This window comes from Gossypium hirsutum, chromosome D04, assembly GCF_007990345.1.
Source record: "Gossypium hirsutum isolate 1008001.06 chromosome D04, Gossypium_hirsutum_v2.1, whole genome shotgun sequence".
In the NCBI taxonomy this organism is placed as follows: domain Eukaryota; kingdom Viridiplantae; phylum Streptophyta; class Magnoliopsida; order Malvales; family Malvaceae; genus Gossypium; species Gossypium hirsutum.
The window spans coordinates 55,827,634-55,896,197 of record NC_053440.1 but is presented as its reverse complement, the minus strand read 5'-3'; the positions used below and the strand labels follow the sequence as shown (position 1 = coordinate 55,896,197).

At 34.8% G+C, this 68,564-nt stretch overlaps 7 protein-coding genes, 1 long non-coding RNA gene and 3 pseudogenes across 9 annotated transcripts in view; 5 read left to right on the top strand and 6 right to left on the bottom strand.

Moving 5' to 3' along the window:
• The first annotated feature begins 10,811 nt into the window (after positions 1 to 10,811).
• On the top strand, positions 10,812 to 11,668 carry LOC107897997 (agamous-like MADS-box protein AGL61). Its single transcript, XM_016823557.2, has one exon. The coding sequence runs from the start codon at positions 11,085 to 11,087 to the stop codon at positions 11,664 to 11,666; it is 582 nt and encodes a 193-aa protein (XP_016679046.2). The 5' UTR covers positions 10,812 to 11,084; the 3' UTR covers positions 11,667 to 11,668.
• A 5,840-nt stretch (positions 11,669 to 17,508) lies between these two features.
• Positions 17,509 to 21,164, bottom strand: LOC107898501 (protein trichome birefringence-like 13; annotated as a pseudogene).
• A 493-nt stretch (positions 21,165 to 21,657) lies between these two features.
• Positions 21,658 to 22,137, top strand: LOC121216146 (uncharacterized). Its single transcript, XM_041091459.1, has one exon. The coding sequence runs from the start codon at positions 21,658 to 21,660 to the stop codon at positions 22,135 to 22,137; it is 480 nt and encodes a 159-aa protein (XP_040947393.1).
• A 2,057-nt stretch (positions 22,138 to 24,194) lies between these two features.
• On the bottom strand, positions 24,195 to 27,814 carry LOC121215986 (protein trichome birefringence-like 13; annotated as a pseudogene).
• Positions 27,815 to 28,096: 282 nt separating this feature from the next.
• LOC121216145 (agamous-like MADS-box protein AGL61) lies at positions 28,097 to 28,953 on the top strand. The gene has a single exon (XM_041091457.1). The coding sequence runs from the start codon at positions 28,097 to 28,099 to the stop codon at positions 28,517 to 28,519; it is 423 nt and encodes a 140-aa protein (XP_040947391.1). The 3' UTR covers positions 28,520 to 28,953.
• Positions 28,954 to 30,875: 1,922 nt separating this feature from the next.
• On the bottom strand, positions 30,876 to 34,492 carry LOC107898503 (protein trichome birefringence-like 13; annotated as a pseudogene).
• Positions 34,493 to 34,681: 189 nt separating this feature from the next.
• Positions 34,682 to 35,643, top strand: LOC107898000 (agamous-like MADS-box protein AGL61). Its single transcript, XM_016823560.2, has one exon. It carries the CDS (start codon positions 34,786 to 34,788, stop codon positions 35,503 to 35,505), a length of 720 nt encoding a protein of 239 aa, XP_016679049.1. The 5' UTR covers positions 34,682 to 34,785; the 3' UTR covers positions 35,506 to 35,643.
• Positions 35,644 to 37,562: 1,919 nt separating this feature from the next.
• On the bottom strand, positions 37,563 to 41,190 carry LOC107898504 (protein trichome birefringence-like 13). The gene is made up of 6 exons (XM_041091019.1): positions 40,456 to 41,190; positions 40,204 to 40,381; positions 39,964 to 40,104; positions 38,215 to 38,335; positions 37,994 to 38,128; positions 37,563 to 37,903 (listed from the first exon to the last, which is right to left on the bottom strand). The coding sequence occupies exons 1-6, from the start codon at positions 40,868 to 40,870 to the stop codon at positions 37,646 to 37,648; spliced, it is 1,248 nt and encodes a 415-aa protein (XP_040946953.1). The 5' UTR covers positions 40,871 to 41,190; the 3' UTR covers positions 37,563 to 37,645.
• LOC121215985 (uncharacterized) lies at positions 40,974 to 41,506 on the top strand. The gene is made up of 2 exons (XR_005911953.1): positions 40,974 to 41,062; positions 41,189 to 41,506. It is a non-coding gene; the product is annotated as an uncharacterized lncRNA (long non-coding RNA).
• Positions 41,507 to 42,062: 556 nt separating this feature from the next.
• LOC107898505 (squalene monooxygenase SE1) lies at positions 42,063 to 51,755 on the bottom strand. The gene is made up of 8 exons (XM_016823969.2): positions 51,331 to 51,755; positions 44,830 to 44,941; positions 44,551 to 44,725; positions 43,712 to 43,880; positions 43,168 to 43,386; positions 42,803 to 43,081; positions 42,438 to 42,716; positions 42,063 to 42,327 (listed from the first exon to the last, which is right to left on the bottom strand). The coding sequence occupies exons 1-8, from the start codon at positions 51,574 to 51,576 to the stop codon at positions 42,199 to 42,201; spliced, it is 1,608 nt and encodes a 535-aa protein (XP_016679458.2). The 5' UTR covers positions 51,577 to 51,755; the 3' UTR covers positions 42,063 to 42,198.
• A 12,162-nt stretch (positions 51,756 to 63,917) lies between these two features.
• Positions 63,918 to 68,564, bottom strand: part of LOC107898509 (squalene monooxygenase SE1) — a 5,555-nt gene continuing 908 nt past the window's right edge. Inside the window, exons 2-9 of one of the 2 annotated variants that reach the window (XM_016823975.2) lie at positions 66,898 to 67,009; positions 66,617 to 66,791; positions 65,856 to 66,024; positions 65,297 to 65,515; positions 64,932 to 65,210; positions 64,567 to 64,845; positions 64,355 to 64,457; positions 63,918 to 64,083 (exon numbers count right to left, since the gene is read on the bottom strand). In XM_016823975.2, coding sequence (XP_016679464.1) covers positions 63,998 to 64,083; positions 64,355 to 64,457; positions 64,567 to 64,845; positions 64,932 to 65,210; positions 65,297 to 65,515; positions 65,856 to 66,024; positions 66,617 to 66,791; positions 66,898 to 67,009 — 1,422 coding nt within the window. In that variant the 3' untranslated portion in view covers positions 63,918 to 63,997. The remainder of the gene's footprint in view (positions 64,084 to 64,354; positions 64,458 to 64,566; positions 64,846 to 64,931; positions 65,211 to 65,296; positions 65,516 to 65,855; positions 66,025 to 66,616; positions 66,792 to 66,897; positions 67,010 to 68,564) is intronic. The other variant, XM_016823976.2, reaches the window with a different exon arrangement.

The window sequence follows — 68,564 nt, the reverse complement described above, 5'->3', positions numbered from 1 at the left end:
ATGGAAAGTTGTGCTAAAGTGTAGTTTCGTACCTAAAACATCTTGTAGTTTCTTCCAAAACCGCGATGTGAACCTCGGGTCTCTGTCAGAAACAATAGAAATAGGTACTCCATGCAATCTCACAATCTGGGAAACATATAATTCAGACAGCTTATCAAGCGAATAATCTGTACGAACCGGAACAAAGTGTGCTGATTTAGTCAATCTATCCACAATAACCCAGATCGCATCTTTCTTACTCCGTGTCAACAGTAAAGTAGATACAAAATCCATTGTAACTCTATCTCACTTCCACTCGGGTATCATAATCGTCTAAAGTAACCTAGAAGGTACTTGATGCTCTGATTTCACTTGTTGACAAACTAAACATTTCGAAATAAAGTCAGAAATATCTCGTTTCATACCATGCCACCAATAAAGCTGTTTCAGATCATTATACATTTTTGTACTAACCGGGTGAACAGATAATCGACTGTTATAAGCTTCGTTCAAAATCATCTGAATCAACTTTGAATTCTTCGGAACACATATTCAGTTTCTGAACCTCAAAAAAATCATTGGTATCAACTCGAAACTCTGTTACACCACTCGATTCACATTAAGCTCGTTTTGCTAACAAATCATTATCAAATTTCTGAGCATCACAAATTTATTGAACAAATAACGGTCTAGCTTTTAATTCAGCTATTATCGAACCATCATTGGACATAGTCATATGCGCATTCAATGCTCGCAAAGCAAACAATGATTTTTGACTTAAAGCATCAGCAACAACATTAGTCTTTCCCAGATAATAGTCAATTACAAGCTCATAGTCTTTTAACAATTCTAAGCGTCAACGTTGTCTTAAATTCAGATCTTTTTGAGTCATCAAATATGACACATAACTCTTTTCATACAGCTTTAACTATATGGAATCATAAGATATCTCTGTACACTCTTCTATTAGAACACACTTCAAATCGTTCATTGACACATTACTGAGAATCATAAACGTTTTATTCAACTTAGGCTGAACGTTTACTGATGTTTCGGTTGACAATATCTTCGTGCAAAAAGGAAAACTTCAACAATTGAACTAACTTTAATTTACTACAACATTTCCCAGATAGAATTGTTCCGATAGATATAATTCTGTATCAAATCTTCAATAATACAAATTCTTCTTCAAAACTATCCCTCAATTCACATATGTACGTTCAAAGTTTATTTCCAGTCTGGTGGATAGATTCAAACACATATAACCCAATTATCTTTTCAATCAAATAATTCAAATCAGACTAAACCGCTAAATCAGACTTTTCGAAGAAATCTTTTCTTCTCGTTAAAAGGATAGCCCCAAATATATCATTTTCCAGATTTGATCTTGATCTTCTATCATTTTCACTTTTGCCGATGTCGAATCTTTTACGAGAACTAAAAAAGAGTTTATAATAAAGCTGTCTGATATATTAATCATCGAAGTTCTGAATTATATTGAATTCACCTTTATCAAATAGAAATCATTGGGCTTTAATGAGAACGATGTCTCAACCCTATAAATAGATATTATCCCGGCTGTTAATAAAGCATTTGAACACAGAAGAAAATCAAATATGGTTTAAACAACAACCAATGCAGAAACACAACTTCTATAACTCTGATAATGGTACTGCAGTACTCCCATATTTCAAAACAGAAATTATAATAGATATAACCATTTCCGTCAAATGGATATCTCTTACAGATAATCACATAGAATCATAAGAAAACCAGGATAGCGGAATTTCAACATATAAAGCTACACATGATATCTGGAAATTACAGCCCATATAAATTGATAACAATTCCGATGATATCCTAGAAAATTTCCAGAAATATCAATGTCACTCATAAATACTGAGATTCATAGTAACAGAAGTAATATAATCTTCACTTATATTCAACAGAACATTAACCAGTAGAAACAGAATATTAGCCTTATACAAATTTTACCGTCGACTTTCATATCCACACAATGGAACAAATACCAGAGAAAGACAGAGCAATGTCGAACATAACACAAACAGACCTACAATGCTTTCGTCTATTAGTATGTTTAAATAATAATCTTATACGATAAGAATTCCTTCTAAAATTAAACAGTCACATATACTTCTGAGGATAAATGTACACATATAATGCTCAGAAGAAATAATAGTAACTACCTGACTATAACCACTGCACTCAGCCATCAATACAATTCAAACATTATTCAACTGTCTAATTCTGTCATCATTAGGTCCATATTATCCCATCAATAACAAAAATCAATTCAAAAGAACTTTCAGTTAATACCTTTCCATATATATATATATCATACCTGAATACTTTTATTTCATCAAATTCAACTTCTTCGTTAAAAGCGACTTTGCATAATACGAATGGCCATTAAAACGATTCAATATCTCTTATAGCACTATCTCAATTTGCTGACCCATTCTCTTATCTAACCACATTAGTAATATTTCAAACACAAACCTCTGTAACTCCATACTTGTAAGCTTATTGGATCCAAATCTTACTGATTTCATTGTAACATTTTACTGATAAAGGGTGAGGGTAGTAAAGCCTCAAATCTAACTCGGACATAAATGTACGTAACACATACTATTACAAATAGCCAATTTATTAATAATTTCACATTCTCAAAACATTTACTAAACATTTGCTTATAATCACTTTTGTTCTTAACACATTATTCATATACCAACTCAAATCACTAATTCAAAATCATTTCAGATAGCAATCATAACTCAAATATCATATCTCATATGCTCATATAAGTACAACATTTATCAATAACAACATGTCACACAATTTGGTCCATACCTTTATGAGTTTCAACTCATAATCAACACATTTTCACTCAAATATTTGAGTATTTACTTTTGTACTATCAGAATTAGCTCGGTTGGAAAAACACATCTGTCTCACCAAAATAATTTTTTTTCAGAGTCGGGAGATATCACACTATCACAGGTTATATATGGCATGTATAGCTAGACTCACATTAGCTATGTTAATCCTAGAACCGACTAAACTATAGCACTGATACCAATAAAATGTAACACCCTTAACCCGTGTCCATCGCCGGACTAGGGTTACGAGGTATTACCAAACAAAACACAATTCAGAACAGACATTCTTTACAATTCATAGGCCCAGTAATGTATTCTCCCTTATAAAATTTTTCGAAATAAATTAATAAACCAATCTCTTATTCATACAAGTTAAAATCATTTATTCGAATCACATATCTAACCACACAGATCATGCTTTATCGAACATTCTCTTATACGAACTATATTTCAATATCTAACCATTTCAATTACGTTTGCTAATTCAAAACTTTTAAGCCAAGCCATCAAATATCAAAACCAAACTAAATAACAAACGTAATATTTAATAAAAATTATACATACACCTGTTAAACTAATTTAGCCATATCTCACAGTTTAATAACCATTTGCACATAAAACGTTAGGTAACTTTATACATGACCAACTAAGTTTTTTTTTTACATCATCCAACCATGTGCATAACACCCTAAAACCAAAAGTCATTTCTAAATTCAATTACCAAATCATAGCATTTTAAACATTATAACCTTATGTACATTTTACTAAATCAAATTTAACCATTTTCGAATACAAATGCCAAGTCATAAAACATCTAATTTGCAAGCTAAATAGCATATCTAACATGTTATATTCAACCACACACATGAACCCCATACCTAATTCGCATGCGAATTATCATGCCTATAATTCATATACACAACCAATTAATATTTTCAATAATCAATCATTCAATTAACCTCCATATCAATTAGATCATATACATTCTTTGTCATTTAAAAATCGAGCCTAAATAGTCAAATACCATAGCCGAACATATAACTACCTATATATATAACACATTTTATAACCATCATTGAACCAATGATTTGACCTTTGTAAAACAAAACTACAAGCAAACATTAAATAGGCATATGTATTCATATCTCAAATGTCCAACAATTTTAAAAAAATAACCTTTCGGTTATCAAATTTAACTCAATAAATCATAACATCTCCATCACCCAGTCTATAAGATAAACATAGTATCTCATATCTTAACATCAAAACAATGTCATTTATAGATATTCAAATGACCCCTTTTACCAAACCATATTATACCACTTTTCATGCCACCAAAGTAAGTTAATTAATAAGCCGAATATATACCCTACTTACCACTTCTCATTGCCAAATCATATAACCAACATCACAACATATTTACCATAAATCATACCTCTCAATTAAGCTTATAACATGACCAAATATAATTACCAACATTTGCATCATGAACAAGCCATTTTCGCATGGCTATATACATATACAAATTTCAAAAATCAAATATATCAAAACTAACCTATACATGCCACATAACCAAATCTCAAAGCGTTTATTTACCGAAATGAATACTAGATAGTGTGATGAGATCTCCCGAGACTTCCAACCCGAGTAAGTCTCCGAAACTCTATAACATAGGAAAAACACACAGAGTAAGCTTTGAAAGCTTAGTAAGCCATAAGCAAATAAATCATTCCAATAATGTTTATAATTCAATTTAACTAAGCTGAATTTAAAAAATCTCAACCACATATACATTCATCATAATCTCAATTTCTTAAGACCACACTAGGTAACTTCACTAGAGTTAATTATGGATGGACATATAAACCGTTTTTTTTCAAATTTATATATCTACCATTAGCTCATTCGTAGGATTAAGCTTCCACAATTTCATTACATACCAACCGAATCATGATCATTATTACAATTTATTCGTAAAAAATATATCAATTTCTTTTTATACACTTCCAAGCCCGAATAAGCATAACAATTCACATCTCATTTTCACATAAATTATATAACGAATAATCATAATCATACTTACTTTCATTGCTCAAATTCATATTCATCACAAACATACCTGATTCGGCTGCACACTCATATACTCATTTATTTCTCGGAATACCCCGTTGAACCGTTCAGAATCAAATAGGATACTTGGATAGCTCAAAAAAAATCGTACAATGCCAACGTCCCAGACGTGGTCTTACATGTAATCAATATCGATGCCACTGTCCCAGACAGGGTCTTACACGAAATCAAATATGATGCCGATGTCCCAGACATGGTCTTATACATAAATCTCAAATCGATGCCAACGTCCCAGACGTGGTCTTACACGATAACATATATCGGAATCCTATGTCATGACATATGTATCCTAACTATTCCTATGGTTCGTACGGGGCTTTTCGGACGTCATAATTCTATCGATTCAAGCTCGTAACTAGTTCTCCAACTCTAAATTCAATTCAGCATATGCACATACATTTGTTAAAGATAAATTCAGCACATATAACATATATACATTCAAATTTAACAGCATTTATTTACTTATGAACTTACCTCGTACGAACGCGAACGGACCGGAACGACTAATCGATAACTTCCGATTTTCCCAATCCAAATCCGATTTCCACTTTTTCCAATCTAATTAATATCAAATTTAACTTAATTATTCAACATTTCATTAAATTTTCATTCAAGAACATATAAATGGTAATTTGCATTTTAGCCCCTAACATTTCACATTTTTCTCAATTTAGTCCTTATTTCAAAATTACATAAAATACACAAAATTTCACTAAATCCTTGTTAGGCCGAATTCTACCCATACTACTAGCAGCCCATATTTTTAGTTTATTCACACATTTGACATTGAATTTTACACTTTTCTCAATTTAATCCTTAATACACATTTTTATCAAAAATCACTTAATTAAACATAATAATCTATCAACAAAAGTTTATATTTCATCATCAAACCACAAAAACATCAAGCTAACATCAATGGCAAATTTCAAAATCATCACCAATTCACAAAATTGAAGCATGGGCTTTAAAGAACACAAAGCAACGATCTCAAAAACGTAAAAATTATCAAAAACCGAACAAAGAACTAACCTTAATCAAAATTCAAAATGGCCGAACCCTTAGCTTGTTGTTTCCTTTTTCTTTTCTTTTACATTCGGTTAGTAGAAACAAAAGAAATGATAATAGCTTTTTAACTTATGTTTGTTTTTTTTATTATAATAACTTTATAATATATTATTTATTATTATAACCTTTATAATTACTATAAAAACTATATAATATATACATAGTGCCGTCCATTCATTAATTCAATGGCAAAATTGCAACATGAAACCTTCATATTAAAAGAACAACCACTATTTGGCCTTTCTAAAAAGAACCACTAAATTTTTATTTTACTCGATTAAGCCCTATTCTCAAATTAAGCACTCAAACAATAAAATTAATTCACGAAACTTTCACATATATAAATTCACACATAATAAACACAGAAAAAAATATTAAAATATTTTTCAGACTCGGATGTGTGGTCCCAAAACCACTGTTCCGATTTGGGTCAAAATCGGGTTGTTACACGAACTTACCAGGCTGAATTGCAAAAATACCAAAATTTAGGAACATTTTGGAAATTTTCTATTTTTCTCGAATTTCAACCCAATCTTGATCTAAATTAATATTTTATTCAATTTACTACTTTAAATAATAAAACAATTCATTTTATGCAATTTGGTCACTTTTTGACATTTTTACAAATTTACCCTTAAATTTTCACCTTTGTTCAATTTAGTCCCTAAAACATATAAATTGGTCATTTTTAATAAAAAAAACTAATGCTAGTTGAATAATCATATATTTTCCTCCTCCTTCTCTCCATTCCAGATCCTTAATATGTATAACATGCTTATATGTAACATTATCTATAATTTCACATTTATTTATATTCACTCAAAGCTGTCCACTTGAGTCATAGTCACTAAATTATTTATATATTGAGCTACAGAACTCCAAATTGAGATCCGTTAATTTTCTCTGAAACTAGACTCACATATCTTCTTACCATAAAATTTTCAGAAATTTTGGTTCAGCAAAATAGTACATTTTATTCTTTAAATTCCCCTATTTCGCTGTCTAACTGTTCCGACCATTCTTCACTAAAAATGAATTATCTAATTGTACAGAATTTGGATGATGTTTCCGTTTGTTTCCTTTGAAAATAGACTCATCGATGATTCTAAGTATATACATTTTATCCCATAATTATTTTTTTTACAATTTTTAATGATTTTCCAAAGTCATAATAGGGGAACCCGAATTAATTCTGACCTTATCTCACAAAATTTATTATATCTCATGATTTAAAATTATATTGCTTACACCGTTTCTTCTATGAGAAACTAGACTCAATAAGACTTAATTTCATGTTTTATTCATCCTATAATTCGATTTCCACAATTTATGGTGATTTTTCAAAGTTAACCTACTGCTGCTATCCAAAACTGTTTTAATGCAAAATATTGATTACTAAGTCTATAACACTCTTATTTTCCTTCTCTACACTATTTCTCAACACTTTCTCTTATTTTCTCTTCACTAACATATCAAGAACATATAACCTTATATAATAAAACCCTACATTAACATCAATCTCATACTTTTTCAATAATATCAAACTCAAAAATATATTGAAATCATGATGTTCTTACCTTGTCCAATTGACTTCAATCTTTAACTTGATTTTCTCTCTCCTCCAGCCTCTATTTCTTGAATCTAACTTGATATTCTAGCTCCCCATAGTCTCCTTGTCAATTTTCTCTCTTGGTGGCTATGTAAATTTCTTTGATTTCTAAGTGAAAATTGAGGATTTTGCTGAAAGGACCAAATTGTAAAGAAAGTAAAACTTTCTTTCTTTTTCTCTCTTCTCATGTTGGTTGCATGGAAGAAGAAGATGATGGGTTGGTTCCCTTTTTATCTTTCTTTCCACATATATATATATATATATACTAAATAAATTAATAATAAAATAATAAAATATCATTTAAAAATCAAATTAAAATATTAATAAACTAATATTTATTTAATTAATTAATCTAAAATATCACCAACATCATTATTGCCTTCTAGATTTCTCTCTCTTCTAATTGACCATTTTTCCCTTTATGTTCTTTTAAAATTCCATCATTGAGTCATCACTTAATTTGGTAAAATTATAATTTAATCCCTCATAATTCCTTCATCTATTCAATTTGGTCCCAATTCATCCATCTTCCTTAGTTTCTAGATTATTCCACCCTTAAAATATTTACACTATTGGTCCTTCAAATTTTTCATATTTACACTTTAACCCCTTAAATTTTGAGTATTTACTATTGGGTAACAAAATTTTTCTCACTTTTGCAATTTAATCCTTTCTTGGATTAATATGTCATAATATACTTTCCATTGTTGACATAACTCAATTACCCTTTTTATCACTTTATTTCCTTTTTTTATCATATCAGTATTTTCATGCAACCTTCCTATCATAATGCAACTCATGTCATAATTTTAAAATAAATTTTTCCTTGTCGGATTTGTGGACCAGAAACCACTGTTCCATCTAGCCCCAAAATCGGGCTGTTACATTTGGAACTTGTTTACTTCAGGTTTAGATGATTATGGGTGCAATTGGTTTCCAATTTTAATAATTTTAGATTTGGATTAGTTCAAATTCAAATTGGATAGGGTCAAATTGTTGAATTTTATGATTAAATTAAATTGGATTAAATTTTTATTCATTTTAATTGATAGGGTTTTCAAGTTAGGTAACGAGTTTTACTAAAGGTGGCAAATGTAGTCTTAAACTCACCCTTGACCTTTTTTTTTTAATGAAAGAAGGCAATCGATTGCCTTTAAATTAAGTACTTACATGTGATGCACCAAATTTATTTTATAACAAAAGTTTTCTGATAGGAAAGCTAGGGAATCCAAGAAGAGTGAGTTCAACATCATTATTTGAGCATGATTTAGCTAGTCAATCTATCACCTTATTACCCTCCTTTGGAACAAACTGGAATTTAACTTCTTGAAACTGTCTCTTAGCTTTCATAATCTGTCGTATAAGTGTCATCAAAGGAGTATTCATAGAATTTCCCAATATCATCTCAATAGCATCTAAGCAGTCACTCTCAACTATAATCTTACTATAGTTTCGTAGTCAAACCACTTTAAGACCAATTAAAATAACCCATAATTCAGACTTTAGAGTAGAGCCTCTCCCAATGTATTTCTTGAATCCTTCCAACCAATTCCCAATAGAATCTCGCACCACACCACCCACCATCAGATAGTGTCCATTCATATTAGAAAATCCATCAACATTAATCTTAACCCATCCACTACTCGGGGGATGCCATTTCACCCTGATACCTTGGTTAACTCCCAATGACCCTGACCTTATTAGTGATTCACGGATATTAGAGACAAAGCATTTAGCTCTGCTTACAATCTCATCAGGCTTGTTTGAAACCTTTATTCCTATTCTTCCACAATAGCCAACACAAAACAGCAAGGAGTCCCACATGGGCATCATTTCCCCAAAACCTCCATTCAAGTTGGTAATTACCCTTTGTTCAAAAAAAAAAAAGGTTGGCAATTACCCAATCCAGAAGATCTAAATTAAAGAAGTGAGACAAATAAATTGGGGGGTATTTCCCTTTCCCATACCTTAGCCGCAGCAGAGCAATCACGCAGGGTATGAATGACTGTTTCTTAAATATCCCCACACATAGTGCAGTCCTTTGTGGGAGACAGATTCCTTCTATTCCTTCTAGTCCTTTGTGGGGGTATTTCCTGACCCTTAATCCTCTTTGTAAATATATTACATTCGGAAAAACTCATTATAATTAATAATTGAATATAGGTATAATTGGTTGTAACTATGCCTATGTAGCATGTTTCAGCATCCATTGTTTCATTTGTATTGAGTATATTGAAACACCGTAATTACTTGCTACTTATAAGCGGTTGAGAATCGAGAGAATTAAGTGGGTAATTAATCATGACGACTTTCAAGCTTTTATTTTTAATTATCTAATTATCTAATTGCACTGTACAATTATAAAAATGATATAAAAAATTTAAATATAATTATTCTTAACTAGTCAAACACATTTTAAAAAAAATTAAAATTATTTGTGATTGCAAGAAAGTATATTTTTGGCGTAGAAGGAAGTATATTTTTTTGGTGATAATAATTTTTTTTATTTTACAAAGATAATATCAAGCTCATTTTTTATATATTTTTTTGGGGTCTAGGTGAAATAATAAATTGGACCCCTTTTAAAAAAATATATAAATAATACAACAAAAGCTGAAAATTTTTTGAGGCCCTAAGAGATGAAGTATTTATGGTAAAAAAATTAAAAACCCTAAGCATTTAATTTATTTATTTTAGTCTGCAATTTTTCCCATATTAAACACTGAAAAATATAATTTTTGGACTCCTTCTAGCCTTAGACGCTACGTGACTGCACTTTCAAACAACCCCAGGACCGGCCTAAATCAAGCCTTCATATGGCATTGATTTAATTAAATCAAACCTTAATATAGCATTCATTTAATTAAATCAAGGCTTAATTAAGCATTGATTTTAATTACCAATAGTTAGGCAATGAATTATTCTTTTTTATAGGAAAAAAAATTGGGATTGTGTAATTATTTCTCTTCCTTAAGTAGTGCTATGAGTAAGAAAGAGTTAAATTTTAAAATTATGCGTTTACATGTGGTTAGTGCAAAAACAGTGGTGACGGTGAAAATAGATATTGTAACGTGAGACAAAATTAAGCTAAACACGTAGCACCCACCCTAAGTAAAAATTAATTTGATATTTTTGAGTAACATTTAAAGAAGAAAAAGTGAACAAAATATGATCATTATACTAATTGATATTATTAACCTTACTTATATAGTTTGAAAAGAGAATATTGAGATAATAATTTTAGGATATTATTTAATACTAAGTTGAAAATTTGGACCGATTCTCCTAAAAATTCAACTTACCATATATATAATTGCTTTAATTTGGATATAATCTTATACATTTTCTTCCTTTCAGAAGAATACCATTTTTTTCTAAGACGTACATAGGATATAACAATGGCATCTCTAAATCAAACCAGAAGCAGCAACACCACCACTAAGGCAACGAGGGGTCGCCAGAAGATTCAGATAAAGAAACTCGAAAATGAAAGCAGCCGCCAAGTGACTTTCTCCAAGCGCCGCAATGGTTTGTTCAAGAAAGCGAGCGAGCCTTGCATTTTATACGGTTGCAACATCGGCATCATCGTGTTCTCTCCCAAAGGAAAGCCGTTTTGCTTCGGTCACCCCGATATCGACATGATATTGGAGCGTTACCCTAGCAAAAACCCTAACCATGCTGATGGTTTGATGATGTCTGGTGACGACATTGCTCCATGTCTCGAAGAGTTCAACGAGGAGAGCCGAGAGACATTGGAGAAACTTGAGGAAGAAAAAAAGAGAAGCAAGGAGATCCAAAAGGAAAAGGAAGAGAGAAAAATGAAGGGACTGTTTTGGTGGGATGACCCTATTAATAATAATATGGGAATTGAGGAACTTGAAGCATATGCTAAAGCCTTGGAGGACTTAGGGCGTGTTTGGTTCGCCGTATTACCCAATCCATTACGCCCCGATTACGCGCGTATTACATTACGCCCCTAATCCGACGTTTGGTTCGCTGTATTAGCCATTACGCGCGTATTACATTACGCCCCTAATCCCTAAATTCCCATGTTTTACAATCCGTTCCCAAATCGTTGTATTAGCCATTACGCCCGGCCTCCCTCCCCATCTCTCTGTTTTACCCTCCCTCCCTACCCGACCCTCTCCTCTTCCGTCCTAATCATTTTCTCCTCCCATTTCCCACTGATTCCGTTGATTAATCTGTCGTCATCGTTTCTTCTCGTCTCGGCATCAAATTTCCCTTCCCCATTTCCTCCCAACACTATCTGCTCTGCACACCAAAACCCTCTCTTTTTCTCTTCAATATATTCACAAAATTGGAAATTCTAGCTTAATCCATTGAAGAAAGAGTGAAGCGTTTTTTCTTTGATTTTTCCATTCTTTTTAACATTTCTATTCTGTGTTTTTTGTCGGTTTTTTAGCCATGGTTCTCGAGGTAAGCTATTCAATTTTAGATTCCTCTTTTGATCTCCTTCTTCTTTTTTAGTATTTTTTCTTCTTTTTTCGTTACTCAAAAGGGTTTTGTTGATTTTTCTTTTTTGGTTTTCAATTTTCAAATCGGTCAATTAGGCTACCATGATATGCATTGATAACTCAGAATGGATGCGAAACGACGATTATTCTCTGTCTCGATTTGAAGCACAAGCAAGAGCTCATAGGCTAGGCCAGAAGAAGGATGTACTTGTTTTACGTTTTGAAACAGTATGTTCCTAATCATTAAGTAGTGTTTTCTGTTGCGTACCATTTTGTTTTACCTTGAATTGTGTTTGATTATATTTTCTTTGATAAGGTTCAAACTGTTGAAGAACAAGTCAGAGCTTCTGCTGAACACAAATTGGCAGTTGCTAATCAGAGTATCACTGTCGGTTTCTTCGATAATAAAACAAGGTAAATTGGGTTGTTTGTTGAGCTATAGTTTATTGCATGGAGCACAATCAGTTTCAAGAGTGTTTTGACTCATGCTCTTAAGTAAATTTCTGTGATTTTATCGACAGTGCTGAAGATTGTAGGGAGTATTTAGGGTCCCTCTTGTGGGAGTGTAAGAAAGAGGAAGTTGCTCCCGTGTGGGATGATGATGCAATTTACTGGAGAAATTCAATGCATTTACTTTTATTGATCTGTTTATGTTTTTTTTTGTTGAAAAACCAATGATGATGAGTAATGGATGTTTGGTTCTGGAACATCTTGTTTGAAGAAATTGTAATGACAGTTGAAGAGGATGTGAAAGGAGACATTGATGTGATGATTTTGCAATTATATATTTGTCATTGAACCATATTTGACTATGATCTTAAGTTTTGGTGCTAAATCGTCGTTGGTACAACAGTCTAATAGATTTCTACTTCAAATTAGACTGTGTTTCTAGTTTGGATTGTTTGTCACTTTTAGAAGGAAATCTGATTATAAGCATAGAACATATGTGCAGACCTTGAGAGAAAATTGCAAAATTTTACTGCTGTATACTTCCTTGGCCTCAAAGTAGATGGTTAAAATGCTTAAAACCCCTACAGTTTAATCTTTGAAATTGTTGAGTTTACGGTTTTCCTTTGAAATGATTGGAAAGTTAGGCTATCTAAATTTTAGTTCTGACAAAATTCTATTATTTTTTCTATTAAATACTTCTTTCAGCTCATGGTGACAAATTTGCTGCGAAAAGAATGAGAAGGCTGACCCAAAGGAGAGCTGTTGATTATACTAGTACTGTTGTGCGATATATGCAGGTATTTTTTCATGTTTACTTGTTTTCATAAGCGTTTTTTTCTATATCTTTCTATAAGTTGTTGCATGGTCAAAATGGTGAATCTGATTAACATGGATGCTTATGTTTTTTTCTTAGATGGCTTCAATGTCTCTTTATTATTGTGGTTGTTGGCCTTCTCTTTATCAATACAGGCATTGATTTCTCTATCATAGAAATCAGTTTGCTTTTTTCTTCTGCAGCCTTTTGCTCAAGTTTATTATTCAATGTACTTGGCTGCTATATTTTAAAGTTTATAAAGGTCCACTATTATAGCCATAATTGTATCTTTATGATAGCTTAACTTATGGAGTTGTGTTTCAGATTGCTGCTAGAAAATCCATTAATATAGAGGCAAAATGACTTGGTCTTGCTTGCCATTGATGTATGGTGTTAAGATGTTCTTTTTTTGCTTTATGGGAAAAATAAGTTGATGTCTTTTTATGTCATATTTTTCCTAGTTGCTAAGAGTAACTCCTCTTTATCATAGTTGTATGCTTGTTGAATCATATTGAAATGCTAGATACTTAACTGACTGAACTTGTTTGAATGTAGGAACTACAGTTCCATCAAACACCACAACTGCAATTCTTGCTGCTCCCAATTTGTCGAATCCCATGGCTACAGTTGTTGGTGCTGCTTCAAACCCATTAACCTATAATTTGTAGTTGAATTTGAATTATGATCCAAAATGCAACATATCAATGATGAAATACGGCGATGCATCTGCTTGAATTTCTCTGTCTAGTTGGCCTTTTAAGTCCCTTTTGATCTGGTATCCTTGGAAAATTATTTGTTTTGCACTCTTGGCATTTTAATATCATATTAGAATAACTAGTTTATAACTTTGGAGTAATGATTCATTGTAATTTTACCCATTTTTATATATTTCTTTAATTTTTTAATTCATCACAAGGTTCATGCCATAGGGGCAAAGCTAAAATCAAAAAAATAAAAAAGAACCTCATTGAGGAAGAAAATTCAGAGAATAAGGTAAGAAAACCAAAAAATATAGCAACTGAGAGAATATACAGAGCTATGTTTCTCCGACTCTTCATTTTGCTTGAAGTATCCCTTTTTTATACCCCTGTCAGAGTATTCATTTTTCTTAAAGTATCTGGTTTCAACACCCATGCCCGACGATGAAAGAACCTCTTTGAGAAAGTTATACAATAGATTTATTATATAAATTATTTTAAATTATATAAATTCATATAAGAAAATTTATTATCAATAATTTTATGAAATTATATCTTATTAAATTATATGTAATAATAATTATTTTAAATTATACAAATTCATATAAGATAATTTATTAGTTATAATTATTTTAAATTTTATTAAATCATATATTTTAATTAAAATATATTTAATATTAATCATTTCAAATTATCTTCTATAGTATCATATATTATGATTTGAGTAAATTCATATAAGAATATTAATTATTAAGAATTTTATTAAATTATATATTTTAATTATAATATATTTAATATATTTAATAATAATTATGTTTAAATATGATTAAATTATTTATTTTTGATAATAAATAATCTTATTAAAATTTAAATAACAATAACAATAATCATTTACCAAAACAAATTTATGCTAAGGGTAGTCTGGTCATTTTAGTTTTCTCCGTTATGCTATTACACCTCTATTACATTCAACCAAACACAGTTTTACTATTACGCCTCTATTCCATTACATTCAACCAAACAGTTGATTTGCTATTACACCTCTATTCCATTACACCTCTAATCCAATACACCTCTAATCCAATACAGCGAACCAAACGTGCCCTTAAGGAATAATGTGGCTAATAGGGCTAGTACATTGATGGGAGATGTTTTTGCCATGTCGACTGCCATGACGGTGGCAAATCCTGATGGTTTGGGCAACGGTTTCACCGTCCAAAACAGTGGCTTTGCCGTCGGAGACACCGGCGGGTACGGGGATTTCAATCTAGGTGTTGAAGGTTTTAATTTTGGTCATGGTCATGACTTGGATTATTAAATATTCTCTATTCATCATTGAAGGTATGTCTGTGGCTATTATTTTACGTTATAAACTTAATCTGCTTAGTTTTTAATTATTTTATGAACAATATAGATCTATATATGATCATATATAAATGAAGCTAGTTTTTTTTATACCTTTAACAGCATTATTTTGTAGCTTTACATCTTTGTTTATATAGGGTGGGTTTAGACGGGTGGTGGGTTTACCTGCGATTAGTGTAAAAATAACGGTGGTTGTAAGATTAGATATTATATAAAATGGGTCAAAAAGTAAACTAAATGTACAGCACCTAATGCACGCACCCAACCGTCCATCTAAACCCACCCGTAATTTTGTATAATTTTATTTATTTATTCATATTTTTATCATAAAGTTGATAATTTCGGTATTAATATTGCTCAATAATATATTTCAGAGAATCTTAAAAGTGATTTTGCATTGAATAAGAGAAATTTTATATGATTTGTATTGTTTTTTTCTTATATTTCTTAAGAAATCTTTAGATGCACAAAAGATTTAATGTCAATATGTTGATACAAAAAATCAGTCCTTCTTTTTAGTGATGTATTTTCCTTTTTCAAATATAATAATAAAATTATTTTATTTGGAAACATTTTAAAGTTTTTATTATCTAAATCACGTTTATCCGTGAAAATATTTGTTTTGAACAATCACATTAGAGGTTCGGATCGTATCTACTTTTTTTTTGACACAATGTTTAGAACTAACCATAGCCCTTCCCCAACTCATAAATAAGAGAATAATGTGTTTTAGTGCAGCAACGTCCCCCTACATAATGTCTATACCAATCAAACTAAGACTCAATCGGCACATGAAAATATTATTTGCTTACTTAGTAAACTTAAACAATTAGATTACTATCATCTTGGTTTTCAATTTTTATTTTATGTTTTTTTATAAATTATGAATCATGATAAAATTATTATTATTTTAGGTAATTTTACAATTAATTTACACACTTTTAACTCGAGTTTCTAAACTACACATCACAATTATGATTCAAACCTATGAAAAATTCATCCAATACCACTAGATTAAGAGATGAGTTTCGGCTCGAACCGATACTTTGTGTGGTCAGAGTTATAAACCAGATGAGTTGTGGGGTTGGTCGACAACCCACAATTCCAAGGCACATTGACATTGTAACAATTAAATATATCAAGCAATACGTGTGGTGTGTTGAGAGCTCTATGACATGGTCTTAGAGCAAAAAAAATTATGAATCCTCACATGAAGATTGTTACAAAAACCGAATCTGAAAGGAGAAAGAGACGGAAGTGGTCTGTAAACGACAAAGGTGTAGCATAGAAACAACTTGTCGTCTTCATTGTATTACTCGTTGGTTGTATTCAATATGATGATGGCTTAACAATCAACTCCCATTGCCCAACCCATTATTGTCTTTGCCCAAGTCCATTTTCCAAATTTAATATTTTTGTTCAAACTCTTCCAAATTTTGGATGAACTTAGACAGTAACCTGGACAGTTAGTAACTCACAAGTTGATATTTGAAGCTAAACTCTCCCACCAAAACTAGGAAAAAGAAAAAGAAAAAGAAAAAACAATGGGTCCATTCGGCGCCCTGAAATTTCAAGGTCCTCACTTTCTTCTACTTGTCCATGTTATTGTAAGATCAAGCTCAAGACACTTCCCTCACCAAATGCCAACAATCCCTTTTATTCAATCACAAAAAACCAGCAACAGCCCAAACCGGAAGTGGAAATAAGTAGGGTTGCACCACGTGACATGCGGGGAGGATGCAGCAGCTTTTGTGGCATTGGCTACGGCTACGGATTCTAATCATGGATGCTTGTCGGCTTTTCTATCAAAAAGCCAAGGAAAGAGCTGAGGCAGCCAACCCTAAACTTTGTCGTCTAATATGGATTTGGTTGGGGGTGCTGTCGTTTTAGGTTGTTTTTTGTAATAACAACGAACCAGATGAGTTGGTTACACATGTTTTTGGGATTGGGACTATTTGGTAGATAAACATCAGTTCTTTGGCATTTGTACAGTCCTAATGACTCAAACCTGAATCCGAGATGACTCAAATGACTTGAATTCCAAACCGATCCTAACCCAAAATGTACCGAACAAAAATATGTTTAGTAATAATACAATCAGTTTCAAATTTTAAGACTGTTTAAATGTGTTACAAACAGGTCGTTCCATGTATCTGTAACTCCCGGCAAGCACCAATGCATGCAGTCATCGTGTTTCTTTCCTCCGGCTGTGGAAGGGTGAGCATCAGCTCTGAACTCACTCATGCGGGTAATATCTAAGATGTGGACGTTAGACCCCTTGAGGGCGTTGTATATGTGCTGATTCACAAGCCTTGTCTCCACATTTGTCCCGTTGTTTTTCAACGAGAAGAGATTTTCCACCTGGAAACGGATATAATCAATTCAGCCTTGGTCCGGAGTGGACACAAACCAACAGATGAACAATTTTTTGGCCAAATGAAAGATACTAACTTGTTCGGGTAACAAAGGCTGTAACCGCTGACAAGAACCACCTTGGTCCCAATCACCACCTTCAAAATGCCTTGGTGATTGCGTGCGAAACAATTTAATTGCATCCGGTCGCATGGTTTTCTCCACAAACCGTATCTGCCAATTGATGATCAGTAAGAACTAAGAAGGTAAGCTGAGCGTTGTAAAAACAATAGTAGCAAACACCATTTGCAATAACATACCACGTGATTTAAAACCTTATCCAAGCCAAGATCAGGAGGTATGGGAGGGATTACAGGTAGACCCTTTTCAAAGAAAAGCAAGGGTGACTTAACTGGGTCAAATTTCGAAGGAGCCCACCACCTATTAAAGAACAATCAAAATGGTTAATCTATGTCAGGAAATCTATGATTACAGCAATGGAAATATATGGACTAGAATAACAAGAAATTGTGGCCAGGGACCAACTTAAATATATAACACAAGTTAGATAGCTTGAGACAAAAAGCTTTGATGGTTGCATATAGCTCGAAAACCACATCCAACAACGGCAATTTGTCATGTCATTAAAATCCACTTTTGGCCAATTCATTCAACATGGAAATAGGATCAAAATGCTAGAAAACAACTTAGGAACAAAAAATAAGAACATAGAGGCATGCATGCTACCAGGCTATTGGCACCAAAAGATCTCAACAAACAACCAACATAATATTACAAAACAACCAGAAATTACACAGCTTGAGCCAAAAAGATTTGATAAGGGCATATAACTCGAAAAACACATCCAACACTTCTGGTCGTTTTCATTCAACATGAAAATAGGATCGAAATGCTAAAAAACATACTATTGCCACCAAAAGACCTCAACTAGCAATCAACATAATATTATAAAACAACCACAAGTTACACAGCTTGAGCCAAAAAGCTTTGGTGATTGCTTATAACTCAAAAACCACATTAAAACAAACTTTTGGTCGTTTTCATTGAACATGAAATAGGATCAAAATTGTAAAAAACAACTTAGGAACAACAAACAAGAACATAAAGGCATGCATGCTACCATGCTATTGGCACCAAAGGATCTCAAGAAACGACCGACATAATATTATAAGACAACCTCAAGTTACACAGCTTGAGCCAAACAAGCTTTGATGATTGCATATAACTTGAAAACCACATCCAACCATGGCAATTTGTCATGTCGTTGAGATGCACTTTTGGTTATTTTCATTTTACATGAAAATAGGACTGAAATGCTAAAAACCAACTTGGGAACAACAAACAAGAACATAAAGGTGTGCTACCATACTATTGGCACCAAGAATTTCTCAACAAACAACCACAAGTCCCACAGCTTGAGCCAAAAAGCTTTGATGATTGCGTATAACTCAAAAACCACATTAAAATCAACTTTTGGTTGTTCTCATTCAACATGAAAATGGGATTGAAATGCTAAAAAACAATTTAGGAACAACAAACAATAACATAAAGGTATGCTACCATACTATCGGCACCAAAATACCTCAACAAGCAATCAACATAATATTATAAAACAACCTCAACTTACATAGCTTCAGTCAAAAAGCTTTGATGATTGCATATAACTCAAAAACCACCATTAAAATCATCTTTTGGTCATTTTCGTTCAACATGAAAAAAGGATATAATGCTAGAAACAACTTAGGAACAACAAACAAGAACATAAAGGAATTCTACCATACTATTGGCAACAAAAGAAGCAACCAACATAATATTATAACACAACCACAAGTTACACAGCTTGAGCCAAAAAGTTTGATATTTGCACATAATTTGAAAATGCGTCCAACTTTGACAGTTTGTTTTCATGTCATTAAAATCTACTTCTGGTCATTTTCATCTACCATGAAAACCGGATCCAAATGCTAAAACAACAAAATAGTGCAAAAAGGTATGGTACCATAATATTATTGGCACCAAAAGATCTACAACATTATAATGGAAGTGGGAAAAAGGCTAACCAGTGTCCTGTGTTAAAGATTAGTATATCATGGAAGCTTGGAGCCTTTTCCCATGTGCTCTCTGGAACATCAACATCAACTCTATAACCTTCTTTATATCCAAGAGCTTCTAACTTACCACCATTTCCATTAGCTGATCATCTGCATTAAACACAATCAAGAACAATACAGTTCCTACCACGAAATACAAACAAAAAGAAACTAAATTGGAATTTATCTAAATGATTCAAAGCAGCTTACCTACCATAGCGTGCCAAAAGATTAGTTCTATGATAAGCAATGGTGAGATTATAGTGAAGGAAAGTAAAGCCACGATCAGCTCCAGCAGGACGCCATTTCTTCACATCATTGGACACACGTTTCAAAGTACAAAACAAAGATACAAACATGTTTCTGTTTAAGGAATCACCAATAAACCCTGCACTGTTGAATATTGATTAAGGCCTAATTTGCTTTAAATTAACTAACTTTGAGACAGAGAGATGGGGAAGTACCAATGTTGGTATCTCTGTAAGTGGGAAGAAACTGGAGGGGATCGAACGGTGGGAGATCACAGTTACGAGGCTTCCATCGCCACTTAATGATGTCTCTACCGTTGGATTTGTTGTTCAAAATGCAATTCCATCCTTTGAATATCTCCTTGCAGCTACTGTCGTATCGATCAAATCCCGCATTTGGGTCGTAAACCCATGACCCATCGGAGTAACCGCATGAAGAATCGCCGGTTGCAGATGGGTCTGATCGGGTGGTGAGATTGGCGTCGATGGGTTTAAAACGGAGGAATTGGGGATGAGTTGTGGAGGAGGAAATGGAGGCTTTTCTGGAAATAGAGAGAAGAAGAAAGAAAGAGATGAAGCAAATGAGCGACAACAAAGGGAAAAGAGATGAAAGCTTCTCTGTTGCTGCCATGGAGGTCTTTGTTAACCATTAAACCCTGCTTAAATGAGCTAAGCGGCTAACCCCAAGGGAAAAACACATGCGAGATCTAGCTTGAAGGTACAAAACAGAGTAATGGGTGTTATATGACGTGCCCCAGGGTGAATTTGAGTAATTTCATTTGACTGCTTTGACTCAAAAGCCAAACACTAGTTTCAATTCAAGGTTATATCTTTTTCACTTTCCTTTCAGATTTCTTAGCTTGTTTGGTTGCTGAGAAAAAAAAAGAAAGAACCAATTCATTTGACTGCTAAACACACAGCACCCGCCCCAAGTAAGAATTAATTTGATATTTTTGAGTAACATTTAAAGAAGAAAAAGTGAACAAAATATGATCATTATACTAATTGATATTATTAACCCTACTTATATAGTTTGAAAAGAGAATATTGAGATAATAATTTTAGGATATTATTTAATACTAAGTTGAAAATTTGGACCGATTCTCCTAAAAATTCAACTTACCATATATATAATTGCTTTAATTTGGATATAATCTTATACATTTTCTTCCTTTCAGAAGAATACCATTTTTTTCTAAGACATACGTAGGATATAACAATGGCATCTCTAAATCAAACCAGAAGCAGCAACACCACCACTAAGGCAACGAGGGGTCGCCAAAAGATTCAGATAAAGAAACTCGAAACGAAAGCAGCCGCCAAGTGACTTTCTCCAAGCGCCGCAATGGTTTGTTCAAGAAAGCGAGCGAGCTTTGCATTTTATGCGGTTGCAACATCGGCATCATCGTGTTCTCTCCCAAAGGAAAGCCGTTTTGCTTTGGTCACCCCGATATCGACATGATATTGGAGCGTTACCTTAGCAAAAACCCTAACCATGCTGATGGTTTTATGATGTCTGGTGACGACATTGCTCCATGTCTCGAAGAGTTCAACGAGGAGAGCCGAGAGACATTGGAGAAACTTGAGGAAGAAAAAAAGAGAAGCAAGGAGATCCAAAAGGAAAAGGAAGAGAGAAAAATGAAGGGACTGTTTTGGTGGGATGACCCTATTGATAATAATATGGGAATTGAGGAACTTGAAGCATATGCTAAAGCCTTGGAGGAGTTAAGGAATAATGTGGCTAATAGGGCTAGTACATTGATGGGAGATGTTTTTGCCATGTCGAATGCCATGACGGTGGCTAATCCTGATGGTTTGGGCAACGGTTTCGCCGTCCAAAACAGTGGCTTTACCGTCGGAGACACCGGCGGGTACGGGGATTTCAATCTAGGTGTTGAAGGTTTTAATTTTGGTCATGGTCATGACTTGGATTATTAAATATTCTCTATTCATCATTGAAGGTATGTCTGTGGCTATTATTTTACGTTATAAACTTAATCTGCTTAGTTTTTAATTATTTTATGAACAATATAGATCTATATATGATCATATATAAATGAAGCTAGTTTTTTTTATACCTTTAACTGCATTATTTTGTAGCTTTACATCTTTGTTTGTATAGGGTAGGTTTAGACGGGTGATGGGTTTACCTGCGATTAGTGTAAAAATAACGGTGGTTGTAAGATTAGATATTATAGTATGGGTCAAAAAGTAAACTAAATGTACAGCACCTAATGCACGCACCCAACCGTCCATCTAAACCCACCCGTAATTTTGTATAATTTTATTTATTTATTCATATTTTTATCATAAAGTTGATAATTTCGGTATTAATATTGCTCAATAATATATTTCAGAGAATCTTAAAAGTGATTTTGCATTGAATAAGAGAAATTTTATATGATTTGTATTGTTTTTTTCTTATATTTCTTAAGAAATCTTTAGATGCACAAAAGATTTAATGTCAATATGTTGATACAAAAAATCAGTCCTTATTTTTAATGATGTATTTCCTTTTTCAAATATAATAATAAAATTATTTTATTTGGAAACATTTTAAAGTTTTTATTATCTAAATCACGCTTATCCGTGAAAATATTTGTTTTGAACAAGCACATTAGAGGTTCGGATCGTATCTATTTTTTTTTGACACAATATTTAGAACTACCCATGGCCCTTCCCCAACTCATAAATAGGAGAATAATGTGTTTTAGTGCAGCTACGTCCCCCTACATAATGTCCATACCAATCAAACTAAGACTCAATCGGCACATGAAAATATTATTTGCTTACTTAGTAAACTTAAACAATTAGATTACTATCATCTTGGTTTTCAATTTTTATTTTATGTTTTTTTTATAAATTATGAATCATGATAAAATTATTATTATTTTAGGTAATTTTACAATTAATTTACACACTTTTAACTCGAGTTTCTAAATTACACATCACAATTATGATTCAAACCTATGAAAAATTCATCCAATACCACTAGATTAAGAGATGAGTTTCGGCTCGAACCGATACTTTGTGTGGTCAGAGTTATAAACCAGATGAGTTGCGGGGTTGGTCGACAACCCACGATTCCAAGGCACATTGACATTGTAACAATTAAATATATCAAGCAATACGTGTGGTGTGTTGAGAGCTCTATGACATGGTCTTAGAGCAAAAAAAATTATGAATCCTCACATGAAGATTGTTACAAAAACCGAATCTGAAAGGAGAAAGAGACGAAAGTGGTCTGTAAACGACAAAGGTGTAGCATAGAAACAACTTGTCGTCTTCATTGTATTACTCGTTGGTTGTATTCAATATGATGATGGCTTAACAATCAACTCCCATTGCCCAACCCATTATTGTCTTTGCCCAAGTCCATTTTCCAAATTTAATATTTTTGTTCAAACTCTTCCAAATTTTGGATGAACTTAGACAGTAACCTGGACAGTTAGTAACTCACAAGTTGATATTGGAAGCTAAACTCTCCCACCAAAACTAGGAAAAATAAAAAGAAAAAACAATGGGTCCATTCGGCCCTGAAATTTCAAGGTCCTCACTTTCTTCTACTTGTCCATGTTATTGTAAGATCAAGCTCAAGACACTTCCCTCACCAAATGCCAACAATTCCTTTTATTCAATCACAAAAAACCAGCAACAGCCCAAACCGGAAGTGGAAATAAGTAGGGTTGCACCACGTGACATGCGGGGAGGATGCGGCAGCTTTTGTGGCATTGGCTACGGCTACGGATTCTAATCATGGATGCTTGTCGGCTTTTCTATCAAAAAGCCAAGGAAAGAGCTGAGGCAGCCAACCCTAAACTTTGTCGTCTAATATGGATTTGGTTGGGGTGCTGTCGTTTTAGGTTGTTTTTTGTAATAACAACGAACCAGATGAGTTGGTTACACATATGTTTTTGGGATTGGGACTATTTGGTAGATAAACATCAGTTCTTTGGCATTTGTACAGTCCTAATGACTCAAACCTGAATCCGAGATGACTCAAATGACTTGAATTCCAAACCGATCCTAACCCAAAATGTACCGAACAAAAATATGTTTAGTAATAATACAATCAGTTTCAAATTTTAAGACTGTTTAAATGTGTTACAAACAGGTCGTTCCATGTATCTGTAACTCCCGGCAAGCACCAATGCATGCAGTCATCGTGTTTCTTTCCTCCGGCTGTGGAAGGGTGAGCATCAGCTCTGAACTCACTCATGCGGGTAATATCTAAGATGTGGACGTTAGACCCCTTGAGGGCGTTGTATATGTGCTGATTCACAAGCCTTGTCTCCACATTTGTCCCGTTGTTTTTCAACGAGAAGAGATTTTCCACCTGGAAACGGATATAATCAATTCAGCCTTGGTCCGGAGTGGACACAAACCAACAGATGAACAATTTTTGGCCAAATGAAAGATACTAACTTGTTCGGGTAACAAAGGCTGTAACCGCTGACAAGAACCACCTTGGTCCCAATCACCACCTTCAAAATGCCTTGGTGATTGCGTGCGAAACAATTTAATTGCATCCGGTCGCATGGTTTTCTCCACAAACCGTATCTGCCAATTGATGATCAGTAAGAACTAAGAAGGTAAGCTGAGCGTTGTAAAAACAATAGTAGCAAACACCATTTGCAATAACATACCACGTGATTTAAAACCTTATCCAAGCCAAGATCAGGAGGTATGGGAGGGATTACAGGTAGACCCTTTTCAAAGAAAAGCAAGGGTGACTTAACTGGGTCAAATTTCGAAGGAGCCCACCACCTATTAAAGAACAATCAAAATGGTTAATCTATGTCAGGAAATCTATGATTACAGCAATGGAAATATATGGACTAGAATAACAAGAAATTGTGGCCAGGGACCAACTTAAATATATAACACAAGTTAGATAGCTTGAGACAAAAAGCTTTGATGGTTGCATATAGCTCGAAAACCACATCCAACAACGGCAATTTGTCATGTCATTAAAATCCACTTTTGGCCAATTCATTCAACATGGAAATAGGATCAAAATGCTAGAAAACAACTTAGGAACAAAAAATAAGAACATAGAGGCATGCATGCTACCAGGCTATTGGCACCAAAAGATCTCAACAAACAACCAACATAATATTACAAAACAACCAGAAATTACACAGCTTGAGCCAAAAAGATTTGATAAGGGCATATAACTCGAAAAACACATCCAACACTTCTGGTCGTTTTCATTCAACATGAAAATAGGATCGAAATGCTAAAAAACATACTATTGCCACCAAAAGACCTCAACTAGCAATCAACATAATATTATAAAACAACCACAAGTTACACAGCTTGAGCCAAAAAGCTTTGGTGATTGCTTATAACTCAAAAACCACATTAAAACAAACTTTTGGTCGTTTTCATTGAACATGAAATAGGATCAAAATTGTAAAAAACAACTTAGGAACAACAAACAAGAACATAAAGGCATGCATGCTACCATGCTATTGGCACCAAAGGATCTCAAGAAACGACCGACATAATATTATAAGACAACCTCAAGTTACACAGCTTGAGCCAAACAAGCTTTGATGATTGCATATAACTTGAAAACCACATCCAACCATGGCAATTTGTCATGTCGTTGAGATGCACTTTTGGTTATTTTCATTTTACATGAAAATAGGACTGAAATGCTAAAAACCAACTTGGGAACAACAAACAAGAACATAAAGGTGTGCTACCATACTATTGGCACCAAGAATTTCTCAACAAACAACCACAAGTCCCACAGCTTGAGCCAAAAAGCTTTGATGATTGCGTATAACTCAAAAACCACATTAAAATCAACTTTTGGTTGTTCTCATTCAACATGAAAATGGGATTGAAATGCTAAAAAACAATTTAGGAACAACAAACAATAACATAAAGGTATGCTACCATACTATCGGCACCAAAATACCTCAACAAGCAATCAACATAATATTATAAAACAACCTCAACTTACATAGCTTCAGTCAAAAAGCTTTGATGATTGCATATAACTCAAAAACCACCATTAAAATCATCTTTTGGTCATTTTCGTTCAACATGAAAAAAGGATATAATGCTAGAAACAACTTAGGAACAACAAACAAGAACATAAAGGAATTCTACCATACTATTGGCAACAAAAGAAGCAACCAACATAATATTATAACACAACCACAAGTTACACAGCTTGAGCCAAAAAGTTTGATATTTGCACATAATTTGAAAATGCGTCCAACTTTGACAGTTTGTTTTCATGTCATTAAAATCACTTCTGGTCATTTTCATCTACCATGAAAACCGGATCCAAATGCTAAAACAACAAAATAGTGCAAAAAGGTATGGTACCATAATATTATTGGCACCAAAGATCTACAACATTATAATGGAAGTGGGAAAAAGGCTAACCAGTGTCCTGTGTTAAAGATTAGTATATCATGGAAGCTTGGAGCCTTTTCCCATGTGCTCTCTGGAACATCAACATCAACTCTATAACCTTCTTTATATCCAAGAGCTTCTAACTTACCACCATTTCCATTAGCTGATCATCTGCATTAAACACAATCAAGAACAATACAGTTCCTACCACGAAATACAAACAAAAAGAAACTAAATTGGAATTTATCTAAATGATTCAAAGCAGCTTACCTACCATAGCGTGCCAAAAGATTAGTTCTATGATAAGCAATGGTGAGATTATAGTGAAGGAAAGTAAAGCCACGATCAGCTCCAGCAGGACGCCATTTCTTCACATCATTGGACACACGTTTCAAAGTACAAAACAAAGATACAAACATGTTTCTGTTTAAGGAATCACCAATAAACCCTGCACTGTTGAATATTGATTAAGGCCTAATTTGCTTTAAATTAACTAACTTTGAGACAGAGAGATGGGGAAGTACCAATGTTGGTATCTCTGTAAGTGGGAAGAAACTGGAGGGGATCGAACGGTGGGAGATCACAGTTACGAGGCTTCCATCGCCACTTAATGATGTCTCTACCGTTGGATTTGTTGTTCAAAATGCAATTCCATCCTTTGAATATCTCCTTGCAGCTACTGTCGTATCGATCAAATCCCGCATTTGGGTCGTAAACCCATGACCCATCGGAGTAACCGCATGAAGAATCGCCGGTTGCAGATGGGTCTGATCGGGTGGTGAGATTGGCGTCGATGGGTTTAAAACGGAGGAATTGGGGATGAGTTGTGGAGGAGGAAATGGAGGCTTTTCTGGAAATAGAGAGAAGAAGAAAGAAAGAGATGAAGCAAATGAGCGACAACAAAGGGAAAAGAGATGAAAGCTTCTCTGTTGCTGCCATGGAGGTCTTTGTTAACCATTAAACCCTGCTTAAATGAGCTAAGCGGCTAACCCCAAGGGAAAACACATGCGAGATCTAGCTTGAAGGTACAAAACAGAGTAATGGGTGTTATATGACGTGCCCCAGGGTGAATTTGAGTAATTTCATTTGACTGCTTTGACTCAAAAGCCAAACACTAGTTTCAATTCAAGGTTATATCTTTTTCACTTTCCTTTCAGATTTCTTAGCTTGTTTGGTTGCTGAGAAAAAAAAGAAAGAACCAATTCATTTGACTGCTAAACACACAGCACCCGCCCCAAGTAAGAATTAATTTGATATTTTTGAGTAACATTTAAAGAAGAAAAGTGAACAAAATATGATCATTATACTAATTGATATTATTAACCTACTTATATAGTTTGAAAAGAGAATATTGAGATAATAATTTTAGGATATTATTTAATACTAAGTTGAAAATTTGGACCGATTCTCCTAAAAATTAACTTACCATATATATAATTGCTTTAATTTGGATATAATCTTATACATTTTCTTCCTTTCAGAAGAATACATTTTTTTTCTAAGACATACGTAGGATATAACAATGGCATCTCTAAATCAAACCAGAAGCAGCAACACCACCACTAAGGCAACGAGGGGTCGCCAAAAGATTCAGATAAAGAAACTCGAAAACGAAAGCAGCCGCCAAGTGACTTTCTCCAAGCGCCGCAATGGTTTGTTCAAGAAAGCGAGCGAGCTTTGCATTTTATGCGGTTGCAACATCGGCATCATCGTGTTCTCTCCCAAAGGAAAGCCGTTTTGCTTTGGTCACCCCGATATCGACATGATATTGGAGCGTTACCTTAGCAAAAACCCTAACCATGCTGATGGTTTTATGATGTCTGGTGACGACATTGCTCCATGTCTCGAAGAGTTCAACGAGGAGAGCCGAGAGACATTGGAGAAACTTGAGGAAGAAAAAAGAGAAGCAAGGAGATCCAAAAGGAAAAGGAAGAGAGAAAAATGAAGGGACTGTTTTGGTGGGATGACCCTATTGATAATAATATGGGAATTGAGGAACTTGAAGCATATGCTAAAGCCTTGGAGGAGTTAAGGAATAATGTGGCTAATAGGGCTAGTACATTGATGGGAGATGTTTTTGCCATGTCGAATGCCATGACGGTGGCTAATCCTGATGGTTTGGGCAACGGTTTCGCCGTCCAAAACAGTGGCTTTGCCGTCGGAGACACCGGCGGGTACGGGGATTTCAATCTAGGTGTTGAAGGTTTTAATTTTGGTCATGGTCATGACTTGGATTATTAAATATTCTCTATTCATCATTGAAGGTATGTCTGTGGCTATTATTTTACGTTATAAACTTAATCTGCTTAGTTTTTAATTATTTTATGAACAATATAGATCTATATATGATCATATATAAATGAAGCTAGTTTTTTTTTATACCTTTAACTGCATTATTTTGTAGCTTTACATCTTTGTTTGTATAGGGTAGGTTTAGACGGGTGGTGGGTTTACCTGCGATTAGTGTAAAAATAACGGTGGTTGTAAGATTAGATATTATAGTATGGGTCAAAAAGTAAACTAAATGTACAGCACCTAATGCACGCACCCAACCGTCCATCTAAACCCACCCGTAATTTTGTATAATTTTATTTATTTATTCATATTTTTATCATAAAGTTGATAATTTCGGTATTAATATTGCTCAATAATATATTTCAGAGAATCTTAAAAGTGATTTTGCATTGAATAAGAGAAATTTTATATGATTTGTATTGTTTTTTTCTTATATTTCTTAAGAAATCTTTAGATGCACAAAAGATTTAATGTCAATATGTTGATACAAAAAATCAGTCCTTATTTTTAATGATGTATTTTCCTTTTTCAAATATAATAATAAAATTATTTTATTTGGAAACATTTTAAAGTTTTTATTATCTAAATCACGCTTATCCGTGAAAATATTTGTTTTGAACAAGCACATTAGAGGTTCGGATCGTATCTATTTTTTTTTGACACAATATTTAGAACTACCCATGGCCCTTCCCCAACTCATAAATAGGAGAATAATGTGTTTTAGTGCAGCTACGTCCCCCTACATAATGTCCATACCAATCAAACTAAGACTCAATCGGCACATGAAAATATTATTTGCTTACTTAGTAAACTTAAACAATTAGATTACTATCATCTTGGTTTTCAATTTTTATTTTATGTTTTTTTTATAAATTATGAATCATGATAAAATTATTATTATTTTAGGTAATTTTACAATTAATTTACACACTTTTAACTCGAGTTTCTAAATTACACATCACAATTATGATTCAAACCTATGAAAAATTCATCCAATACCACTAGATTAAGAGATGAGTTTCGGCTCGAACCGATACTTTGTGTGGTCAGAGTTATAAACCAGATGAGTTGCGGGGTTGGTCGACAACCCACGATTCCAAGGCACATTGACATTGTAACAATTAAATATATCAAGCAATACGTGTGGTGTGTTGAGAGCTCTATGACATGGTCTTAGAGCAAAAAAAATTATGAATCCTCACATGAAGATTGTTACAAAAACCGAATCTGAAAGGAGAAAGAGACGAAAGTGGTCTGTAAACGACAAAGGTGTAGCATAGAAACAACTTGTCGTCTTCATTGTATTACTCGTTGGTTGTATTCAATATGATGATGGCTTAACAATCAACTCCCATTGCCCAACCCATTATTGTCTTTGCCCAAGTCCATTTTCCAAATTTAATATTTTTGTTCAAACTCTTCCAAATTTTGGATGAACTTAGACAGTAACCTGGACAGTTAGTAACTCACAAGTTGATATTGGAAGCTAAACTCTCCCACCAAAACTAGGAAAAATAAAAAGAAAAAACAATGGGTCCATTCGGCCCTGAAATTTCAAGGTCCTCACTTTCTTCTACTTGTCCATGTTATTGTAAGATCAAGCTCAAGACACTTCCCTCACCAAATGCCAACAATTCCTTTTATTCAATCACAAAAAACCAGCAACAGCCCAAACCGGAAGTGGAAATAAGTAGGGTTGCACCACGTGACATGCGGGGAGGATGCGGCAGCTTTTGTGGCATTGGCTACGGCTACGGATTCTAATCATGGATGCTTGTCGGCTTTTCTATCAAAAAGCCAAGGAAAGAGCTGAGGCAGCCAACCCTAAACTTTGTCGTCTAATATGGATTTGGTTGGGGGTGCTGTCGTTTTAGGTTGTTTTTTGTAATAACAACGAACCAGATGAGTTGGTTACACATATGTTTTTGGGATTGGGACTATTTGGTAGATAAACATCAGTTCTTTGGCATTTGTACAGTCCTAATGACTCAAACCTGAATCCGAGATGACTCAAATGACTTGAATTCCAAACCGATCCTAACCCAAAATGTACCGAACAAAAATATGTTTAGTAATAATACAATCAGTTTCAAATTTTAAGACTGTTTAAATGTGTTACAAACAGGTCGTTCCATGTATCTGTAACTCCCGGCAAGCACCAATGCATGCAGTCATCGTGTTTCTTTCCTCCGGCTGTGGAAGGGTGAGCATCAGCTCTGAACTCACTCATGCGGGTAATATCTAAGATGTGGACGTTAGACCCCTTGAGGGCGTTGTATATGTGCTGATTCACAAGCCTTGTCTCCACATTTGTCCCGTTGTTTTTCAACGAGAAGAGATTTTCCACCTGGAAACGGATATAATCAATTCAGCCTTGGTCCGGAGTGGACACAAACCAACAGATGAACAATTTTTTGGCCAAATGAAAGATACTAACTTGTTCGGGTAACAAAGGCTGTAACCGCTGACAAGAACCACCTTGGTCCCAATCACCACCTTCAAAATGCCTTGGTGATTGCGTGCGAAACAATTTAATTGCATCCGGTCGCATGGTTTTCTCCACAAACCGTATCTGCCAATTGATGATCAGTAAGAACTAAGAAGGTAAGCTGAGCGTTGTAAAAACAATAGTAGCAAACACCATTTGCAATAACATACCACGTGATTTAAAACCTTATCCAAGCAAGATCAGGAGGTATGGGAGGGATTACAGGTAGACCCTTTTCAAAGAAAAGCAAGGGTGACTTAACTGGGTCAAATTTCGAAGGAGCCCACCACCTATTAAAGAACAATCAAAATGGTTAATCTATGTCAGGAAATCTATGATTACAGCAATGGAAATATATGGACTAGAATAACAAGAAATTGTGGCCAGGGACCAACTTAAATATATAACACAAGTTAGATAGCTTGAGACAAAAAGCTTTGATGGTTGCATATAGCTCGAAAACCACATCCAACAACGGCAATTTGTCATGTCATTAAAATCCACTTTTGGCCAATTCATTCAACATGGAAATAGGATCAAAATGCTAGAAAACAACTTAGGAACAAAAATAAGAACATAGAGGCATGCATGCTACCAGGCTATTGGCACCAAAAGATCTCAACAAACAACCAACATAATATTACAAAACAACCAGAAATTACACAGCTTGAGCCAAAAAGATTTGATAAGGGCATATAACTCGAAAAACACATCCAACACTTCTGGTCGTTTTCATTCAACATGAAAATAGGATCGAAATGCTAAAAAACATACTATTGCCACCAAAAGACCTCAACTAGCAATCAACATAATATTATAAAACAACCACAAGTTACACAGCTTGAGCCAAAAAGCTTTGGTGATTGCTTATAACTCAAAAACCACATTAAAACAAACTTTTGGTCGTTTTCATTGAACATGAAATAGGATCAAAATTGTAAAAAACAACTTAGGAACAACAAACAAGAACATAAAGGCATGCATGCTACCATGCTATTGGCACCAAAGGATCTCAAGAAACGACCGACATAATATTATAAGACAACCTCAAGTTACACAGCTTGAGCCAAACAAGCTTTGATGATTGCATATAACTTGAAAACCACATCCAACCATGGCAATTTGTCATGTCGTTGAGATGCACTTTTGGTTATTTTCATTTTACATGAAAATAGGACTGAAATGCTAAAACCAACTTGGGAACAACAAACAAGAACATAAAGGTGTGCTACCATACTATTGGCACCAAGAATTTCTCAACAAACAACCACAAGTCCCACAGCTTGAGCCAAAAAGCTTTGATGATTGCGTATAACTCAAAAACCACATTAAAATCAACTTTTGGTTGTTCTCATTCAACATGAAAATGGGATTGAAATGCTAAAAAACAATTTAGGAACAACAAACAATAACATAAAGGTATGCTACCATACTATCGGCACCAAAATACCTCAACAAGCAATCAACATAATATTATAAAACAACCTCAACTTACATAGCTTCAGTCAAAAAGCTTTGATGATTGCATATAACTCAAAAACCACCATTAAAATCATCTTTTGGTCATTTTCGTTCAACATGAAAAAAGGATATAAATGCTAGAAAACAACTTAGGAACAACAAACAAGAACATAAAGGAATTCTACCATACTATTGGCAACAAAAGAAGCAACCAACATAATATTATAACACAACCACAAGTTACACAGCTTGAGCCAAAAGTTTGATATTTGCACATAATTTGAAAATGCGTCCAACTTTGACAGTTTGTTTTCATGTCATTAAAATCTACTTCTGGTCATTTTCATCTACCATGAAAACCGGATCCAAATGCTAAAAACAACAAAATAGTGCAAAAAGGTATGGTACCATAATATTATTGGCACCAAAAGATCTACAACATTATAATGGAAGTGGGAAAAAGGCTAACCAGTGTCCTGTGTTAAAGATTAGTATATCATGGAAGCTTGGAGCCTTTTCCCATGTGCTCTCTGGAACATCAACATCAACTCTATAACCTTCTTTATATCCAAGAGCTTCTAACTTACCACCATTTCCATTAGCTGATCATCTGCATTAAACACAATCAAGAACAATACAGTTCCTACCACGAAATACAAACAAAAAGAAACTAAATTGGAATTTATCTAAATGATTCAAAGCAGCTTACCTACCATAGCGTGCCAAAAGATTAGTTCTATGATAAGCAATGGTGAGATTATAGTGAAGGAAAGTAAAGCCACGATCAGCTCCAGCAGGACGCCATTTCTTCACATCATTGGACACACGTTTCAAAGTACAAAACAAAGATACAAACATGTTTCTGTTTAAGGAATCACCAATAAACCCTGCACTGTTGAATATTGATTAAGGCCTAATTTGCTTTAAATTAACTAACTTTGAGACAGAGAGATGGGGAAGTACCAATGTTGGTATCTCTGTAAGTGGGAAGAAACTGGAGGGGATCGAACGGTGGGAGATCACAGTTACGAGGCTTCCATCGCCACTTAATGATGTCTCTACCGTTGGATTTGTTGTTCAAAATGCAATTCCATCCTTTGAATATCTCCTTGCAGCTACTGTCGTATCGATCAAATCCCGCATTTGGGTCGTAAACCCATGACCCATCGGAGTAACCGCATGAAGAATCGCCGGTTGCAGATGGGTCTGATCGGGTGGTGAGATTGGCGTCGATGGGTTTAAAACGGAGGAATTGGGGATGAGTTGTGGAGGAGGAAATGGAGGCTTTTCTGGAAATAGAGAGAAGAAGAAAGAAAGAGATGAAGCAAATGAGCGACAACAAAGGGAAAAGAGATGAAAGCTTCTCTGTTGCTGCCATGGAGGTCTTTGTTAACCATTAAACCCTGCTTAAATGAGCTAAGCGGCTAACCCCAAGGGAAAAACACATGCGAGATCTAGCTTGAAGGTACAAAACAGAGTAATGGGTGTTATATGACGTGCCCCAGGGTGAATTTGAGTAATTTCATTTGACTGCTTTGACTCAAAAGCCAAACACTAGTTTCAATTCAAGGTTATATCTTTTTCACTTTCCTTTCAGATTTCTTAGCTTGTTTGGTTGCTGAGAAAAAAAAAGAAAGAACCAATTCATTTGACTGCTAAACACACAGCACCCGCCCCAAGTAAGAATTAATTTGATATTTTTGAGTAACATTTAAAGAAGAAAAAGTGAACAAAATATGATCATTATACTAATTGATATTATTAACCCTACTTATATAGTTTGAAAAGAGAATATTGAGATAATAATTTTAGGATATTATTTAATACTAAGTTGAAAATTTGGACCGATTCTCCTAAAAATTCAACTTACCATATATATAATTGCTTTAATTTGGATATAATCTTATACATTTTCTTCCTTTCAGAAGAATACCATTTTTTTTCTAAGACATACGTAGGATATAACAATGGCATCTCTAAATCAAACCAGAAGCAGCAACACCACCACTAAGGCAACGAGGGGTCGCCAAAAGATTCAGATAAAGAAACTCGAAAACGAAAGCAGCCGCCAAGTGACTTTCTCCAAGCGCCGCAATGGTTTGTTCAAGAAAGCGAGCGAGCTTTGCATTTTATGCGGTTGCAACATCGGCATCATCGTGTTCTCTCCCAAAGGAAAGCCGTTTTGCTTTGGTCACCCCGATATCGACATGATATTGGAGCGTTACCTTAGCAAAAACCCTAACCATGCTGATGGTTTTATGATGTCTGGTGACGACATTGCTCCATGTCTCGAAGAGTTCAACGAGGAGAGCCGAGAGACATTGGAGAAACTTGAGGAAGAAAAAAAGAGAAGCAAGGAGATCCAAAAGGAAAAGGAAGAGAGAAAAATGAAGGGACTGTTTTGGTGGGATGACCCTATTGATAATAATATGGGAATTGAGGAACTTGAAGCATATGCTAAAGCCTTGGAGGAGTTAAGGAATAATGTGGCTAATAGGGCTAGTACATTGATGGGAGATGTTTTTGCCATGTCGAATGCCATGACGGTGGCTAATCCTGATGGTTTGGGCAACGGTTTCGCCGTCCAAAACAGTGGCTTTACCGTCGGAGACACCGGCGGGTACGGGGATTTCAATCTAGGTGTTGAAGGTTTTAATTTTGGTCATGGTCATGACTTGGATTATTAAATATTCTCTATTCATCATTGAAGGTATGTCTGTGGCTATTATTTTACGTTATAAACTTAATCTGCTTAGTTTTTAATTATTTTATGAACAATATAGATCTATATATGATCATATATAAATGAAGCTAGTTTTTTTTTATACCTTTAACTGCATTATTTTGTAGCTTTACATCTTTGTTTGTATAGGGTAGGTTTAGACGGGTGGTGGGTTTACCTGCGATTAGTGTAAAAATAACGGTGGTTGTAAGATTAGATATTATAGTATGGGTCAAAAAGTAAACTAAATGTACAGCACCTAATGCACGCACCCAACCGTCCATCTAAACCCACCCGTAATTTTGTATAATTTTATTTATTTATTCATATTTTTATCATAAAGTTGATAATTTCGGTATTAATATTGCTCAATAATATATTTCAGAGAATCTTAAAAGTGATTTTGCATTGAATAAGAGAAATTTTATATGATTTGTATTGTTTTTTTCTTATATTTCTTAAGAAATCTTTAGATGCACAAAAGATTTAATGTCAATATGTTGATACAAAAAATCAGTCCTTATTTTTAATGATGTATTTTCCTTTTTCAAATATAATAATAAAATTATTTTATTTGGAAACATTTTAAAGTTTTTATTATCTAAATCACGCTTATCCGTGAAAATATTTGTTTTGAACAAGCACATTAGAGGTTCGGATCGTATCTATTTTTTTTGACACAATATTTAGAACTACCCATGGCCCTTCCCCAACTCATAAATAGGAGAATAATGTGTTTTAGTGCAGCTACGTCCCCCTACATAATGTCCATACCAATCAAACTAAGACTCAATCGGCACATGAAAATATTATTTGCTTACTTAGTAAACTTAAACAATTAGATTACTATCATCTTGGTTTTCAATTTTTATTTTATGTTTTTTTTATAAATTATGAATCATGATAAAATTATTATTATTTTAGGTAATTTTACAATTAATTTACACACTTTTAACTCGAGTTTCTAAATTACACATCACAATTATGATTCAAACCTATGAAAAATTCATCCAATACCACTAGATTAAGAGATGAGTTTCGGCTCGAACCGATACTTTGTGTGGTCAGAGTTATAAACCAGATGAGTTGCGGGGTTGGTCGACAACCCACGATTCCAAGGCACATTGACATTGTAACAATTAAATATATCAAGCAATACGTGTGGTGTGTTGAGAGCTCTATGACATGGTCTTAGAGCAAAAAAAATTATGAATCCTCACATGAAGATTGTTACAAAAACCGAATCTGAAAGGAGAAAGAGACGAAAGTGGTCTGTAAACGACAAAGGTGTAGCATAGAAACAACTTGTCGTCTTCATTGTATTACTCGTTGGTTGTATTCAATATGATGATGGCTTAACAATCAACTCCCTTTGCCCAACCCATTATTGTCTTTGCCCAAGTCCATTTTCCAAATTTAATATTTTTGTTCAAACTCTTCCAAATTTTGGATGAACTTAGACAGTAACCTGGACAGTTAGTAACTCACAAGTTGATATTGGAAGCTAAACTCTCCCACCAAAACTAGGAAAAATAAAAAGAAAAAACAATGGGTCCATTCGGCCCTGAAATTTCAAGGTCCTCACTTTCTTCTACTTGTCCATGTTATTGTAAGATCAAGCTCAAGACACTTCCCTCACCAAATGCCAACAATCCCTTTTATTCAATCACAAAAAACCAGCAACAGCCCAAACCGGAAGTGGAAATAAGTAGGGTTGCACCACGTGACATGCGGGGAGGATGCAGCAGCTTTTGTGGCATTGGCTACGGCTACGGATTCTAATCATGGATGCTTGTCGGCTTTTCTATCAAAAAGCCAAGGAAAGAGCTGAGGCAGCCAACCCTAAACTTTGTCGTCTAATATGGATTTGGTTGGGGGTGCTGTCGTTTTAGGTTGTTTTTTGTAATAACAACGAACCAGATGAGTTGGTTACACATGTTTTTGGGATTGGGACTATTTGGTAGATAAACATCAGTTCTTTGGCATTTGTACAGTCCTAATGACTCAAACCTGAATCCGAGATGACTCAAATGACTTGAATTCCAAACCGATCCTAACCCAAAATGTACCGAACAAAAATATGTTTAGTAATAATACAATCAGTTTCAAATTTTAAGACTGTTTAAATGTGTTACAAACAGGTCGTTCCATGTATCTGTAACTCCCGGCAAGCACCAATGCATGCAGTCATCGTGTTTCTTTCCTCCGGCTGTGGAAGGGTGAGCATCAGCTCTGAACTCACTCATGCGGGTAATATCTAAGATGTGGACGTTAGACCCCTTGAGGGCGTTGTATATGTGCTGATTCACAAGCCTTGTCTCCACATTTGTCCCGTTGTTTTTCAACGAGAAGAGATTTTCCACCTGAAAACGGATATAATCAATTCAGCCTTGGTCCGGAGTGGACACAAACCAACAGATGAACAATTTTTTGGCCAAATGAAAGATACTAACTTGTTCGGGTAACAAAGGCTGTAACCGCTGACAAGAACCACCTTGGTCCCAATCACCACCTTCAAAATGCCTTGGTGATTGCGTGCGAAACAATTTAATTGCATCCGGTCGCATGGTTTTCTCCACAAACCGTATCTGCCAATTGATGATCAGTAAGAACTAAGAAGGTAAGCTGAGCGTTGTAAAAACAATAGTAGCAAACACCATTTGCAATAACATACCACGTGATTTAAAACCTTATCCAAGCCAAGATCAGGAGGTATGGGAGGGATTACAGGTAGACCCTTTTCAAAGAAAAGCAAGGGTGACTTAACTGGGTCAAATTTCGAAGGAGCCCACCACCTATTAAAGAACAATCAAAATGGTTAATCTATGTCAGGAAATCTATGATTACAACAATGGAAATATATGAACTAGAATAACAAGAAATTGTGGCCAGGGACCAACTTAAATATATAACACAAGTTAGATAGCTTGAGACAAAAAGCTTTGATGGTTGCATATAGCTCGTAAACCACATCCAACAACGGCAATTTGTCATGTCATTAAAATCCACTTTTGGTCATTTCATTCAACATGGAAATAGGATCGAAATGCTAGAAAACAACTTAGGAACAAAAAATAAGAACATAGAGGCATGCATGCTACCAGGCTATTGGCACCAAAAGATCTCAACAAACAACCAACATAATATTACAAAACAACCAGAAATTACACAGCTTGAGCCAAAAAGATTTGATAAGGGCATATAACTCGAAAAACACATCCAACACTTCTGGTCGTTTTCATTCAACATAAAATAGGATCGAAATGCTAAAAAACATACTATTGCCACCAAAAGACCTCAACTAGCAATCAACATAATATTATAAAACAACCACAAGTTACACAGCTTGAGCCAAAAAGCTTTGATGATTGCTTATAACTGAAAAACCACATTAAAACAAACTTTTGGTCGTTTTCATTGAACATGAAATAGGATCAAAATTGTAAAAAACAACTTAGGAACAACAAACAAGAACATAAAGGCATGCATGCTACCATGCTATTGGCACCAAAGGATCTCAACAAACAACCGACATAATATTATAAGACAACCTCAAGTTACACAGCTTGAGCCAAACAAGCTGATTGCATATAACTTGAAAACCACATCCAACCATGGCAATTTGTCATGTCGTTGAGATGCACTTTTGGTTATTTTCATTTTACATGAAAATAGGACTGAAATGCTAAAAACCAACTTGGGAACAACAAACAAGAACATAAAGGTGTGCTACCATATAAATTGCCACCAAGAATTTCTCAACAAACAACCACAAATCCCACAGCTTGAGCCAAAAAGCTTTGATGATTGCATATAACTCAAAAACCACATTGAAATCAACTTTTGGTTGTTCTCATTCAACATGAAAATGGGATTGAAATGCTAAAAAACAATTTAGGACAACAAACAATAACATAAAAGTATGCTACCATACTATTGGCACCAAAATACCTCAACAAGCAATCAACATAATATTATAAAACAACCTCAACTTACATAGCTTCAGTCAAAAAGCTTTGATGATTGCATATAACTCAAAAAGCACCATTAAAATCATCTTTTGGTCATTTTCGTTCAACATGAAAAAAGGATAGAAAACAACTTAGGAACAACAAATAAGAACATAAAGGAATTCTACCATACTATTGGCAACAAAAGAAGCAACCAACATAATATTATAACACAACCACAAGTTACACAGCTTAAGCCAAAAAGTTTGATATTTGCACATAATTTGAAAATGCGTCCAACTTTGACAGTTTGTTTTCATGTCATTAAAATCCACTTATGGTCATTTTCATCTACCATGAAAACCGGATCCAAATGCTAAAAACAACAAAATAGTGCTAAAAGGTATAGTACCATAACATTATTGGCACCGAAAGATCTACAACATTTTAATGGAAGTGGGAAAAAGGCTAACCAGTGTCCTGTGTTAAAGATTAGTATATCATGGAAGCTTGGAGCCTTTTCCCATGTGCTTTCTGGAACATCAACATCAACTCTATAACCTTCTTTATATCCAAGAGCTTCTAACTTATCACCATTTCCATTAGCTGACCATCTGCATTAAACACAATCAAGAACAATACAGTTCCTACCACGAAATACAAACAAAAAGAAACTAAATTGGAATTTATCTAAATGATTCAAAGCAGCTTACCTACCATAGCGTGCCAAAAGATTAGTTCTATGATAAGCAATGGTGAGATTATAGTGAAGGAAAGTAAAGCCACGATCAGCTCCAGCAGGACGCCATTTCTTCACATCATTGGACACACGTTTCAAAGTACAAAACAAAGATACAAACATGTTTCTGTTTAAGGAATCACCAATAAACCCTGCACTGTTGAATATTGATTAAGGCCTAATTTGCTTTAAAATAACTAACTTTGAGACAGAGATGGGGAAGTACCAATGTTGGTATCTCTGTAAGTGTGAAGAAACTGGAGGGGATCGAACGGTGGGAGATCACAGTTACGAGGCTTCCATCGCCACTTAATAATGTCTCTACCGTTGGATTTGTTGTTCAAAATGCAATTCCATCCTTTGAATATCTCCTTGCAGCTACTGTCGTATCGATCAAATCCCGCATTTGGGTCGTAAACCCATGACCCATCGGAGTAATCGCATGAAGAATCGCCGGTTGCAGATGGGTCTGATCGGGTGGTGAGATTGGCGTCGATGGGTTTAAAACGGAGGAATTGGGGATGAGTTGTGGAGGAGGAAATGGAGGCTTTTCTGGAAATAGAGAGAAGAAGAAAGAAAGAGATGAAGCAAATGAGAGACAACAAAGGGAAAAGAGATGAAAGCTTCTTTGTTGCTGCCATGGAGGTCTTTGTTAACAATTAAACACTACTTAAATGAGCAAAGCGGCTAACCCCAAGGGAAAAACACATGCGAGATCTAGGTTGAAGGTAAAAAACAGAGTAATGGGTGTTATATGACGTGCCCCAGGGTGAATTTGAGTAATTTCATTTGACTGCTTTGACTCAAAAGCCAAACACTAGTTTCAATTCAAGGTTATATCTTTTTCACTTTCTTTTCAGATTTCTTAGCTTGTTTGGTTGCTGAGAAAAAAAAAAAAAAGAAGAACCAATTCATTTGACTGCTTTGTCTCAAAAGCCAAACACTAGTTCCAATTCAAGGTTATATCTTTTTCACTTTCCTTTCAGATTTCTTAGCTCGTTTGGTTGCTGAGAAAAAAAAAAAACCCAATTCTCTTTCTTTTATCATTTCAATTCAACAAGTCCTTATATTTTACTTTTTTGAATTTGTGTTTAATGGGTGCAGAAGCCAGAGTGTTTCGGTTCCAGTGAAAAGCATCAATGTCTTCAAATGTTATACCTCAAGAAAAACAGACGGGTGCTCATAGCTTTTTCTCCCTATTTATTATTATGGTTGAATTCAGCTATTAGTCCCTGCACTTTCTAAAAGTTATGAATTTAGCTTCTACACTTTAATTTGATCAACTTTAGTCCCTATACTTAAAATCTAACTTATCAATTTGAACCTAACTCACCTTGATTTGACTATAAAAAGTCAACGACATGAACCCCTTTCACTTTAATCTCATTTAACCTGATCAATCTAAAAATAACTCAAATAAGAAATTCGAAAAGACCCAAAATAATTTTCCTCACCTTTATACTTTGAAGATACAATACTCTGAATTATCTTGGTAAATTTTGACTCAATCCAATTATCAAAATAATATTCCTTTATAATCAGAATAGCCCTAATAAAGGTTAAATTCATTAAATATAGAAACTATTTTTCACAAATTTGGTAGGCAGGAGGGTGAACACTTCCTTTGTTACCAAATAAATTACCAGTTTCATATTTTTCAATAAATATTTAATTATGAAACTTTTTCAATGTAGAAAGATAAAAAAAGACTTTAGAAAGCTAACTCATTTTTGTTTGCTAGGCAATATAAATTTATTGAAAATAAATCTCTTATAAAAGTGCTACAAATTCACCTTCAACATGGACTGCGCCAACAAAGCGCTAGAGTTTCAGTCATGCAAAAGCCAGCTCATTTATTTACCATTTTAAACATCACACATACAAAAGACTAACCATCCTACTTAAGAATGCTAGTAACAGATGTGAGATTTTGTTAAGAACATAGAATTGTTCCAACAAACACTGCTAATTAATGCATGAAGTTTCTTTTGGGATCTTTTTTAGGGGGAGTTCTATAATATGCTGGCACAGTTAGAGGGAAAAACATTTGTCTGATTCCTTCAGAGTATATGTAGGGGAGAAGAATACTTGATGCCACCTGAAAAACAAGAAAATATTTGTATTAATATGAATCTATATCATAATCATATTTAAGATCTTATATATTTAGATCATGTTAATATATAAATGTTTGGTAATGATACTGACCCAAAGCAATTTAGCCCCATCCCACAAGCGTTTGGGAGAAGGAAATGGAAGTAACAATCGGCCAACGCCATATATTGCAATGGAAAAGAAATGAAATGCTAAGCTTAATGGAGAAGGGCATAAACCACAGAGCATAGCGGATGCTCCATATGAAAACATCCCTCCAAGTCTCAAATACCCCAAAAAGGTGTGCTGCAGATTCTCCATTGCAGGATTGGACGAGGCACTGAATACCTTCTGTAGGACATTAGCCAGTATATTTATTGTAGATGACATTGGCTGCATGTAGTTAAAGGGCAAAATTATACCGTTTTCATCATTGCCATTCACTTTCAAAATGCATATAAAACATGAAGCTACAATACCTTCCTCAGGGTGTAAAAAGATTCGAGATATTTAGAAATGGTGGATGCATCGGATAGATCATGCAAGGGTCTTAGAAGATCCCTAAGTATTACAACATCAGACAGAGCAACAGTCATTCCCCCTCCGGTTATAGCGTGCCGCATGTTGAGTGCATCTCCAATCAAAAGCGCACCAGGAGTCAGGTGTGGAGCAGCAGCCATAATTTTATTCGGCGCTATTCTTATGTTACCCTTCTTCTCTATTGCTGATATAAAGGAATCGTACAATTCAGGAAGAACCTGAAATGTATTATAAGCCATACAGTTCGTCCATAAATTAAGCCAAATTCCCCTAATGAATGAAGAAAAGAAAGATCTAAATATACCTTGGGAGCCACCTGAGTTTTCAAGTAACATGCCATTTCACCATTGGAAACTGAAGGTACCTTTTCACTAGGAACATTCACCATGCAACGAATTTCAGTGCTGCTAATGGGAGAGAATACGATTGGCGAAGGGTGTGCTAATATAATAGCTCCATAATTTTTAGTTGGAAGGTTACAGTTCGTCAGTATAAAACCAACAAAATAAGAGGGTATATCAACCTGCAAAAATAATAAAGACCTTTATATATTTTCTCAAAGCATAGAATTTAGGATTTAGCCCCTCTATTATCCTAAAATTAGAATTTAATCTCTTTGCTTTAATTTGGAAAAAAAAAATGATCTCTAAATGTTATTAGTAGGTACCATTTGTAATAAAAAGCAACTAATAATATTATTAATTTGGACATACAATAACATTATAAAAATAAATGGATTTAAATTAAATAAAAAATAAAGTAGAATGATTAAATATAAAATTTTAGCATAATAAAGAGACATAAACCATAATTGAACAAATTTAACAAGAATTCCCAAGCATTTTCACCTTAGGATAGCAAAGAGAGCGTCTCAAATTTGAGAAACAACCATCGCATACAATTGTGAGAGAAGCATAAGCTGTCAACACTTGACCACTCTCATTTTTGTACTGCACTCCTTTAACAATACCATTTTCTTCGATCAGAGATGTTACTGTCCCTTGTTCTAAACTTATGCTACATTATCATAACATCAAAACATCAAATTGGATCTTCTAAAGAAAAAGTATAATTTCAAATGTACTCTTTATAATAAATTGTTGTAACAAGTAAATACAAATAGAAGTGAACTTGTCAATGTTAACTTAAGCCTAAAATATAACTTGATCAATTCAAACCTAAACTTGCCTTGATTTGACTATAAATGGTCAACAACATGAATCCCTCTAAACTGAACCTCGTTTTACTCTAACATAAATTGGCCACTCAAACCCAAAATGATCCAAACAAGCAACTTGAAAAGATAAAAAATCGAGGTGACTGTAACCTAAAATGACATGAACCTATCATGAGCTGACCCTAAAAACTTGAGCTTCAAACCCTATTGACCTAAACCCGAAAGGACTCAAATCCAAACTTGAAACGGTCCAAACCCGAATTTAACCCAAACCTGAAATGACTTGAATCTAAGCTCACTAAAACCAAATTTAAGCAAAAAATTGTAAAACTCGAATGACTCGATCTAGGTTGACTTGACCCAAAATCGACTTGACTAGCTCAATTGACAGGTCTAAACAGAAGCAATGAATTAAAACAAACTACAAATCACTTAATCCTTTAAGATAAAATGTTCTGGTGTCTTATGTTGAAATTGAAGAATGATTGAGAGGAGGGAGAGAGAAAGTACTTGTGAAGAGATGCAACTTTTTTCCGCAACCTTTGAACAAAACGACCATTATGAAATGTTCTTCCTGCAACATGAGATTGGAACTTTTCTAAAGGAAAAGATACTTGAGCCTCCTTTCCATCCTTGTATAGAGTATAACCCAAAAGTCGTTGCGCATCAATCTCATCTACACAATCTATAGAACCAACACTTAAAAGTAAAATAAGTAATTTTATAAAGAAATAACATTATAACATTATGTTACATCTACTATTTAAATCTATGATTTTTCTTGTTTACCCTCAAGGCCTAATTCAATTAACTTTAAGTAGCCCCCTGGTATTAGACTTTCACCAGCCATTCTATTAGGCGCATTTAAGTCCCTTTCTATCACTCGTACTCGACGTCCATCCTGTAACATGTAAGTTGTTAAGAATTGTTACATATGGTATCATATTGAAATCCAAATTTGAAAGCCAATGAAATCTTGGCATTGTTGCTTAATGCAAAGACTTTGGGTTCTTAAGCACTCAAGTTTGAGTTTTATCATGCGCAATTGTGACATGTAAATCTCTAATTCCATCATGTGTGTATACCATGTATGTTTTTTACTCAAATATTATTTCTTATCGTGATTTTTCCCCGCCTTTGTACAAGCTTGTTTCTACACTATAACTACTTTGAGCATATATTTAAATAAAGGACATACAAAATCTTTTTTAACTTGCTTATGAATTTTTTTTAATTTCACTGGCAGTATACATGACAGTAATTTAGATATTTATATGCATTTATATTAAATAAAATTAAATTGGACTGTCAAAATAGATTTTATATATTTTTTAACTACTACTTGATATTACACAGTTATTGTTAAGAAATGGCTTAAAATTGGTAGTGGATTGTTGTTGTTGGTAGTGGGTTGTTGGTGGTAGTGGATTAGTGGATGGTTGTTGGTGTCCATTTTCAACCACAAATCTTTGCCAAAGTTTTGGACAATTATGTCCTTGAACTCTCTTATAAATAGAGAGGTTCATTAGCCATATTCATCATCCCAAACCAAGAGAGAGCAAAGCTTGTTCTTTGAAAGCTAGGATTTTAGCTTTCGGGTTTTCTATAGGGGTTGAGAGTTGTGAGGTTCTCGGGTTGTGTCTTGAGTGTAAAACACTTGTAATCTTCATCTTGTTATAGTGAAATTTCTTTTCGCCTCTGCCCGTGGACGTAGGCATTAAAGCCGAACCACGTAAATCCTTGTGTTCACTTTATTTTTCGTTCCGGTCAATTTACTTGTAGTCATATCGGAGTTCTCGAATCGATCCTTTTCGCAACAAATTGGTACCAGAGCGTAGTTGAAGGAGTGATAATATTTTCTGAATTGCCCTGTGACTGCAGCTTTGTCTGATCTTTCACATCAGGAAGAAAATATTATCATTCATTCAAAGGTTCCAAATTATGGCTACAAGTGTTTCATCGACTAAGTATGATGTCGAGAAATTTACCGGGAAAAATAGTTTCAGTTTATGGCGCATCAAGATGCGGGCAGTGCTGGTTCAACAAGGATTGCTAAAAGCATTGTCTGGTAAAGATAAATTACCAAGCACGCTTTCGGAAGAGCAAAAGGATGACATGCTAGAAAGAGCACATAGTGCTATTCTGCTATGTCTAGGAGATGAAGTGCTACGAGAAGTAGCGGATGAGAAAACCGCGTCCGGTTTGTGGCTCCGGTTAGAGAGCAAGTACATGACGAAGTCATTGACGAACCGGCTCTACCTCAAGCAAAGACTCTATGCCCTGAAGATGGAGGAAGGTACACCTGTTTCCCAGCACCTGGATAAATTCAATTCCATTATCATGGATTTGAATAATATCGATAACAAAATCGATGATGAGGACCAAGCAATAATTGTTTTGTGTTCTTTGCCTCCCTCGTATGAGAATTTTGTTGATACAATGATGTACGGTCGTGATGACCTGACTCTAGAGGAGGTGAAAAATGCCTTAAGTTCCAGTGAGTTGAGGAAGAAAATCACTGGTAAGGTGGTCGAAAACAATGAAGGCGAAGGCTTGGTTGCTCGAGGAAGATCCAAGGCAAAGGGTGGAAGTTCAAGTAAAAGCCATCCTAGATCGCAGTCCAAGAAGAGAATACAGTGCTACTACTGTAAGAAGTACGGGCACATGAAGGTAGATTGTCCGAAAAGGAAGGAGAAATCAGAATCACAGGAGCAACAAAATGATCGTGCGAATGTAGCTGATGCAGATTCTTCAAGTGATGCCGAGATCGTTCTTGCAGTATCCGACTCTTACGCTGGTGGGAGATGGATTCTTGATACGGGAGCTACATTTCATATAAGTACTTCGAAAGATGCATTCTCAACATACGAGAAGCATTCTGGTTCAGTACTAATGGGAAATGACCACGCATGTCAAGTCATGGGGATTGGCACAGTTCGTATAAAGATGTTTGACGGTATTGTTAGAACTCTAACTGATGTTCGGCACATTCCAGAAATGAAGAAAAATTTGATCTCTTTGAGTACGTTGGACAAGAAAGGCTTTCGGTACTCTGCTGAAGGTGGAGTTCTCAAGGTATTCTCGGGTGCTTTGACTGTGATACGTGGTAATTTGGAGCGGGGCCTTTACTTCCTCGATGGTTCCTCGGTTACAGGTGTTGCGGGAGTGTCATCATCAGATGATCTAGATTCTGACACCACGAAGTTATGGCATATGCGGCTCGGGCATATGAGCGAGAGAGGCTTATCGGTGCTAAGCAAACGAGGATTATTGTCTGGGCAGTGTACAGGAAAGTTGAATTTCTGTGAGCACTGCGTCTTCGGTAAGCAGACTCGGGTAAAGTTCAGCACTGGGATTCACAAGACAAAAGGCACAGTGGATTACTTCCATTCTGACCTTTGGGGGCCTTCTCCGACAATTTCTAAAGGTGGTTACAGATATCTGCTTACCTTTATCGATGATTACTCGAGAAAGGTTTGGGTGTATTTTCTGAAGAGCAAGTATGAGGTTCTCATCAACTTCAAGCAATTTAAAGCTTTGATCGAAAATCAAACAGGAAAGAAGATCAAGCGATTCCGGACGGATAATGGCTTGGAGTTTTGCTCAGGTGAATTCAATGAGTTCTGCAAAAATGAAGGAATAGTGAGACACCGCACTGTTCGTCGAACACCACAACAAAATGGAGTTGCAGAACGCATGAATAGAACTCTCTTGGAGCGAGCTCGTTGCATGCGATCAAATGCTGGGCTCGGTGAAGAATTTTGGGCTGAAGCTGTTAATACTGCTTGTTATTTGGTTAACAGATCTCCGTCAACAGCTATTGAGCTGAAGACTCCTGAGGAAGTATGGTCTGGTTCTCCTGCTGATTACTCTGGTTTAAGAGTGTTTGGCTGCCCTGCGTATGCTCATGTAAATGAGGGAAAACTCAAACCGAGGGCGAAGAAATGCATATTTCTTGGATACGGCCAAGGGGTGAAAGGATACAGGTTGTGGTGTCCTGATCCGGTTTCGTCCAAGTTCATCATCAGCAGAGATGTGACTTTTGATGAGTCATCCATGCTTCGATCCACCACAAATTCCCGGGAAAAGGAGGAGTCAGATAGAATGGGAGATCACGGTGTTGAGAAGCAGGTGGAGTGTCAGGTGGACGCTCCAATTCCTACGGAAGGTACTTCAGTCCAGGATGATCAAGTTGAGGTGCAAGATTCCGATGAAGATGAGTCACCTCAAGAAAAACCATATAGCATTGCCACTGGAAGAACGAAGAGACAAATCAAACCAAATCCGCGTTACGCTAATCTGGTGTCTTTCGCGCTCAGTGTGGCGGAGTCCATTGGTATAGAACCTTCCAGTTATAATGAGGCTGTCACGTGTGATGAGTCGGCACAGTGGGCAATTGCTATGAGTGAGGAGATAGAATCTCTTCACAAGAACCATACTTGGGAGTTGGTTAAGCCGCCAAGTAACCAGAAGATAGTTGGTTGCAAATGGGTCTTCAAGAAAAAGGAAGGCATCCTAGGGGTTGAAGCAACTAGATTCAAGGCACGATTGGTTGCTAAAGGCTTCACTCAGAAAGAGGGGATTGACTACAATGAAGTTTTCTCCCCAGTCGTAAAGCATTCTTCCATTCGTGTATTACTTGCCATGGTGGCCAAGTCTGATCTAGAACTTGAGCAGCTTGACGTAAAAACGGCGTTCTTGCATGGTGAGCTCGAGGAAACAATCTACATGCGTCAACCAGAGGGTTTTACAGTTCCTGGTAAAGAAGACCATGTCTGTCTATTAAAGAAGTCTTTATATGGATTGAAACAATCCCCAAGGCAGTGGTACAAGCGGTTTGATAGCTTCATGATTCAGCATGGTTACACAAGATGTGACTATGATGCTTGTGTCTATCATCGGAAGCTCTCAGATGGTTCGCACATTTATTTGTTGCTGTATGTTGATGACATGTTAATTGCTTCCAAAAACATGTCGGAAATCAACAAGTTAAAGTCGCAGTTGAGTGGTGAGTTCGAGATGAAGGATCTGGGTGCTGCCAAGAAAATTTTGGGCATGGATATTCACAGAGATCGCAAGGCGGGCAAGCTTCGTGTGTCGCAGAAGAACTACATTGAAAAGGTTCTTCAACGCTTCGGCATGGATAAAGCGAAAACTGTGAGTACTCCGTTGGCACCACATTTCAAACTCTCTGCAGAGTTGTCACCACAATCTGATGAAGAAAAGCAGCAAATGTCTCACATTCCATACTCGAGTGCAGTTGGAAGCGTGATGTATGCAATGGTTTGCACTCGTCCAGACATTTCACATGCAGTTAGTGTGGTCAGCAGATACATGAGTTGTCCTGGCAAGGAACACTGGCAGGCCGTGAAATGGATTCTCAGGTACTTGAGAGGTTCTGCAGATTTATGCTTGGTATATGATCAGAGTGACTGCACTAGCAGTGTCACGGGCTATGTGGACTCTGATTATGCTGGAGATCTGGACAAAAGAAGATCTCTGACGGGTTATGTTTTCACTTATTCTGGAGGAGCCATTAGTTGGAAAGCTGTGTTACAGTCTACCGTAGCCTTATCTACGACTGAGGCGGAATATATGGCGTTAGCAGAAGCAGTGAAAGAAGCATTGTGGATGAAAGGTCTAGTAAGCAGTTTGGGTTTACAACAGGATTTCACTGTTGTATTTTGCGATAGCCAGAGTGCCATACATCTGACTAAAATCAGATGTTTCATGAACGGACCAAACACATTGATGTCAGATATCATTTTGTTCGGGAACATGTTACGCAAGGTGACATTGTTATCAGCAAGGTTGCTACCGAGAAGAATCCTGCAGATATGTTAACTAAGGTGATCCCTGCATATAAGTTCAAGCATTGCTTGGACTTGATAGGTATTCGGGATTGATTAGCGCCAGAGAGGCGTTTGGAAGAGGTGATCCAGTTCGAGGAATTCACTATGATGTTCAGCTTGGTAAATTTCAAGCCAAGGTGGAGATTTGTTAAGAAATGGCTTAAAATTGGTAGTGGATTGTTGTTGTTGGTAGTGGGTTGTTGGTGGTAGTGGATTAGTGGATGGTTGTTGGTGTCCATTTTCAACCACAAATCTTTGCCAAAGTTTTGGACAATTATGTCCTTGAACTCTCTTATAAATAGAGAGGTTCATTAGCCATATTCATCATCCCAAACCAAGAGAGAGCAAAGCTTGTTCTTTGAAAGCTAGGATTTTAGCTTTCGGGTTTTCTATAGGGGTTGAGAGTTGTGAGGTTCTCGGGTTGTGTCTTGAGTGTAAAACACTTGTAATCTTCATCTTGTTATAGTGAAATTTCTTTTCGCCTCTGCCCGTGGACGTAGGCATTAAAGCCGAACCACGTAAATCCTTGTGTTCACTTTATTTTTCGTTCCGGTCAATTTACTTGTAGTCATATCGGAGTTCTCGAATCGATCCTTTTCGCAACAGTTATCAATTAAAAAGAGTCAAATATATATTTTTAGTTATTATTTTTAAATCGTATCGGTAGTTAAATTGATTAAATCATTGATTTTCGGTTCAATCTGTTCATTTTATATAAATCAAATAAATTATTAAAAATATAAAATATATAAAATCCAGCTCAAGCCAGTACTCTAAATCTAATTTCAAAAACAACATTGATTATTTCATTTTACCATCAAATTAAAATTTGAATTTATTACAAAAAAATCAACACAAATTCACGTGAACTTAAATTAAGTTATCGAAATACTATCTTCCCATATATCACTTCAACCAATAATAATAAAATGCGAACTTAATTAGTAATTGTTCCTTTCAAAAAAATTTGGTTAAAGTATCATGAAGGCCATTGTACTAAGAATCAGATTGCATTTTGTTCCTCTACTTAAAAAATAGTAAATTAGTCTCATTATATTAAAAAGCAAACTGGTTCTCAGTTAAAAATTCTATTCATTTCTACTATTTAAATTTTTCCCTATACGTTAGCATGAGGTACACATGATACACTATGTGTAACTGACTGGTTATATCATCAGCCACGTCAATTTTTAACAGTAGAAATGGATAAATTTTTTAACAGAAAATATCAATTTTCTATTTAATCTATCCTACAAGAACTAATTTACCCATTTTTTGAGTAAAAGGAATAAAATGTAATCTAATCTTAGTACAGGAACTTTACTAGGAACATGATACTTTTACTAAAAAATTAGTAATTGTTATATGCTAGACGAGGAAAATAAGATGATTAAACAATGGTAGAACAAAATAAAGAAAAAAGAAGAAATTATGAGACCTTTCCAAGAGAATAGGCAAGAGCAGCACCGGCAACACCGGCGCCGACTATGATAATATCCGCAGTGCCAACACCCTCACTCTTTCCAGTTTTGTTTACTCTGTTTTTCTTTGGAAACCCCATTGAAGCTGCTCTGTTTAGCTTCTTCAGTCCCCTAAATCTGATTAGGGAACTGCAAAACAAGAAAACAAACCCCAAAAGAGAGGCTATAACACCTCCAACTCCAGCCATGTACTGCTCAGCCATTGATTTAAGAACAATGTATGGAACGAATAATCAAGAAGAACATCATTTATAGAGGAAAAGCGTGCAATGGCATATAATAATCTCCACAATCGACCAATAAGATCTTTTAATGTGTATAATATATAATATATCAAACATTTTAAATTATTGTGGTTTGGAAATCTCATTTGGCCCTCTCATCTATACCTCACATTTTAGATGAAATAGGGTTAACGTCGGGACGAGAAAGAGACAACGTCTTAACGATGCGAAGAATGACGTCTCGACAAGGCAATATGCCATGTCACGACGTGACGATGTGTTATCTACTAAACCGAATTGTATCTCTTAATTGAACTTTGTTATCTTTTTCTAGTTTAACTTTGATTATTCTAGAGATGTTTTAGTCATATTTTCACATGGATTTCAGCCTATAAATAGGGCCTTTAGCAACACTAGAGAGATCAATTCAACAACATAATTAAGAGAGAGTTTTTTGGGAATTTCGGAAGAACTTTGTGTTTTTGAGTTTGGATTTGTTTTTTGTTTCTCTATCTTGTACTCCTCTTCAGTTATTTGCCATTCTAGTGAAGTTTTTTTTACCCGTGATTTTTTATCCTCTTAAGATGAATTTTTTCAAGTAAATATTTGTATGTGATTTTTCTCTATTTATTCTTATTCGTTGCTTAACTCGAGTTTACCCTAACATTATACTATATAGATCATAAATATAACCTCTACAAAAGTAATATATTTATGTAGGCAATTATTTTTTGTGTCCTTTCGTATTTCATTTAAATTTAACTAACAGAAGCATTGGCAAGTGTGAAAGCTAAGGAATTTTTGCAATACAGTGATGATGTTATGTGGGTGGAAGAATACCCATTTTTTTTCATGAAGTTGTAATTGCTTATGCTCTAAATGATTAATGAAACGAAGAAGACATTTCTCCAGCAAAAATATGATTGATGACTGAAGTACCTCCACCACACGTTATGGAAAAAAAAAGAAAGGATGCATTATTATTGCAAAAAGAAACAAAAAAAGGAAAAAGACAAATTAAATTTATAAAGACCTAAAAATTTGGTAAATCCATGAACTCATTTCACAACTCAATTCGTTTATTCTTTTCTATTTTTGCTAGTCGTCTGAACCATGAATTGTCTCTTAAGAAGAGTTTTTTCATGTAAATATTTGTATCTGATTTTTCTCTATTTATTCTTATTCGTTTCTTAACTCGAGTTTACCCCAACATTATACTATATAGATCATAAATATAACCTCTACAAAAGTAATATATTTATGTAGGCAATTACTTTTTGTGTCCTTTCGTATTTCATTTAATTTTAACTAAAAGTAGTGATAGACGATTTCTTTTGGTTCATTACAATTTAATTTCGGAAAAATACAGAAGCATTGGCAAGTATGAAAGCTAAGGACTTTTTGCAATGCAGTGATGATGTTACGTGGATGCATTATTATCGCAAAAAGAAGCAAAAAAAAAAGGAAAAAGACAAATTAAATTATTTATTTTGTGGGACTAAAGAGGGACAAGGTAAAAAGACAATCACTAACTGTGGGGAGTTCTGCAATTCGCACAGGTAGAGTGTAAGTTTAGAACACATGAGAGAATTTTCAATATCCGCTTTAAAGGTGATCATGGTGTTTGGTGATGATTCATCGAAGATAAAAAATCTTTTTAGGAATACTTAATGCTGCTTTTACTATATATCCAGTTAGCTAAAAAAATTTCTATCGAAGAATATACTTAAAGCTCGTTGTTAGAATCGTCCCGATTAAGTAATGAACAAGTAAAAATAGTAGAAGAAATTGAGAAGATGAACACACAAATTTAACGTGGAAAAACCCCTCAAAAGAGGATAAAAAACGACGGGCAAAGATAATTTTACTATAATGACAAAAGAATGAAGAGTACAAAAGATGGAGATAAAAACTAAACCCCGAAAACCCGAAAAACAAAGAACCCTCAAAACGTAAACACAAAATTCTCTGAATGTGTTATGAGTTCTAATCTAATGGGTGTCTCTAATTTCTAAGATTGTAAAAGAGCCTATTTATAGGCTAAATTAGTAAGTCAAATAAACTATACTAATAAATGCTAAATATATTATACTAATAAATACTAAATCTTCTAGAAAGAAAATATATTTTTGTTTAACTTGACTTGCAAGCAATCTCTTAGAATTTGGGTCACACAATTCTAACAATCTCCACCTTGACACAAATTTTTTCAATGCCATCTTTGCCAAAACCCGCCACGGGCCTATCTTGAACTATGCAGGGAATTAACTGAGTCGAATCTATGCTTAGAAGCTGGAAGACTTCTAGCCTTCGACTTGTGCACTGCCAAATCAAAACTAACCCGGGTCTGATTTTCACGAATACAGTGCCCTAACTTTTCAAAACTTGCATCCAAAAGAGAACCTCTCTTCAACGAAACGGTCATACATTTTTCCCTCCTATGACCAAGTTGCCTCCGCTTCAAATGAGTTGACTTTGACTCCGTAACGGACGAGGGACGTCCGATTTCACTAGTCACTGTAGAACCTTCCAGAATATAAATACTGCCGGCTCTTTTACCTTTTAACAAAACGAGAGCTCCACGAGATACTTTAATGTCGCTCGACTCGATGTTGATTCTGCATCCTTTCAAGTCTAAAATACTCAAGGAGATGAGATTCTTTCGTAAATCAAGTACATACCTGACATCTGAGAGTGTCCTAATCGTCCCATCGTGTATGCTAATTTTAACAGTACCAATACCGATTATTTTACTAGATGAATCGTTTCCCATGTGCACAACTCCACCTTCAACTGAACTGTATGTGGAGAACCATTCTCTATTGGGACACATGTGGAAAGAACATCCTGAATCTAGGATCCACTCAGACGTAAGCTTGGAATTATCGCTCGTTGACACTAACAAGAAATCATCATCGCCTTCATCGACCAAATTAGCACCAGCTACATCTTCCTCGTTACTCTCAGCAGCTCTTTTATTTCGCAGTTTATAACAATCTGCTTTGAAGTGACCTAACTTTTTACAATAGCGACACCTTTTGTCTTGTTTCTTTAATGCTACCAAAACGGAAGCTTGCCTATCTGCTTTGCTATTCAAACCAAACTCATTGTCGAGTTTGTCTCTACTCAACAAATAACCCTTCACATCTTCGAACGAGAGTTTGTCTCTGCCATAAATCAGGGTCTCCCTGAAAGACTTGTATGAAGAGGGTAAAAAGCACAATAATAGCATAGCTTGATCTTTATCGTCAATATGAACCTCAACGTTCTTTAAATCATTTAAAAGAGTAATGAATTGACTGATGTGATCTTTAAGAAGCTCACTTTCGTTCATGCGAAACGTAAATAGACGTTGTTTCAACACTAAACGGTTAGCCAGAGACTTAGTCGCATAAAGAGTTTCTAACCTTTTCCACAAGGCGAATGAGGTCTTCTCCATCAATACCTCCTGCAATACTGTATTCGCGAGGCACAACTGGATTGCAGACAAGGCCTTTTCATCAAGCTCTTCCCATTCTGTTTGATTAAGGTTCTCAGGCTTTTTCCCTGTAACAACCTTTTTCAAGCCATTTTGAACTAGAATTGCCATCATCCGAACTTGCCACAGATTGAAATTTGTCTCACCATTGAACTTCTCAATTTCAAACCTTGTTGCTGACATCTTTGAACGGGCTGATCTATGAAAGTTAAACTAGCTCTGATACCACTTGTTAGGATCGTCCCGATTAAGCAACGAACAAGTAAAAATAGTAGAAGAAATTGAGAAGATGAACACACAAATTTAACGTGGAAAAACCCCTCAAAAGAGGATAAAAAACGACGGGCAAAGATAATTTTACTATAATGGCAAAAGAATGAAGAGTACAAAAGATAGAGATAAAAACTAAATCCCGAAAACCCGAAAAACAAAGAACCCTCAAAACGTAAACACAAAATTCTCTGAATGTGTTATGAGTTCTAATCTAATGGGTGTCTCTAATTTCTAAGATTGTAAAAGAACCTATTTATAGGCTAAATTAGTAAGTCAAATAAACTATACTAATAAATGATAAATATATTATACTAATAAATACTAAATCTTCTAGAAAGAAAATATATTTTTGTTGAACTTGACTTGCAAGCAATCTCTTAGAATTTGGGTCACACAATTCTAACACTTGTAATGTGTCACGGACTCAACTTTGTTTACTCGATTCTAAGTTCGTGCAGAATTTGGATGGGCGCTTCTGCCCAGGTCACCCATATAAAAGCACCCTCTCATCTATAAAAGCCCTCTCCATCACAAGAGAAAAGGGGCTTTAGGATATATGCCAAAGTTGTGCCAAAATGCATTATACTTTTATACACCATTTTTAAACGATGTGAATCACCACTGCAAATCATCCCAACTTCTATGTTGCAACAACAGCCACTACAACTACAGTGGTTCCTTCCCCATATTTGAGCAGTGATCAGAAGAAACGCTAGTGGTTTTACAAGAAAGGCAATTGTCTTGGATCTTTGATCTAACCTTCAACAAAGTTTTATTTGTATAAGCTTTGTTACTTATATCATTAATATGCAAATGTTGATAATGTGATCATGCATTAATTCTTGTTGTCACACTGTTTTGATGCTTGACTTTGCTTGAATACTGCATCTTATTGAATTTCGTTAATGTTTAATTGGCACATTTTCTTATAGAAATTAAATGATATTTATTTCTTGCTTATGTATTGCAAAAAGTTTGAAACTAAATTTTTTCAATGAATGTTTGATTGAGGGTAATCATATTTTGAAATTTTTTAAATGATTTAAAAGGGGATTTTTGAAATGTTATTATAATTTTTTAATTAATATTAATATTAATAATATTATAAACCATAATTATTTATTGATGTTGCATTAAATGAATTATAGTTTAAGTATTAGTTTTAACCAAAAAAAAGATTTAGATATATTTTAGGGTGTAATTTATCAATTAAACCTTTTAAAAAATAAAAATTAATAAATAAAGGACCTACAAAATTTATTTAACATATTTATAGATTTTTTAACAACTTCATTACAAGTTCTGATTATATATGCTATTTTTTATTAGTACTTCATATTGTGCCTTACCAATTATAAAAAAATTGTTAGAGTTGTATGATCCAAATTCTAAGAGATTGCTTGTAAGTCAAGTTAAACAAAATATATTTTCTTTCTAGAAGATTTAGTATTTATGAGTATAATATATTTAGCATTTGTTAACATAATATATTTGACTTTGATTAGAATTAACATATAAATAGATGTAGTCGAAACTCCTATTGTAATCAATCGAATTTGACATGGAGAATTTTCTTCTCCTCTGCCCGTGGTTTTTTTCCCGAAAGGGTTTTCACGTAAAAATCTGTGTGTTTTTTATTTTTATTTCTCTTTTTCTTTACGATATATTGTCATTACCGACGTTTTATTTTTACAAAATTGATATATTTATATTCTTAGTTACTAATACTATATTTGATGTTTTCTAAATTGACTGTGAAACTAGTCAAATCATCAATTTTCGATCCATTTGTTTATCTTATTTAAGTTAAATAAATTATTAAAAAATAAAAATAACAAAAATTATAAAATCCGGATCAACAAATTCAATCATTGATTTGATCAGTTTACACTGATTCATGAATCAAGTGATTTTTTATTTCTTTTGGACCAATACCCTAATAAATTCTCAATCAGAACCGGTACAGTTTAAGAAAATATTGAATATTTCATTCTGCCATCAAATTAAAATTTGAATTTATTATAAAAAATAAACATAGATCCACGTGAAATTAAATTAAATTATCGAAATATTATCTTCCCATATAATACTTCAACCAATAATAATAAAATGTCTATAAATAATAATAAAATGCGAACTTAATTAGTAATTGTTCCTCAAAAAAATTGGTAAAAGCATTATGGAGGGCATTGTACTAAGAATCGGATTGCATTTGTCCCCTCTACTAAAAAAATGAACAAATTAGTCCCTATACAATAGATCAAAGAGCAAATTGGTCCTCTGTTAAAAAGTCCATAAATTCCTACGGTTAAAAATTGGTCCCTATATGTTAGCGTAAGGTACAACACGCTATGTGTAACTATTTGGTTATTCTGTCAACCACACCAATTTTAATCGTAAAAATGGATTAAATTTTTAATAAAAATGATCAATTTGCTACTTGATCTAATATAAAAAGACTAATTTATATGCAATTTGACCCCTAGTAAGAGGTAACCATGATATTTTTTCCCAAAAAAAACTAGTAATTGTTATATGCTGGAAGAGGAATATAAGATGATTAAAACCATGGTAGAACAAAATAAAGAACAAGGAGAAAAAATGGGACCTTTCCAAGAGAATAGGCAAGAGCAGCACCGGCAACACCGGCGCCAACTATGATAATATCCGTAGTGCCAACACCCTCACTATTTCCAATTTTTTTTACACTGTTCCCCTTTGGAAACTCCATTGAAGCTGCTCTTTTTAGCTTCCTCAGTCCCCTAAATCTTTGAAGGGAATTGCAGTACAAGAAAAGGAACCCCAAAAGAGAGGCTATAACAGCTCCAACTCCAACTATGTACTGCTCAGCCATTGATTTAATAACAATGCGTGGAACGAATAATCAAGAAGAACATGATTTATAGAAGAAAAGGGAGGAATGGTGGGTGAGTGAATAAGCACGTGTTGGGATATCATTCTATTATTGTTGAGGAAGATGCACTCCAAATCATCTCTAGTTTGGAAGACAGTAAACAAGAGTAGCCTAACATACATGTGTGCATGCTTGGAGAGCATGGGAGAATTTTCCCTAAATGTGAGAAGGTAACTCCTTTCACGTCAATTTTAAGGGCGGCCATGATCTCCGGTGATGGTTTATCGAAGATAAACATCTTTAGTAAATGGATAGAAAATGTCTTTAAAGAAAAACGAACCTCTTCTTTAGCAAATGGAAGGTATTTGCGATTAGGAATTTTGGGAGATTAAAAATATCGAAATAGGTGTGAGTTACTGAGTTATTTTTAGTTTTTTTAGGAATTCCAATTTTTATTAAATTATTTATTTAATATAAATTAATTATATAATTAAATTAATTATGTGGATTGGATTGGATTTTAAATGTTTATTTAGGTTGGGTTAGTGGGGCCTGTGCTAGGTAGTGGCTGCGGCTTGGGTGGGCTGCTAATATATATTATTTATTTCAGTTAATTCGATTAATTACCTGATTGTGAACCGAATTAATTAAAAAATAAACTTTCAAAAAATCATTAATCAATCTCTGACCGAATTAGATCGGTTAATCAACCGATTAACCAAATTAGATTGGTTTGGTCAGTTAATTCGGTTTTAATAGAAATTTGAGCACCCCTAAAAACAACTCAGGCTAACTTACATTTTGAACACATCAGTCAATGTATAGTAATCATTTCAATTCATTTATTTCATTTAACATATCCATACACATCTATTCTTAATGTATAGGATCATAATTTATCAAAATATAAGGTTGAATATTTAAGAGTTAAGACATGCCACATTTCATTTTTGAGAATTTTGTTTCGATTTTAGCATATCTTGGGACTGTTGTTCCAATAGGGTCGGAAGCGTGTAAATTATTGTACTAAAAAATCACACAAAGTTCAATTCCCAGGGAAGAGAGGTGGATCACATGGATCTCTTAAATACCAAGTCTTTCCTTAGACAGAATATCCCTTCTATAGTAATTTAATAGCACAATTAAATACTACTATTATACCCTCAAATATTGAAAGAAAAATAGGACAAGAAAGAACACAAGAGATTTAACGAGGTTCGGTAAATTATACCTACGTCATCGGGCACTAACACCAGATGATAACTTTACTATCTTCAAAGTATTACAAACAAATAGAATTCCTTAAGAATTCTCAAATGGGAGAAGAGAGAAAACTAAGAGAGAAAGATTGGTTGGGATGGTTGAAATGAAAAATGAAAAGGCCTATTTATAGTTGAAGTTCAGGGACTAACTTGCAAATGGCCTAAAATATTAGGGACCAAAATTGCAATTATCCCATTCAACTTTTCAACATTCGGTGCAACTTGCTCAACCTTTTTAACAAGTTGCTTCCTACCTTTGTTGACCTTTCAACAATCTCCACCTTGAAGATTTGATTAGGATAATCACATCTTCACACACTTCCTTCAACTCCCCAAATTCGATAAAGTTATCTTTTGTAGTGCCTCTAAATGCGCTCTCGAGTGCCATACACCTGTAGGTGCTCAAATTCTCAGGATGTTAATCAAGTTCAAACAATGATTAAACTTGATTGTTGTTACCACTTTGGTCATCATATCTGCGGGATTATCTGCTGTCGGAATCTTCTGAAGTAGAATTTTTCCTTTTTCAAAGACTTCCCGCACAAAGTGATATCTTACGTCGATATGCTTGGTTCTTGAATGATAGACTTGATTTTTCACTAAATGAATAGCACTCTGACTGTCACAATATAGACTAATGTGACTTTGAACAACTCCCAAGTCTTTCAATAATCCATTAAGCCAAATAGCCTCCTTAACAGCTTCTGTAACTGCACACAATTGTCATATTTGCTTCTTGTGTACTTCTGCCTTCTCATAAAGCTATCAAATCGCTTGTACCACTGCCTCGGGGATTGCTTCAATCCATATAGCGATTTGTTAAGCTTACAAACCCAATTTCTACCACCAGCATCTGTGTATCCTTCTGGCTGAGTCATATAGATCTCCTCTTCTAACTCACCATGCAAGAAAGCCGTCTTAACATCAAGTTGAGCTAGCTCCAAATTCAACTGTGCTACCAAGGCCAACAAAATTCTAATGGAGGAATGCTTCACAACAGGGGAAAATACATCATTGTAGTCAATTCCCTCCTTCTGAGAGTAGCCTTTAGCTACCAATCTTGCCTTGTAGCGAATATCCTTCTTGCTAGGAGATCCATCTTTCTTTGCGAATACCCACTTGCATCCGATTGCCCTTTTACCTTTCGGTAATTGCGCCAACTCCCAAGTATTGTTCTTCCGGAGAGACTGTATTTCTTCATCCATGGCGCTTTTCCATTTATCACTTTCTAAGCTTTGCATTGCTTCTTGATAAGTGATAGGAATATCATCAACAACGGGAAGGGCGTAGGCCACCATATCAGTAAATCGAGCAGGTTTACGAATTTCTCTCCGTGGCCTTGCAACTGCAACTGGTTCTGGTGTACTTAGTGGTTCTTGGGTCAGAACCTCTTCAACCTCTAATTCCTCTATTGTGGCTGGAGAATTAGACTTATTAACTGGGCAAATCCCCATCTGCTCAAACTCCACCTGTTTTGGAGTACACTCCACCTGCTGTGGAGTATTGCTCATCTGAATATCTTTATCTGCTACCTTTTTCAATGTGGCAGATTCATCAAAGGTAACATCTCTTCTACAGATCATTTTCTTTGTGCTTAAGCACCAAAGACGAAATCCCTTCACTCCAGAAGTGATTCCCATAAAGAGAGCTTTCTTTGCCCTCAGATCTAACTTTGACTCCTTCACATGGTAATATGCAGTGGATCCAAACACATGTAAGGAATCATAATCTGTAGCCGGTTTTCCAGACCATACCTCCATAGGAGTTTTTCTTTCTAATGCAGATGATGGCAAACGATTAACAAGATGGCCAGCGTATGTCACAGCCTCAGCCCAAAATTGCTTGCCCAACCCAGCATTGGACAACATACATCGAACTTTCTCCAGCAATGTTCGATTCATACGCTCTGCCACTCCATTCTGTTGTGGTGTATCCCTAACTGTGAAGTGTCGAACAATACCATACTCTTGGCACACATCGAAGAACGGATCACTTTTATATTCCCCTCCATTGTCCGTCCTAAGCCGCTTGATTTTCTTGCCAGTCTGGTTTTCGATCATAGTTTTCCATTTAAGAAAAATTCTAAGCACTTCATCCTTAGTTCTCATGGTATACACCCAAACTCTTTTGGAAAAGTCATCAACAAAAGTAACAAAGTAGTGTTTTCCTCCCAACGAAGGTGTTTTGGAAGGCCCCCACACATCTGAGTGAATATATTCCAAAATACCTTTTGTATTATGGATAGCAGTGCCGAATTTCACTCTCTTTTGCTTTCCCAGAACACAGTGCTCACAAAATTTTAATTTGCAAGCCTTTGCACCTTTCAACAATCCTTGCTTTGCCAGAATTTGCAAGGATTTTTCGCTGGCATGTCCCAACTTCATATGCCACAACTGCATTGAGTCCAAGTCTTTGTTACCGGAAGCTGCAGCGACTGCTCCAATAACTGTACTACCTTGGTAGTAATACAAGTTATTTTTCCTGATGCCCTTCAATATCACAATTGCGCCAGATGTCACTTTCAAAATCCCATCTCTCATAGTAACAACTGAACCATTGGATTCCAAGGCTCCCAATGAGATGAGATTTTTCTTCAAACTGGGCACGTACCGAACATCAGTCAGAACTCTGGTTGATCCATCTTGATTCTTTAATTGGATTGAACCTATCTCAACAGTTTTACAGGCATTGTCATTGCCCATATAAACAACTCCTCCATTTAGTTCTACTAAATCAGAGAACCACTCCCGGTTAGGGGACATATGATAGGTACAACCCGAATCCAATATCCACTCATCTGAATGGAACGACGATGATGATGCAACCAGTGATAGTTCAGAGTCACTAGTATCATGCTTAGCAACACAAGCATCTACAGCAGCTTTTCCCTTATTCTTCAGCTTTGGACAATTTTTCTTCCAGTGGCCTTTCTCATGACAAAAAGCACATTCATCTTTCCCGAGTCTGGACTTTGACTTTGATCTCCCCTTTTGAGTTTTCTTCCGAGTGTATGAACGACCTCGGACTACTAAAGCTTATGTATCTCTGATTGAGTTTTTCTGTTTGTCCTTCTTTCTCTGTTCATAACTGTATAAGGCCGCACAGACTTCGCTCAGAGATATATCACTCCTGCCATGAAGTAGAGTAGTTTCTAGGAACTCAAACTCCTTAGGAAGTGACCCCAACAGCATCAAAGCCAAATCTTCATCTTTGAATGTCTCATCCATATTCAGCAAATCAGTGACTAACTGATTAAATTTGGTGATGTGATCATTCATTGTGGTACTTGGGACGTATGTGAAGCGAAACAGTCTTTTCTTCAAGTGGAGCTTATTTTGACTGTTTTTCTTCAAAAATTTTTCTTCAAGTGCCACCCACAACTTATTTGCAGAAGTCTCCTTTGAAAAAGCGTACCTCTGCTCTCGAGAAAGGCATGATCGAATTGTGCCACATGCCAACCGATTGATCGCCTTCCAATCTTTCTCCTGTACATCATCTGGTTTCTCTTCATCAATGGCAATGTCTAGACCCTGCTGAAAAAGGGCATCTAGAACCTCACTTTGCCACATACCAAAATGGCCCGTGCCATCAAAGATCTCCACGGCCAATCTTGCATTTGCAATTGTCGGTCTTGTCCACATGGACGATGTTGAAGCTCCTACACCGACCGTTTTCTCCATAATCTTTCAATATACCTAAGGAAATCTTTTCTGATGTGGAAGATCAGTTTAAACTGCAACCACAGAGCATATTACGATTAACCTTCAGCTCTTGATACCACTTGTTGTTCCAATAGGGTCGGGAGCGTGTAAATTATTGTACTAAAAAATCACACAAAGTTCAATTCCCAGGGAAGAGAGGTGGATCACATGGATCTCTTAAATACCAAGTCTTTCCTTAGACAGAATATCCCTTCTATAGTAATTTAATAGCACAATTAAATACTACTATTATACCCTCAAATATTGAAAGAAAAATAGGACAAGAAAGAACACAAGAGATTTAACGAGGTTCGGTAAATTATACCTACGTCCTCGGGCACTAACACCAGATGATAACTTTACTATCTCCAAAGTATTACAAACAAATAGAATTCCTTAAGAATTCTCAAATGGGAGAAGAGAGAAAACTAAGAGAGAAAGATTGGTTGGGATGGTTGAAATGAAAAATGAAAAGGCCTATTTATAGTTGAAGTTCAGGGACTAACTTGCAAATGGCCTAAAAAATTAGGGACCAAAATTACAATTATCCCATTCAACTTTTCAACATTCGGTGCAACTTGCTCAACCTTTTTAACAAGTTGCTTCCTACCTTTGTTGACCTTTCAACAGGGACAAAGTCTTTCATGTCTCGAGATTGACCTCACCTATTTTCTTATTTTAGCTTTGATGCGTCATTGTCTCTAGACATGCGTCTAATTGTCTTAAGACCTACTTAAGAATGCAAGTAACAGATGAACATAGAATTGTTCCAACAAATACTGCTAATTAATGCATGAAGTTTTTTTTTTTGTCCTTATTTTCAGGGGGAGTTCTATAATATGCTGGCACAGTTAGGGGGAAGAACATTTGTCTGATTCCTTCGGAGTCTATGTAGGGGAGAAGAATACTTGATGCCACCTGAAAAACATGAAAATATTTTTATTAATATGATTCTATCTCATAATCATATTTAAGATCTTATATATTCATGTTATTATACAAATGTTTGGTAAAGATACTGACCCAAAGCAATTTAGCCAACTCATTTATTTACCATTTTAAACATCACATATACAAAAGATTATCCAGCCTACTTAAGAATGCTAGTAACAGATGCGAGATTTTGTTAAGAACATAGAATTGTTCCAACAAACACTGCTAATTAATGCATGAAGTTTCTTTTTGGGACCTTTTTTAGGGGGAGTTCTATAATATGCTGGCACAGTTAGAGGGAAAAACATTTGTCTGATTCCTTCAGAGTATATGTAGGGGAGAAGAATACTTGATGCCACCTGAAAAACAATAAAATATTGTATTAATATGAATCTATATCATAATCATATTTAAGATCTTATATATTTATATCATGTTAATATATAAATGTTTAGTAAAGATACTGACCCAAAGGAATTTAGCCCCATCCCACAAACGCCTGGGAGAAGGAAATGGAAGTAACAATCGGCCAACGCCATATATTGCAATGGAAAAGAAATGAAATGCTAAGCTTAATGGAGAAGGGCATAAACCAGAGAGCATAGCGGATGCTCCATATGAAAACATCCCTCCAAGTCTCAAATACCCCAAAAAGGTGTGCTGCAGATTCTCCATTGCAGGATTGGACGAGGCACTGAATACCTTCTGTAGGACATTAGCCAGTATATTTATTGTAGATGACATTGGCTGCATGTAGTTAAAGGGCAAAATTATACCGTTTTCATCATTGCCATTCACTTTCAAAATGCATATAAAACATGAAACTACAATACCTTCCTCAGAGTATAAAAGGATTCGAGATATTTGGAAATGGTGAATGCATCGGATAGATCATGCAAGGGTCTTAGAAGATCCCTAAGTATTACGACATCAGACAGAGCAACAGTCATTCCCCCTCCGGTTATAGCGTGCCGCATGTTGAGTGCATCTCCAATCAGAAGCGCACCAGGAGTCAGGTGTGGAGCAGCAGCCATGATTTTAGCCGGCATTATTCTTATGTTACCCTTCTTCTCTATTGCAGACATAAAGGAATTGTACAATTCAGGAAGAACCTGAAATATATTATAAGCCATACAGTTAGTCCATAAATTAAGCCAAATTCCCCTACTGAATGAATAAAAGAAAGATCTAAATATACCTTGGGAGCCACCTGAGTTTTCAAGTAACATGCCATTTCACCATTGGAAACTGAAGGTACCTTTTCACTAGGAACATCCACCATGCAACGAATTTCAGTGCTGCTAACTGGATACAATATGATTGGTGAAGGGTGTCCTAATATAATAGCTCCATAATTTTTTTTTGGAAGGTTACAGTTTGTCAGTGTAAGACCAACAAGATAAGAGGGTATATCAACCTGCAGAAAAAAAAATATAGACCTTTATATATTTTCTCTAAGCATAGAATTTAACAAGTCTAATAAAAGTTTTAGTCCTTCTATTATCCTAAAATTGGAATTTAATCCATTTTCTTTAATTTGGAGAAAAAAAATTATGTGGTTGAATATGGTTGATTGAAATTTTATGTGGCCTAACAAAAAGCAACTAATGATGTTATCATTTTGGACATTATAAAAACATTATAAAAAAATAAATGAATCAAATTAAGCCAAATTAAAGTAGAATGTTGAAATATAAAATTAGAGAGATGAAAATTATAACTAGACTAATTTAACACTAATTCTTAAGCATTTTTACCTTAGGATAACAAAGAGAGCGTCTCAAATTTGAGAAACAACCATCGCATACAATTGTGAGAGGAGCGTAAGCTGTCAACACTTGACCACTCTTATTTTTGTAGTGCACTCCTTTGACAATACCGTTTTCTTCAATCAGAGATGTTACTGTCCCTTGTTCTAGAGTTACACTATATTATCATAATATCAATGCATCAAATTGGACCTTGTAAAGAAAAGTATAATTTCAAATGTACTATTTCTAATAAATTGTTGTAACAAGTTGAAGCAAAATAATACATATAGAAGTCAACTTTTAAATTTTAACCTTAACCTAAAACCTAACTTAATCAATTCAAAACTAAACTTACTATAAAGAATCAACAACATGAACCCCTCTAACTCGAACCTTATTTCACCATAACATAAATTTTTCGCTCCAACTTGAAATGATCCAAACAACTTGAAAGACCAAAAATTGAAGTGATTATAACCTAAAATGACATGAACCTATCATAGCTCGACCCTAAAAACTCAGGCTTCAAACCATTCTAACCTGAACTCAAAATGACTCGAATCCAAACTTAAAGTGACTTAAATCTAAACACACTAATACCATAGTTACTCAAAGAATTTTGCAACTTGAATGGCTCGATCTAGATTGACATGACCCAAAATCTATTCAACTAGCTCAATTGCCAAGTCTAATTTAATTTGTTAAGACAAATGTTAGACATCTTATGTTGAATTTGAAAAATGATTAAGAGGAAGGGGAGAAAATACTTGTGAAGTGATGCAGCTTTTTTTCGCAGCCTTTGAACGAAACGACCATTATGGGAGGTTCTTCCTGAAATATGAGACTGAAACTTTTCCAATGGATAAGATACGAGAGTCTCCTTTCCGTCCTTGTATAGAGTATAACCCAAAAATTGTTGAGCATCAATCTCATCTACACAATCTATAGTACCAACATTCAAAGTAAAAAAAAGTTACTGTATAAATAACTAACATTGTAACATTATATTGCATCTACTATTTAAATCCACAATTTATTTGTTGTTTACCCTCAAGGCCTAATTCAATTAACTTTATGTAGCCTCCTGGATATAGAAGTTCACCGACAATTCTATTAGGCATATTTAAGTCCCTCTCTATCATTCGCACTCGACGTCCGTCCTGTAACATGAAAATTGTGAAGAATTGTCACGTATGATACCATGTTAAGTTTTGGTATTGTTGCTTAAGGGAGAGGCTCTGGATTTTTAAGCAATTAGATTCGAGTTCTATCATATGCAATTGCGATACATAGGTTTCTTATTTCATCATGTGCATATGACATGCATGTTAACACTAAAGAAATAAAAATATTTTCCTCCCTCACCCCCACCCGGCCACCCCTCTTGGCTCCCTCTCTCTCCCTCTCCCCTCCCCCCATATCTTACATTAGCAGAAAAACTACAGGTTTTGATTGTCCTTTTTCCCTCAACTAAAACACTTCTGTACCCAAGGAGATCAAGTTACCATCAACGTATTAATGGCTCTTGAAGGGAAAAAAAATGGCAAACAAACTACAGGTACAGTAGAAGTTTGGCTTAGCTTATGAGAAATTGCAACTTTGTAACCTAGTTTGGATTTGTAGAATGAAACTCAATGGTCAAATGGTGAATTCTGGGACAAAAATGACTTGGGACAATTCCCAACTACACAAACGGTCTAGGAACTGTAGAATGAAGTAACCACTGCTATATTCTTACTTTTCTTTCCTCAAGCTTCTCTCATGTTAATGAAAAACAAGTATTAACCAACATATCCAGCACAAAGGTGGTCTACGATTGAGGTTTACTATATAAAACTGATACACGCCCATATTTAAGCCCCTTTCTCTCGGCGGTGGTGGTCGGTGGGGAGAGGGTGAGGGGTGAAAGGGAGGAACGGTAAGGGAGGAGGAGGGGAGAACGGTGGTGGGGTTGGGAAATATTTTTTTTAAATGTTATTATAATTTTTTAATTAATATTACTATAAATAATATTATAAAATCAGAATTATTTATTGATGTTGCATTAAATGAATTATAGTCTAAGTATTAGTTTTAACCAAAAAAAAAGATTTAGATATATTTTAGGGTGTAATTAAAAATTAACCTTTTAAAAAATCAAAATTAATAAATAAAGGACCTACAAAATTTGTTTAACTTATAGATTTTGTTTTAACAATCTTATTACAAGTTCTGATTATATATGCTATTTGTTGAAATAATATTTAGAACTACCTACAGCTCATTCTCAACTTATGTATAAGAGTATAATACGTTTCAGCGCATTAACAACAATACTCATGTCAATTGAACTAAAACTCAATCGAGATTTATAGAATTTTTTCTAACAGTTAATATATATTATAATAATTCAAATACTTATATCTATTTATATTAAATAAAATTAAATCCGACTGTCAAAATATATTTTATATCTATTAGTACTTCATATTATGCCTTACCAATTATAAAAAAAATTCATATATATATATATATATTCTTAGTTGCTAATATTATATTTGATGTTTTCTAAATTCACGGTCAAATTAGTTAAATATCAATTTTCGATCCATTTGTTTATCTTATTTAAGTTAAATAGATTATTAAAAAAAATTTAAAAAAAAATAAAAAAATTATAAAATTTGGATCAACAAATTCAATCACCGATTTAATCAGATTATACTGATTCATGAATCA

Coding starts and splice junctions, on each gene's coding strand:
- LOC107898504 (XM_041091019.1), bottom strand. CDS start 40,870: ATGGCAGCAACAAAGAAGCTTTCATCTCTTTTCCCTTTGTTGTCTCTC. Junction 38,336..39,963: donor ATCTTTAACACAGGACACTG/GTTAGCCTTTTT, acceptor GTTCTTTAATAG/GTGGTGGGCTCCTTCGAAAT. Junction 37,904..37,993: donor AGCCTTTGTTACCCGAACAA/GTTAGTATCTTT, acceptor ATCCGTTTTCAG/GTGGAAAATCTCTTCTCGTT.
- LOC121216146 (XM_041091459.1), top strand. CDS start 21,658: ATGATATTGGAGCGTTACCTTAGCAAAAACCCTAACCATGCTGATGGT.
- LOC107897997 (XM_016823557.2), top strand. CDS start 11,085: ATGGCATCTCTAAATCAAACCAGAAGCAGCAACACCACCACTAAGGCA.
- LOC107898000 (XM_016823560.2), top strand. CDS start 34,786: ATGGCATCTCTAAATCAAACCAGAAGCAGCAACACCACCACTAAGGCA.
- LOC121216145 (XM_041091457.1), top strand. CDS start 28,097: ATGGCATCTCTAAATCAAACCAGAAGCAGCAACACCACCACTAAGGCA.
- LOC107898505 (XM_016823969.2), bottom strand. CDS start 51,576: ATGGCTGAGCAGTACATGGCTGGAGTTGGAGGTGTTATAGCCTCTCTT. Junction 43,082..43,167: donor AAACTCAGGTGGCTCCCAAG/GTATATTTAGAT, acceptor AATACATTTCAG/GTTCTTCCTGAATTGTACGA. Junction 42,328..42,437: donor ATGGGGCTAAATTGCTTTGG/GTCAGTATCATT, acceptor CTTGTTTTTCAG/GTGGCATCAAGTATTCTTCT.